This window comes from Callorhinus ursinus, unplaced genomic scaffold (genome assembly GCF_003265705.2).
Source record: "Callorhinus ursinus isolate GAN/ISIS: 27379988/994484 unplaced genomic scaffold, GSC_fseal_2.0 scaffold4, whole genome shotgun sequence".
Lineage (NCBI taxonomy): Eukaryota > Metazoa > Chordata > Mammalia > Carnivora > Otariidae > Callorhinus > Callorhinus ursinus.
The window spans coordinates 114,686,795-114,758,883 of NW_027397066.1; the positions used below are offsets into that span (position 1 = coordinate 114,686,795).

The 72,089-nt window shown below is 36.0% G+C and overlaps 1 protein-coding gene and 1 long non-coding RNA gene across 4 annotated transcripts; both read right to left on the bottom strand.

The window, feature by feature from the left end:
• Positions 1 to 10,937: 10,937 nt before the first annotated feature.
• Positions 10,938 to 25,072, bottom strand: PCDH18 (protocadherin 18). Of its 3 annotated transcripts, XR_012378031.1 has the most exons (5): positions 22,086 to 25,072; positions 21,177 to 21,265; positions 20,924 to 21,087; positions 20,409 to 20,630; positions 12,804 to 12,884 (listed from the first exon to the last, which is right to left on the bottom strand). XR_012378031.1 is itself a non-coding variant. In XM_025874042.2 (4 exons), exons 1-4 carry the CDS (start codon positions 24,570 to 24,572, stop codon positions 12,217 to 12,219), a joined length of 3,405 nt encoding a protein of 1,134 aa, XP_025729827.1. In that variant the 5' UTR covers positions 24,573 to 25,072; the 3' UTR covers positions 10,938 to 12,216. The 3 variants fall into 3 exon arrangements, 2 of the variants coding, with proteins under 2 accessions (XP_025729827.1, XP_025729826.1); XM_025874042.2 differs by lacking the exon at positions 20,409 to 20,630 and having other exon boundaries at positions 10,938 to 12,884; positions 21,177 to 21,262; XM_025874041.2 differs by lacking the exon at positions 20,409 to 20,630 and having other exon boundaries at positions 10,938 to 12,884.
• Positions 25,073 to 25,534: 462 nt separating this feature from the next.
• LOC141372507 (uncharacterized) lies at positions 25,535 to 38,083 on the bottom strand. Its single transcript, XR_012377775.1, has 3 exons — positions 38,000 to 38,083; positions 37,432 to 37,524; positions 25,535 to 25,616 (listed from the first exon to the last, which is right to left on the bottom strand). It is a non-coding gene; the product is annotated as an uncharacterized lncRNA (long non-coding RNA).
• Positions 38,084 to 72,089: the final 34,006 nt, after the last annotated feature.

Genomic DNA, 72,089 nt, shown 5'->3' on the forward strand with positions numbered 1-72,089 from the left:
GTAAAGGCATACCAGCCAATTATCTATGCACCAAAAAATCGAATTGGAAATGATTTAGAAAATTACATCAATTAAAATTTACATTTCTAAACTTATGAAAAACACAGCTAAAATAGTGCTCAGAGGAAACATAATACATAATATCAAAAGCAGCAGCATGCAATCAATTTTGAATGTTTGAAAAAAAACAATTGTAAGGAATGAAGTAAAAACAAACAAAAAAATAAGTTTAAGCAGTTAAATGTTAGAACCAATAAATAAAGCCTATTGCTCTTTTTCATGAATAAAATTGATAACATGCATAAAAAGGGCAGTTTTCTAACCTTATCAATGACAATAAAGAAATGACAACAAACATTGTAGAAATTAGTAGAATTCTAAACAACTAATCTTTTCAAATCTTTTCAAATTAGTTCAACAACATGAATGAAATGAATGCTTTTCTTGGAAAATATAACCTACTAAAACTAACCAGAGAAAGTGCCTCTAGACAACTACATACATGATTCACCATTCAAGAAATAGAGTTGCCAAATAGCCATTATCCAGATGGTTTCACAAGGCAATTCTTCCAAAACTTCAAGTAATAAATAACTGCAATTAAACTTCAATTGTTCAGACCACAGGAAAAAAAGAAAATTTCCTATCTCTTTTAGAATGTCTGTATCACATGATACCAAAATCCCATTAAAGATACACAAAAGCAAGCCACAGAACTTTCAAACATGTTAAAATAAAGACATTTTAAAAATAAGTAGCAAAATTCAACTGTTTATTTAATAAATAGTAAAGCAAGTGCAGTTTATTCCTGGAATGTTCATGTGGTTAAATATCAGGACAGCTATAAATATAAATCAACATATTTAGTAAGTCAAAAGAGACATATAAATCTCATTAGAGGTAAAAATTTTAAGTAAAATCCAACATTTATTATTGATTTAAAAATCATAACAATATAGGATAATTTTTATATGATGATGTTTATATGTATACGTAAAAATAGTATATATATGCCAATTAGGAAACATTAGAAGCAATCTCTTTAAAATCAATAATAAAGTAACAAAATTTGTTATCAATATTTTGATTATAAATTTTTCTGGAGGTATTAGCCAATGATATTGGAGAATACATTGGGGGATGAATTTAGAAACAAAATTGGAGAGGAGAATTTAAAATTATCAGTACATGAAAATAATATATTTTTTCCCCTTGGAAAATCCAAAAGGACCAATTAGAAGACTATTGTATGTAATAATTGTCTTACATTATTATAAATAATAAGACAAAGCAGTTACAGGGCTCAGTATAAAATTGATACATAGGAACAAATGGGATTCTCATGGACAATAACTAGGTAGAAGATTAAAACAACAAAAAATAAAATATGAAACTTAACAAGAAACATAAAAAAAATCTTATTTGAAGGAAACTACCCATGCCACTGAGAAACATAAACAAAGGCTTTAGCAGAAGGAAAGACACATTTTTTTTAAGATTTTATTTATTTGTCAGAGAGAGAGAAAGCTAAAGAGAGAGAGCACGAGCAGAGGGAGGGGCAGAGGGGGAAGCAGTCTCCCCACTGAGCAAGGAGCCTGATGTGGGACTCAATCCCAGGACCCTGGGATCATGACCTGAGCCGAAGGCAGACGCTTAACCGACTGAGCCACCCAGGCATCCCAAAAGACACATTCTTAGAAAAGAATATGTGACACCATAAGTTCTTATGGTTTTATGGTACAGTTTTCCCTGAAATTAATCTATAAATTTAATTTTATCCTAGTAAAAATACCAACAGAATACTTTTGGAAACTAGACAAATTGATTCCAAAGTTAAAATAGGAATAAAATTGTCAGAAATGTCCTGAAAATAGAGAGACAGAAAGAGAAAGAGGGATTATATTTCTCTAGCTCTATCATTTTAAACTTATAATAATTAAAACAGCATGATACTGAATAGAAAGGCAATTTCTGTACTGTTAAGCACTATAAGCACTGATATTTTTATGTTATTGTTATTAGTTTTTCAAAATCTGAAACTAATCAATCGCTCACCATCGTATGACCCATTTTTTATGAGTTTTTAGTCAAAAAGATTGTTTAAATGAAAAACACAGTTGAGAGCTTGATAGAAAAATATAAACTATACAAATTGAAGGAGAACGTTTATCAGCAGCAGCTTTTTGCCTGGACTAGAATCAAATAAAACGAGGAAAGTGTGAAGAGTCAAGAAGAGATGTGATTAAATCAAATTTTCTTTTAATAGATGGGGGTGATACTCAGGATATGACATCCTGAACAGTGGTTCACTTTTTGAAGGCATGTTAGCAGGAAAAGAAAATTGAAAAGCACTCAGAATAAAAATTAATTTAAGAAACGTTGTTCTATCATGGACTAAACTGGATTATTCCAAGTTATATTCAAAACCACCATCAAAAATATGTGCAATTAGTGCATTTGGATATTTTCATTGAAATTCAGAGAATTAAATATCAGTAGAGATTTTTCGCACTAAATGAGCAGGAAGCATCCCTTCACATTAAAAGAAATTATGTAGTTGAGAGATTCTTTCTATGGAAGGCCAGACATTCTGTAAATCTGTTGCATTATATGTTCCTTCGTCTGGGACATTAGTTTAACGTATGGCATGTCTTTGCTTTTATGAGACTGCATGCATTATAATAAAAATGAAGGCTATGGAAGAGATTATGCTTTTGTTTAGTTTTGCCAGTTTATTTGCTTCTTTGTTGTCACAATAGAGCTAATGCTGTGAATCACAAACCTTCAACAATGACTTACTCAATAGGAGAGGAAGCCGTCTGCAAACGCTTTTCAGTGGTGAGTGGCGTCGTCATTAATTTCATGTGTATCCCCTAATCCTCCGGGGGATGCGGAATGCATGGTGTAGGCTCTAAACTGACAGGCTGGGTCTACCTCTCATTCTGACGGCTTCTCTGGCTGTTTCATTGTTATAATTTTGGAGAAACAATCTTGTCACTTGCTGCTCAAAATCTTCACGAGATAGTTCTGGGTAAGTCTCATGTTTCTCTTATAGTATAACTGCCATGAAATGTTCCAAATGTACTTTCAGAAAACTTGGTAAGAATTCTATCTGTTAAACACATTATATATGCATACACAATATACTTGGGGGGGGATATACCTACTTTTTCTCAATATTTGCTACCCTGGTGATGCGCATAGATTTTGTGTGACAATCTGGGTTTCTGTCAAAACAAACAAACAAACAAACAAACAAAAAACCATAAGGTTTTTTCCTAAATGTGGGAGGGCTCCTTAAATCGTTTGATCTTCATTGTCCATGAAGATTTCTTCAGCACTGCTGTCCTTGTCACAGCTGATGGTATAGAGATTAAGATGATTAGGTCTAATAGATTCTCTCTACCCTAAGAAGCCTTAAGTTGTAACAAGTACTTAGGTCATGGAACTGAGTACTGCCAGTGCAACACTGTATAGAGTATCCTGCTGGGGACTTTCTACAAACTGACTTGTTGAATTAGAGAAGATTTGTTTGGATTCAGTGAGAAGTTTCCATATTCTTCTTAATTTTTGCTTCTTAGCCATATTTTTTAATTGTGATTTTTTTTCAATTTTGTTGAGGTATAATTTGAAAACAATAAAATGTACAGATGTTAAATGTACATTTAGATGAGTTTTGACAAATGTAATCTACTACCCCCATTCAGAATAGAGAACATTTTCTTTACCATAAAGATTTTCCTCACTTGCTTTGCAGGCAGTCTCCACCAACAACCCTCCCTACCCCCCTAATCAGGGAAGTAGTTTTTTGGTATCTGTCAGAATTTGGGAAAGAGTCCATATTTATTTTGAAGAAAGGTTGATTCTGTTAATAACTATATCCACTAACCCTTCCCATCACACTCCCTGCCCTCACTCCCAGCCATTAAGGATCACTATGTAAAGAGGGGCACCTGGGTGGCTCAGTGGGTTAAGTGGTTTGGGCTCAGGTCATGATCTCACGGGTTGCAAGATAGAACCCAGGTCTGGTTCCCTGCTCAGTGTGGCGTCTGCTTGAGGATTCTCTCTCTCCCTTGCCTTCTGCCCCTCCGCCCATTCATGCACACACTCTCTCTCTAAAATAAAAAAAAAAATCTTTAAAAGAAGGATTACTGTGTAAGATTTAAATTCTGTTTTATTATTTTATTTTACTTATTCATAGATTATCTTTGACAAGCCAAAAACAGTACTAGTCTCTGGAAACACAAAAATAAATCAAAAATAAAAATCTACACTCCCTCTGTCAAGGTGTTGAGATTCTAGTGCAGGGATTGGAGGGATAAACTGGAAGTTATCACAAAAATTATATGAATGATAAGTAGTGACATTCTGAGAGTGAAGAACTCCTAAAGATTGTGTGGTAGGCACTGTGCTGCTCATCAAAATACAGTAGGCAGCATTTAGTAGCCTCACTACATAGCCATATGACTGTTTCTAGCCAATGATCTCTCAGTGGAAGTGACATAGGACACTTTCAGTATTGGTCCCTAATGACCTCTTCAGATCCTTCCCAGGTAACCCTGGAAAAGATGGGTTAATGATGGTAGAGTCTCCATAAGACTGGTCCTCAAATGAATTTCACTTAAGACTGTTTTATAAGAAGAAAGAAACTTCTGCTATATTTGAAAAGTTATTCATTTTGATTTTATTTTTGTAACTGTTTGTATTCCACAACTAAAAGTAACAATATAAATGATAGTTTCTCTTTTTCATATAAAATTATTTTTTCTTACAATCCCCATCTGGTAAAATCACAGATGGGGAAGAAACTTATTTAATTCTTCATATCTGCACCTGAGTTGATGAGCTCTCCTATAGAAAAATGACACAAGGAAATGGGTTGTTCCTGTTTTAAATTCTTCTGTGTTTTCTGCATCTAATTTGAAGTTCATTATTTGTTTCAATTGAGGTGAATAGTGTTATTATTATCAACATTGTAGTATAAGCGTGAAGACCCAATTGCTCACTTGTCATGTGACTTATTTCAAGTTATTCTACCAGAAAGAAGAAGCTCTGGAACATCAACTTTGAGATTTTCATTGCACCACCTGATCTAGAAAAAAATGCCCAAGGAAAAGGGCAAAATATCCCAAAATATCTAAGTGGTCCTGTGAAAAGTGAAAAATAAATAGACAAGGGAAGTCATATCTAGTGTCAGTTTTTCTTGATTTCCAGTTCCTGCTGTGGGCAGAAAACACTGGATTTTATTTTATTTTATACTAAGTTTTTTGAGGCTTAATACTTAAGCATGTTTGGGTAGTAACTCAGATTTTTATGGTAATAATGCAATATTTTTTTTTAGTCTTTCTCCCTGGGTAACATTTGGGTTCAGAAAAAAATGTATAATCAACCATGCATTCAACAAATATTTATTGAGCATCTATAATGGTCCAGGTGCTGTTTTAGGCACTGGGGATGTACAGGTAAACAAAGCAGTGCCTCCGGTCATTTCGCTGTCCTCTTGCTTATTACACGGGATGGGAAGTATCTGCCTACAGGCTTTGGTCTTCATTTCTTCTCCCTCCACCCCACACTCTTTAAGACTTGATTATTTTAGAGCAATTTTAGATTGACAGCAAAAATGAGAGGAAAGAACAGAGATTTCCTGTATACCCCATGAACCCATACATGCAAAACCTCCCCCATTAGTAACATCCCCCACCAGAGTGATACATTTGTTGTGATTGGTGAGCCCACATTGACACATCAGAATTACCCAAAGTCCATTGTTTAAATTACTGTTCACTCTCTGTGCTTTACATTCTAGGGATTTGGACAAATGGGTAATGACATATGTGCATCAGTAAGGTGTTATACAGAGTGTTCTCGCTGCCCTAAAAATTCTCTGTACTCTGCCTGTGCATTCCTCTCCCCACCACAGCCTGATCCCTGACAAACATTGATCTTTTTATTTTCTCCATTATTTTGCCTTTCCCAGAATGTCTTATAGTTGGAATCATAGAGTGGGTAGCCTTTCCAGATTGGCTGCTTTCATGTAGTAATATGCATTTAAGACTCCTCCATGTCTTCCCATGGCTTGATAGCTTATTTCTTTTTAGCACTAAACACTATTCCATTATCTAGATGGGACCCAGTATACATTTATTCATTCACTGCCTGAAAGACATCTTAGTTGCTTCCAAGTATTAACAACTATGAATAAAGTTATTATAAACATCTTTCTGCAGCTTTTTGTGTGGATATGTTTTTAAAGCCCTTGGGTAAATACCAAGAAGCATGATTGCTGGATCATTTGGTACAATTACGTTTTTTAAAGAAATCTCCACAAACTGTCTTCCAAAGTGGCTGTACCATTTTGCATTCTCATCGGCAGCACAGGAAGAGTTCTCATATCTCTACACCCTTGCCAGCCTTTGGTATTGGATTTTGGCCTTTCTAATAGGTGTGTAGAAGTTTCCATCTCCTTTTTTGTCTTTTTTACTCATCAATGTATTCCAAACATCTAGAACAGTGTCTAATACATGGTATGTGCACAATGAATGCTTGCTGAATGATTAAAGGAATGATTTGTATGCTGCCCCTCTGCTCAGTTGTCATTCAAGAAGAAAGTGAGGAAAAAGGAAAGGGAGAAAATGCAGTGAAGAACTGAGTCAGTTGTAGCAGTTGGTCCTTTGTAGACTTTTCCTACAATGACACTTTGTTGTCAGATGATCTTCTTGTGTATTTGCCGCCCTACATCCAGCAATTACCAAAACTCTACAGAGGAGGTTCATGCAATCCACATACACAGTCTCCAGGCATGAGTTTGCAGAACAGAGCCAAATCACAAGTCAGGGACAGGCAAAATATTTTTCTGGTCAGAATTCATAAAATATTCTTAATTGCATATTTTGGATGTTGCATCTCATGGAACAAGATCCACTGGAAGTTGTGTAGATTTTTTGGAACCTAAAACTCTGGCTAACACAAAGATCTACTTCCAAAGAAGTCTATGTCTCTTCTGTCTAGAATATTGTGTGGTTAGTTCTTTTAAGCTGCAGACTGAACCTTTTAATAAAACAAGAATGTACCTGGCCTTTTAGAAAGTGTTCCTTCATTTAGATAAAAGCACTTTTAAATGTAGTACAGTTACACTCTCAGCTCCTCCCCGATTTGGGTAAGAAAGGAAATTGGAATCTTCTGCAGGCCAGCCAAAGGTAATAAGGAGGAAGGATGTTATGTCAGAGGCACGCACACCCTACCTTGGCACCAGTTTTTCCACGTCTGCCCTCCTGTGTGGGGAGAGTTGGGGAAAGGAGAAACATCTTCTCCCAAAGTTGTGCTTTGTTCTACAGGTTCTTTTAAAGATCACCGGAGGTGGGACTATAGAAAATGCTAACATCTGAGATTTTGCCTTTCTCAATTTATTCACCTTTAGGGCTCTATGCTCTCAACAGTTGCCTGAGTCATCTTTCTTTTCTGTGGCAATGGGTCTTTCTTACTTTTACGTTTCTTTCCTTGCACTTAACTTTGGCTCATACTAAGATTCCGAGCTTACCTTTCCTGGCCCAATCCTTAATACAAAAAGAGAAGGGTCTTATATTTAGAAAAAAAAAATTCCTTCTCAGTAAATTAAGTTTTCTAAACTAATGTCTCCCTAGGCACTCAAACACATTTAATTTAAAACAGAACAACAGAAATGACCCCTTCATTCTTAACTGTATAAATTTACCCTTCCATTAAAGTAGTGAGTTAGAGGAGCAAGGTTTACTGAGAATGAAAAGTTATTAGTTTCATATCTCAAAAATATGATCCCTGTTATATTAATAACAAAGAAAAGATGTGGAAAAATTTGCTAAAATCTAAGTGGTTATATAAAGAGCTATACGCGTGCAAAAATTTGGAGAAGATTACTATAAAATGTGGACAGTAGGGTAAATTATCAAGGAAGAGTACCACAAAATAAATAAATTGAAAAGATAAAATCTGAAAAAAGCAAACAAGAATTAGGAGCAACTTGCAGAAGTCATAAAAGGAAATAGAAAACTATTATTTTAAAGTGCCAGAGTAGGATGTTATTGCAATTTTAAAAGTCAAGAAGTATGTAAATTTTGGTAGCAATTTTTGCAGTGCCAACTGCTCATAAAATTCTTCTAACCATTCCACAGGTTGTATAAGTTAGCGTATAATAAAAATATAAATTAATGAGAAGCATATACTATCACTTTCAGATCTGTTATACAGTGTCTACCTATTCAATATACATCGAATATATATATATATATATGTTTAGAGTATATTGAAGGTCCTATTATTTCTGGTATACAGATTGTATATACTTGACAATGACTCCAGGTACACAGATGAAGACTGAGCCACAACTTGGGCAATAAAGGTTTTTCAATTGTAATCTAGTACCTTAGATATCATTTCCTTATTTCAAAAAAGTGACTTATTGTTTGTTCTGGGAACTAAACTGAATGAGATGAATCTTCAATGGCTCAAATAGCTTCATTTATCAAATTAAAACTTTATGTAACCACATAAAATTATCTCTATCCTTCACAGTTGGAAATATCCTGATACATTAAAAATGATTACAGTCAGTAAGGTAACTCATACTTTCACAATATATAAGACAGCTTCTACATATAAGATAGCTTTGTTTTATGAATTTAACTTGCAATTAAGGAAATCAATATGCTGGGTCTTTTAAAATGCCTGTACTCTTTTTAAGACTCAACATATATCTTTAAAACTTTTGTATGGTTTGAATTTAATTTTACAAAGCAATATTTACTGGCTTTCAGAGTTCATCGCATCCCCAATCTCTGATACTGTGATGATACATTCACGATATATTCAGTTGAAACGGGAACATCAAAACCTTTTCACTAGTCTGGCTAATTACCTGAACTGTGCTCTACCAGTTCTATGATTTCATGGGGGGTTGAAAATTGCTATGTCAGGCAATACCTTTTTCAACCACACAACTAATTTGTAAATAGATTCACAATGTTTGAATTTTATTTTATTTTTTTATTGTTTTATTTATTAGAGAGAGAGAGACACAGCGAGAGAGGGAACACAAGCAGGGGGAGTGGGAGAGGGAGAAGCAGGCTTCCCGCCGAGCAGGGAGCCGGATGTGGGGCTGGATCCCAGGACCCCGGGAACATGACCTGAGCCGAAGGCAGACACTTAACAACTGAGCCACCCAGGCGCCCCTCACAATGCTTGAACTTTAATGTGTCAGTAATTCAAACTCAGTTTTGAATATTTTCGGACATTAGCTGGTATCAAAACAATGAAACAAGGACTCTAAGATGATTTTCACAAATGAGACTTCTTCAGTAACTCCAGTAAGAGTAGTTTAACCATTTTTTGCCTGAATAGTTATCTACTGGCAAGTGGTAAATTTGATAGATGTATGACAGAAGGAGAAAGAAATTAAATGATTAATAAAGTCCTAAGGCTCACCTGCTAAATACCAAGAAAGAAAGAAATGATAAATGAATAACAATGTTAATAACCTATAAGAATTTGAAGAAAGCCAATTCTAATCATCCTATAAATAAACATTTAAAAGGAAGATTTATTAAGCAACAGATTCAATATTGAATTACATTTTTGGAAGATGATCCTATTAATAGAAGATTATCACTGGGGTGCCTGGGTGGCTCAGCCGGTTAAGCGTTTGACTTTGGCTCAGGTCAGGATCTCGGCTGGGATCTTGGGATCAAGCCCCACGTCAGACATCAGGCTCCCTGCTCAGTGGGGAATCAGCTTGTCCCTCTCCCTCTGTTTCTGCTCTCTCTCTCTCTCTCTCACTGAAGAACATTTAAAGGAACTGAAATGGGGACAAAGGGATTAAGAAACCATGATTGGAAAAAAGAACCTCCTTGGTTTAAGTGCTTTTCAATTGTTTCAGTCTGAGGAGAGGCATGGTATCAAAGAGAAAATGTAAATTGATGAAAGGTTAAATTGCTGTGATAGCACCAGAGAGTGGAGCTTTCACTGAGATCATATTATCTGTGAAAGGAACAGGAGCGAAAAGTGAAAATCTTGCACTAATATCCCCTTTACCTGTGGGTCTGGAAAGCCATAGTAAGTGGAGAAGGCTGGAGGGGCAAGGAGTCTGAAACATGGAAGCTTTACTCTACAGACAATACACAAAGGTTTTGTATTTAGTATAATATTGGATTTTATTTACTTCACATTAGTTAAACATTGATTTCCAGCTTTGCTTCCTAATTACTAGTGGTGCTTTAAATTAAAAACAGCGTTGTTATGAATTTTTTTTCTTAATGATAATATGTACTGAAAGGAAGTGAATTTGAAAAAAAAATGTTTTTAAATGTGGTTAGCATTTGTGTGGGTAATCTACTGAAAAATAAACGGAAATTTTCTTTGTAACTGCAATCCCTCCTATAAAGGAAAATGTGCCCTTTAGAAGACATAACACATCTATTTGATGTGGTGCTCATTTGAGATTTAAAATATATGAGTTTAGCCTCTTTTAGGCTATTTAACTTTCTTCATATTTCAATTCCCTGCTAGTAAACCAAGCAGGATAATATTTTCACCTCTTGGAAACATTGTAAGGCACATTTTTTTTTGACCCAACTTAATACAAAATGTTCTGAGGAAGAATTTTTTTTTAATTTAAAAAATGTTCCAGCAGTTACTATTTGATTATTCTTTTTCTTTTTTTTTTTTTTTACACTTCAAATGCATTTAAATTCTTTAATCTACTGGGAATATGGTAGACTTCTTTCTTTCCCATTACAGGCCTCAAATTCATTCCTTTTCCGTTGTGTTTTTCTTGTTTGCCAAGCCAGCTGAGTGTTCCCTCTTCATCATTCAAAGCTCAAAACTGAATTATCCTTTCATGAAGGATATACTTCATGCAAAGCTTTTGAACATATATGTAGAACAGGATACTGATTTATGGACAGTTCTTTAGCTTTACTTTAATTTTCGTTTTATTTTCATTGACAGCAAAATTTTCTGGAGAGTACAATCAAGATAGTGTATTCATAGAAATAACATTAATAGAAGCTTGGTCATAAATGAAAACAGTCATAATAAAGATCTCCTTTACGGAAGCATTCCACACAGAGAGATAACAGCACAATAATTAAAGAATTTGTTGTCTGTCACACAACAAATACAACAGAATTGCAATAACAAAATCATAATTTTACAAATGGTTTTATACTAAAAATAAAAGCAAAATACGAGATCATGCACTGGAGACAAAAGCTAAAAGTGAATAGTTAGAGCAAAAACATTGCAAAAGATAAAAATGTTCAAGTATTGTGAGAGGAGAGGGAAGATTCAAATAGAACAGTTTCAGAATAAATCAATTACATTTACGACCCTAGGAGGGACACCGACATAATGGTTTTCATCCACTAATACTTTCTGCTGTTAGAATACATACTGTTACTCCTTTAAAGGACAGATTCCATTTCCTTGGAGCATGTTTACTGTTACAAGGATGGAATGAAATTCATTGTTTACCTTGATTACAAATAGACAATAATACTTCAGGAGAAATATTCTCAAGAAAGGGCCAGTGTGATGCCCCAGAATAGTAGGGCCCTGGGGGTTAGGAAGCATTGACTCTAGCCCTAGTTTCATCATTGTCTATGAAAGGTACTTCCCAGTCCTAAAATGAAATTTCACCTCATGTTTCAATTTTGCTGTAATTGAACTATCAGAACTAGCAGAGAGCAGTAAAAATGATAATAAAATAGTTTAATATTTTTATTGATGCTTAATTTTATTTTTTAAGCATTGGAAAAAGAAACTGGATCACTTAACGAAACTAAGAATCATATAATACTTTAGTGGGGTTGTTCCTACAGCATAGCAATTTCTTCCCCAACACAACTAATCTACACAGTGCCTTTATACTTTGTGGTTGACTACTATATCCTATTTGAACAGTGGCTAGTTTCTACATGATTAGGAAAGACATGTTTGTCATGGGAGTAAAAAAATAAAATTTGTCTGTTAAATTACACATAAATATAAGGTACAAATGTATTTTTAAAATACAGATTAAAATAATCACACTTGCATTGTGTACATACGAAAATACAGTATTTAATATTCAATATACACAGACACATTTATGATAAATGCAACTATTTGGCAATGCCAGTTCTTTCAGGGTTTTCTCTGTTCCCTATTTCCATATATATGGAAACAAAAATGCTTCGCTACAATCTCCTAGCTCTGGCGGACATCTTGAAGCAGTTTGTTAATCTCAGCCACTAGCTCACTGGCATCCATGAGTTCATGTTTCCCGTCGTTGAGGTGGTTGAGCACATTGTCAAAATCATCTTCTTCATAATTTTCGGGGATCTCCTCCATGGCTGGCAGCCATTTCGAAGAAGGCTGCACGCTGGAGTGAGTTCCAAGTGGGGGACCAGAGTTGTTGGTGGGATTCTGAAAATGTGTACTGGCTGCCCAGGCAGCCACACCTTGCGGGTAACCCACCGTCTTGGCTGGCAAAGGTCCCTTGCGGCGTTCCAGGGAGTTGGACCGATCCACCTCGCTGCACTCAGCATAGGTGTCCAGGGAAGGGGGCAAGAGGCGCTGGAAGACGCTGCTCATTTCCGAGAGCAGAGAGGATGTGCTGGTATCCCCGGAGTCCTCCTCGTTTGGGGAGTCCTTCCCAAAGGTGGAAAAACTCTTCTTCTTCTCACCTGAATCTGCAGGCTGGGTGTCCTCCTCAGGACTCTGATGCGGATGCTGCTGCTGGGGTTGCGCTGGGAATTCCTCCCCCGGAATGAACATGTTACTCCGATAGTCAGAGGATGGCGAGGGCAGCGGTGGCATCCAGCACTGGTCAGAGTGTCCCAGGACCCTGCACTCCTCCGTGCAAAGCCTCATAGCTACCCCAACGGAAACAACAGGGATTCACGATCATACTTAGCATAACTCAAAATGATAGGAAAATATGTAATTTCATTTAAAAAAAAAATAGAACGAGACAGTTTTAAACTACCACCACGATACTCACCTGTTATTTTACACAGTAAATGGATTACACTTATGGATTTAATCTGAATATCAGTTTTATGGACTTTTTTTTTTTCCTGTTTATCAAATAAGGAAAGGAGGGTTATGACTCACACACTTCTCAGGAATATTATTTCTGTTACTCAGGTAATAAGAAAATGGATTTATAACTTATACATGAGGACGACTGAAAAAGAGCAAAGGTATGGGTGATGAAATATTTGCTGAACATAAATTCTCAAAAACCCAGGGCTGTAAGGTGAAATCCATAATTTTAGAATGCCACCAGATAATTTTTGAGTAATACCTATGAGTAGCTTTCTAGATATTGAGGTCTACCTAACTTTACCTTTAATGGAAGCATTGGGAATATAATAAGCTATCAGGTCATTATCCTTATTATTCTCTTTCCGAAGTATTCTGGATTTATTGATTTGTTACTTAAAATAGCAGTGCAAATTATCCTCAACTACCAGGCATCCATAGTTAGTTTGTTAAGAAGTCTTCTTTTTAAAGGTTTGAAATTCAAATAGATGGAAAAGTCATCAAAAGCTGAGGAATATAAAAAATCCATTGGTTATCTCTTCCAGTTGTTATAATGCCCTATTGGAATGTGAGTGGCCACACTCATAGAAAATAATAGATGATATTAGAAAAGCAGAAAATAAAGAGGAGAAAAATTTCTAAATTTGCCAAATACATAACTAAACTACATAACAACAAAGGAATGCAAAAATGTAAAATATACTCCACAAACCATCTATCGCTTTCAGTGACAATATGGTCTGTTTGGTATAATGATTTTATTTTAGAGCAAGTGATAGAACGCAGAAAATGCAAAGTAATTATCTTACATTTGAATGAAAACTGGATTGATATCAACCATTCCTCTCTATTCAGAGCTAATTCTCTAGATCTGGCCACTGAGGAAAGAGTTCTCTTCTTCCCAAATTATTGCGAAAAAGGATGATTCTTGAACAATGTCAAATCCTTTATAAGGGGAAGCAAGTAGTCTATTGTGTTTATTGCTATATCCCCAGCACCAGGTAAAGTGTCTGCATAGAATAAGCATTCACTATATATTTTCTTTTTTCTTTTTCCTTTTTTTCTTTTTTTAAAGTTTTTTTATTTATTTATTTGAGAGAGAGAGAACGAGAGATAGAGAGCATGAGAGGGAAGAGGGTCAGAGGGAGAAGCAGACTCCCTGCTGAGCAGGGAGTCCGATGTGGGACTCGATCCCAGGACTCCAGGATCATGATCTGAGCCGAAGGCAGTCGCTTAACCAACTGAGCCACCCAGGTGCCCCCCCTTTTTTTAAAGATTTTATTTATTTATTAGAGAGAGAGAGACACAGCGAGAGAGGGAACACAAGCAGGGGGAGTGGGAGAGGGAGAAGCAGGCTCCCCGCTGAGCAGGGAGCCCGATGTGGGGCTCGATTCCAGGACCCTGGGATCATGACCTGAGCCGAAGGCAGATGCTTAACGACTGAGCCACCCAGGCGCCCCCACTATATATTTTCTAATGATCAGAAAAATGCAAATCAAAACCATAATGAGATATCACTTCAAATCTGTCAGGATGGCTGTTAAAAAAAAAAAAAACAAGTGTTGGCAAATGTGGAGAAATTAGAATACTTGTACACTGTTGCTAAGAACACAAAGTGGTGCAGCCACTATGGAAAACAATATGGAAGTTCCCCCCAAAATAAAAATATAACTACCATAGGGGCACCTGGGTGGCTCAGTCGGTTAAGCAGCTGCCTTCAGCTCAGGTCATGATCCCAGGGTCCTGGGTTTCAGCCCCATGTTGGGCTCCTTGCTCGGCGGAGAGCCTGCTTCTCCCTCTCCCTCTGCCTGCCTGCAACTCCCCCAGCTTGTGCTCTCTCTCTCTCACTATCTCTCTCTCTGTGTCAAATAAATAAAATCTTAAAAATATATATATATAACTACCATATTATCCAGCAATCCCACTTCTGGGTATTTATCCAAAAGAATTTAAATCAGGATCTCAAAGAGATATTAGCACTCCCCTGTCCCCTGCAGCACTATGCACAATAGCCAGATTTGAAAACAACCTGAATGCCCATCAACAGATGAATGGATAGAGAAAATGTAGTATATGCATACAATGGAATATTATTTAGCCTTAAAATAGGAAGAAAAGTCTACATTGTGTGAAAATATGGATGAACCTTGAGGACATTATACTTAGTGAAATAAGCCAAGACAAATACTGCATGATCCTATGTATATAAGGTATGTAAAATGAACAAGCTCATAGAATCCAAGAGTGGAATGGTGGTTGCTAGAAGGTGTGTGTGTGTGTGTGTGCGAGGGGTTGAGGAAATGGGGCACTGCTCATCAATGGGCATCAAGTTTTGGTTAAGCAAGATGAGTAAGTTCTGGAGATCTGCTATACAACATTGTACCTATAGTTAACAATACTGTATTGCACAATTAAAAATCTGTTAAGAGAGTAGATCTCATGTTCAGTGTTCTTATGCAATAAAATAACATTTTAAAAAAGATTTAGATACAAAAAAAGGAAAGTGAAGAGTAGCTGTTTCCTTTCAGAAAAAGAAAAATGGGGCACCTGGGTGGCTCAGTCTAAGTGTCCAACTCTTGATTTCAGCTCAGGTCATGATCTCAGGGTTGTGAGATTGAGCCCCGGGTCAGGTTCCATGCCCAGCTTAAGATTCTCTCTCCCTCACTGCTTCTCCCTCTACCCCCACCCTCCCTCTCTCTCTTTAAAAAAAAAAAAAAAAGGAGAAATGGAGGACTTTATTGAAAGGGGTGGAAGTCACTGCCCTTCACTTAAACTTTGAAGATAGTTCAGCTTTATACGTCATCAACTCTGGACCTCAGTTCTTAATAGAGAAGGGGTTAATCTGAGGAACAAAAATGATAGCAAGTATACTGGGTGAGAACAAAAGTCTGATTGGCAGGAAAGCTAAAAATACAAAGTAGGGAAAATGCAGAGATAGCGTGAGTGCTAACTGTGGGTAAGACAAAGGGCAAATACTGGGAATCCTTGTGTACTTTTGCTGTGAAGAAAGGCTAAGTTTAAATAAGGATGGATGATTTAAGAATAAAAGCATGTTTAGATGTACTGACTTCATGCATTATTACCGCTTGGAAATATTTACCAACTATTGCTCATCATTTAATGTGGACAAAACCAAAAGGAACTGAAAGTAACTAGAATGCCTTAATAGCAATGAGGTTTTCTCAGCAGTGAAATCATTCTCAAAGTGGTAATGAAGTTTTTTCCCTAATTCCCTGGGTCTCCGAAAATGGAAAAGAGATCTGTCTATCTTGTCTTACACACATCCTGTTAGAAGGAAGGGAAACAGATCTGGTGACACCTTTCATTTGTTTTCCGGCCTTTAACTCTGTGGGAAGGACTTAATTGTTTGATTGATTATTTGATTGGCTTTGTTTTCTTTTAATATTTAATGACGGGGGGGGAAAAAGGAAAGATTACATAGGCTTCTAAGAATCCTGCATATGATCAATTTTCTAGAGACCTGAATATAATGAACATATAACCAAAAATACAATCTGGATGATTAAAATGACAGTCCATATTCAAAAGTAATTTGGTTACAGGAATTTTTAAAACAAGGAATGCCATTTTACAACTTTGCAGTAAATAAGTGGAGCTTTAATTATAAAATAATAAATTAACATACAATTTTTCAAATTCATAAAGTAGGAAATATTGAAGAAAAGCTAATGGAGAGAAGGTTGGGAAAAATTCATAGAGATGGGGGGCAGTGGCACAGAATAGGGCATTTCTGTTTCATTGATATTTTCAAACTTTTCCCTGGAGACTCAACTATTTAAAAACATTCTCAGTGTACCCGTAATTCAGTGCCACAGAGGTTTCATACCACATCCAGTAAGTTAGAACTTATTGGCAAGTGGTGCCTGTGGTTAATCTTTCTGTCTCTTCTTGAAAGTGGCCAGGTGGTTAAATTTCCTCTGGGAAGGGGAGGATATGAGGAAGCCGAGACCTCTTCTTTCCAACCATGTGACTATCAATTTTGTGACTGTACTGTATTTTATAGGTAGATCCTAACGTAAGAAGAAATAAAAAACCTGGGCCTAACGTCTATCAAGCCATTAGTTACAGAGTAACCAATTGGTTATGTCTTCAGGGCCTGCCATATGTCAAGTGAGATGATGGCTCCCTGTCCTCAAATGGTTTCCGATCCAGTTCTGAGTCAAGTGTAACAAATGAAGCCCTAAATGCCCAGTTAAAATGCCAGGCTATATGATGGTGAAGGCATGTCAAGAAAAGAAAAAAAGAGGGAAAGTCGAGGCTGCAGTAGGTAAAGGAAGAGAAACTTGAAACAAATTTTGAGAGATGAACGGGACTCAGATAGACACAGTGATGAGAAGCCAGATTTTTTCAGGAAGAAAGGCAACATAAGCAAAGGACTGGTGTGTTATGTAAAGAGATGGCTCTGCCTATTGCAAAAGACATACACAAAAAAAGCCAAAATGGAGATTTAATAAGCTAGGAGTGGATTTTATTGGCCTTGGAATGCCAAGGGAAGTAGTTTTATTAGGTGTTGCTGGGCAGCAAAAGTCAATTACTGATTTTGAACCAAAAAAATGTAAATTAAAATGTTCTGAAAAAGTTGTTCTAGCTGCATAAAAGAAATACTTGACAAAGGGAGGAGGTGTTAGAGAGTGAATATCAGCTTGTGTGCGGGTACAGTAAACCAGCCGTGGAAGAAAGGCCAGAACTGGGATACCAGCCATGACAATGGACAGAACATGGAATTGAAGAGAAATGTTTGAGTTAAGTAATCACAGATGGCAGATTAATGAAAAGTGGAATGAGCTCAATAAAAGAGTATCACAAGAATCAAAATCAAAAGCCTTTATAAATCATTCTGGTGTGTCTGATAGATTGGGAAAATGGAAATTTTGCAGGAATATGTGTAGCACTGTAGTTCAAAGTTGAATGAGTAAGGAAGAAAGTATGTTGACAAACATGAGCTAACAGACAAAAATGCTTGCTGATTTTACTGCTCAGAATGCAGGATATTTCTGTGGGAATTAATAGAATGAATGACCAGAAACGACCTTGTTGGCAGGCAATGCAACATAACATAATCTATATTTGATCACAGTTTAGTGCAGAAAAATAGTTGGAATAAGACACTTAAGTCCTAAAAATATACATGCTTTTGAAAACTGCACTGATTCTGTTAATGGAATTCAGATGTGGACTTGCATTTTTTTTTCTACTTGGGCTATTTCCTGGGAATATAAGTTTACAAAGCACAAGTTTTATACCCTAACATGCTGGCAGAAGCTGCCACAATGAATAATAATGAAAATGGTTGAAGTATCATCAGAATGATGGTCATAATTAAAGGATGGTTATCTCTGTTTAGATACTCAATATGCACATTTCTTTCCATACTAGCCAGACATGAATAAAGCTTAAAATACTTTATAAATCACTGGTAATATCCCGGTGCTCTATGCCACCAGAATGCTTTCCCCACATGGAGGCAAGTAGCCAGTAAGAAAGAAATGTATCTATTGTAAAACAACACCATAAACCTACAATATAGCTCTCCTGCTACACACCTAGATTAAGTATGATTGTGTAAATACAGAATTTTTTCAAGGACTATCTATATATTAAGTGGTGCTATTACTGATAATATAAAAGTGAACCTCTAACGTTGAAAAGAAATGTTAACTTATAAGGAATCTAAAGCCACTCACTAAGCAAGACTCACTATTACCTAGACTTTATATCTACCCATTGTTTCCTCAATGGCTTTACTAGCATTTTCTAAAGCAATCATTTGATAAGTCTTCTGCCATGAACATATCTGGTCTTGGTAGCTTTGAAAGAGTGAAAGAGAAGTCTTGCCTTTTTCTAAAACAGGTTAGCTGTTACAATTATGCAATTTCAGAATTAAAAAGGATTTTAGGCATCATTTAGGCCCCCAAATGGAAGGGTTATCTAAATAGGGAAAGTTCTTTTCCCTTTAACTATGCCAATGAATTAAAATTTCAATGAATAGACTTTGTACAATTTAAAAAGTAACTTATACATTATAATATTGTTGTTATGCCCATTATACTACTTTTCTGTTTTATGAAATAATGTTATTTAGGAAATCACATTATCCAAAATTGGGGACCAATCTTCCAAATTAGAGTTCCATCAGTATCAGTGAATCATAGAAATTTAGCCAGACGGTTCTTTCATTTCATTGGTAAAAATAATAAAAGTGACTCTCTTTGAGCAAGTTTTCTGAGGCTGTATATATCCCACTAGATTTTCAGAGATTTATTTTCTTCCTTTAAATAGGGAGTCTATGAATAAAACAAAGAAACAAAGACACTACTGTGCAAATATTGGTTCTCGTGTACACTGTAGCCCTCAATGTTACTAGAAGTCCTTTCCACAGGTTCATCCTGCCAGAGATGCAGTATCTAGTACTGTCATATCATAAGGAAATAGGCAGCATTCAATCATTTCATAGACGGTAGTGAGACTTAAAGAACGTAACAACAAATACATTACTAAACTTATCTTTAAAAAAAAAAAACTGTTGCTTCGTATTACTCTTACTAGGTTAGTGTTTAAGAGTGTGGGGATTGATTCAAATCCCACCTCTACCATCTATAAACTGCCTGATTTGGGACATGTTTTTTAACCTTTATAAGCTTCAGTTTTCAAACCTAAACAAAAACAAAAACAAAAACAAAAAAACAAGAACACTACCCTTACTTCCACCCCTTACTAATTCCTATGTCTGTCGAAGTGTTAGGAGACAGAATGCAGGTACCGACGTCCTCATGGGGCCTGGGTAAGTGTCAGGACCCTGTTGGTTACTACCATTGGCAACTACTAGAACTTTCTTTGCAGTGCTTTCACCTGCATTTCCGTGGCTCTCTGAAGCTGCCCCGCAACTATTTCCTAAACTCTCTTACTTATCTATGTTTAGAAAATGGATGTTTGATGGAACTCAAACGGGTCATAGTTTTGTTCTGCCTTTCTTTCATTTATCAAATGGCAGTCATTGGATCAACATTCCCTGGAATTTAGAAACATAAGTAGCCAAAGCAACATTACGTGTAAGTAGCCAAAGCAACATTACGTGTTCCTCCGAGTCGATTTAATATTACAGTCTCTAGTAACAGGGTTGCTACGGTGATGTAGTCAGGATTTATCCAGTTGGTTCATAGAGTTTCTACTGCACAACTAGAGACGGGGGACTCTAAGGAAAATGTGGCTCATAACTTACTAGGATCTCCTCCATGTAGCTATGTACTTATAAACTCCCCTCTTAAACTCCTTTCCTTTTCCACTACAGTGCAGATAGAAAATGAAAGGTGGCAAAAATATCCTATGCTTACCACGTACAAAGACGCATTCTTTGTCCTATTTTTGGTGATAGAAGTGGACCATTTTCTGGTGTATTTTAATCTCTGATTCTCTGAGTTGGTTCCCATCACAGGAAATTTGCGTCCTCCAAATTATAGTCTAGTTCACCACGAGGCACCAAAACAGGCTGTTTGAATAACAACAACCACCCAGTAATTTCATAAAGAGTTGCTCAAGAGTGTCCTGTGGCAGTCCTGTGGATGGGGCAGGAAGAGGAAAGAAGTGGTGTGGTTTTCTACCCTCCTTTCCCCACTCCTTTCTTGTCCTGCTAGGCTCTTTTGCTTACTCCTTCTCTACCACCTGCTTCATATGAATTCTACGAAAATGATTCTGAAGTGTGCCAGGTTATGTTCATTGCTAATAGCAATGATGACAGATAACTTCCGTGCAAAGGACAAAGAAGAATCGAAGCATGGGAGAGACTGTTCACTTCATTGGTGGAGCAGATCTGAAAATAAGGATTTACCATCTATCACTACTCTCTTACCTGCTGGAATTCTTCCATCTGTAAGAAACAGGTCACTGAATCCTTCACCCAGCAGCCTATCTATTGGTGAATCTCGCCCCAAATCATAATCACTGTCTCCTGCTTCACTGTCACCACGGCCACTGTCTTTCAAGCTAAATTTGTCCATGTCTTGGAGGGCATATCTAGAAAGATGAATCAGAGAAAGTGTGGTTTTTACTCGTCAGCATTTGTGTCAGTGGGACTCAATAGGTAGCAGGAGGATAATTCATACCTATAGCTCCTGGAATATTTGTTTCCTCGAAAACTTGGCCTTGGCTGATATTGCCCCTGGTGAAGCATTGAAAGAAGCTGGGAAACCTGCTGGAAACCAAATAGACAGAACTGATTTCTGGAAACAAACCCCCAAATACTCACAAGCTTTAAGCAAGGAAAAACAGTTGCTCACTATTTCATCCTAATTAATTGAACATGTTATCTCTGGTTTAAAGATTTATACATGCTGGAATGTGGCAGACTACGCAGCCAGCCACCACACATAACTGAATCTACCCCAGAGAGATTTGAATGATCTCATACACTGACTTTTTCTTTTGGAAAGAGAACTCCTTGATAAATAACAGATTGATTTCCTTTATTTTTTAGTTCAGATTAAAGTGATCAGTTATAAAGATGTGTGGAAAATGTTGTAAATTACAACAGTTGAACACATGCAGCTAAAATTATGTCAGGAAAATGTCAAAAGTTGAACAAATGTGACATGCATTCAGATGGCATTCTGGAGGCCTCAGTTATTTGTTTGTTTTGTTTTTTTGTTGTTTTGTTTTGTTTTTGGGGTAAGAACCACAACTATGAGAATAAAACAAGTCCTTTTATTTTTGGCTTCCAGTATCTCAATCTGGGAAGTAAGGGTATTCTAATTAGATAGTCATTTTGGGAGCTTCACATTTATTTTTCAATATTATACATAATACATGCAAGCAAATTCTTTAAGAAAAACAAAACAGCCTGCTAAGGTATGAATACTTGCTACGTACACGGAAGGCAACTTGCATCCTATTTAATTTGAATATTGTTAATCGTGTTTACTTCTTAATGGAAACATTTAAGAACTAACACATACACCACTGCTGAACACTCACAGCTGACTTGCTCAGTGAACTGGTGCAGGGTATGATCTTACCTCAACAGCAGGAGTGGCATGGGTGAGTTCTAATGAGAAACTCTCTGGCACGTGGTTGGATGAGATCGTCACCAAACTGTTGAGGGACTGGTGACTGTGGTGACTCTGCCGGCTGCCCATCTGCCCTCTCTCCAAGGTGGGAGACGAAGACGGAGACGATCTGTGATGAGATCTGATGGGCAGAGTGCCATTCATGGTCGGTACCAATGTAATGTCCCCTTTGTGAATCTGCCTGGATGGCCTTTTGGGGTGGTGCTGGTACGTGGACTCTGCTACCCTGCAGTTGTAGGATCTAGTGTCTTTCTTTTCTCGGTTACACCTAGTTGCAAACAGCACCATAATAACCAACAACACTGCACAAATTGCTCCCAAGGAAATAATTATAATCATGGAGACATCCAAAGATGCCTGGCTTACTGAGGTCATTGCTGTACTCGTCACTGACTCTGCATATTCAAAGATCATACACTTCAGAAGGACTTTGGTATGAAGCTGAGGATTGCCTTTGTCCTGGATGATGACTGAGAGCTCCCATTCTGTGTAGGAAACAGATTCCATGCTCACATTGGTATGGATGTCACATGATCGTGGATCAATTAAAAAGATATTCTCCTCATTACCTGCTACGATGGAGCAACTGAGTTCAGCATTCACGCCAGAGTCCCTGTCAATTGCCCTTATTCTCGTGACATGAAAGCCACTTTCAGCCCCTTTGGGTATGGAGATTTCTGCAGTATTATTGCGCAGTGCAGGCCCTATAACCACAGGGACGTTGTCATTTTCATCAATGATGGTGAGCACAACTGTGGTATTGCTTGCTAGTTGCTTTGGACTTCCTCCATCTCTCGCTTCAACCACAAAAGTGATCTGACTCACTTCCTCATGATCAAAGATTCTGAGGGCATAGATGGCTCCATTAGATGGGTCAATGGTTACATATGTAGTTATGGAACTTCCCAAGATAAAACTCTCCAAAATGGTATATGTAACCTGGCCGTTTTCTCCAAGATCGGGATCTGTGGCTGTAACAGTGGTGATATACGCCCCTGGTGAGTTATTCTCTGAGATTGCAAATTCATATCGACTTCTCTGGAAGTGGGGTGGATTGTCATTTATATCATTGATCTGAACAGTAAAATGTTTTACTGTAGAAAGACTGGGTGTCCCCTTGTCCTCAGCGATTACGGTCAAACTGTATTCAGATCTCTTTTCTCTATCCAGTGTGGCATTCGTCAAGATTAAATAATTGTTTTCGTAAGTCTTCTGAAGTTTAAAGTGACCATGTCCATGAAGCTTACAAACTATTTCTCCATTCAGCCCAGAATCCTTGTCCTGAACCCTGACCAAAGCAACAAATGTGTCAATAGGATCCCCTTCAAAGATATAAGATATTTCTTCTTTTCCGGGGGACATGAGGTTTATGTTAATTTCAGGCTTATTGTCATTAACATCCACAACCTTAATTATAATTTTGCAATGAGCTGGGATTGAATTTGGACCCAAATCTTGAGCCTGAACATCAATCTCATAGGATTTGGTGATTTCATAATCCACTTGCTTGAAAAGAGTCAAATGTCCTCTTTCTGAATCGATTTTAAAAGTCTCTATAATTTTGGGAGACACATGACTGCTGAAGGAATATACAATTTTCCCATTAGCGCCCTCATCTGGATCAGTGGCATTCAGATCAAGGAGCAAAGTGCCAACAGGGGAGTTTTCTAAGAGTTGTATTATATAAGACTGCTGCTCAAAAGCAGGGCTGTTGTCATTGGAGTCGGAAATGCTTATTTTTAGTAGGGATGAGCCAGACCTCTGAGGCACCCCCATGTCTGAGGCAGTGAGCTGAAGCTCATAGCTTGACTTCAGCTCCCGATCCAGCTCTCTGACCACTATGAGTTCTGCATACTTGGCTCCATCGGTCCTGGTTCGAACCTCAATATTAAAAAAATCATTGGCAGAGAGAGAGTAGGTGTGGAGGGAATTTTCCCCAACATCTGGATCAAATGCACTGTCCAGGGGGATGCGAGTCCCAACTGCTGCACTCTCAGATATTTCAATAGGTATGACAGATCTTGAAAACTGGGGAGAATTGTCATTAATATCCAGCACTTCGACTTCAATATGGAAAAGCTGCAGATGCTCAGTGGGTAGAGTGATCACATCAAACTCTATGGAACAGTTCAAGTTTTTCTGGCATAGTTGTTCACGGTCGATTTTAGCCCCTATGCTGATTTCTCCGTTATCCTCATTTACTACCAGGAGAGGAGAATTTCCCCTTTGCATGGCTCGAAAGCGAACAGTGGAAGGATTAGGTAGCTTAACTAAAACATCAGCCACATCCTCTGATAGTCTTGCAATTACGGATCCAACCCTCTGCTCCTCATAAATCCTGTATTTCAAATTCTTGCCCAGTACATCATAGCTGAAAGATACCATCAGGAGTGCAAAAACAAATCTAAAGTGCATTTTAGCATTCATTTGGCACATCGGTCAGTTTAGGAGATTCCTCACACAGACCAAGTTAAAACAGCAAAGCAATTCCCTCAACTTCCTTTGGCAACTTAAAGCTAAGCTACATTTGGTACTTGAAACTTGAAAGCGTCTCTTAATAATACAGCACAGCAATTAACAGCTCGCAAACTTTTGTTTTATACACACCGTGTCACGACTTCCAGATATTATTGGCGTCGAGTCCGATCCTTGCATTTGTTTGGCTGTCCTCTCCGCAGGCAGAGAAGAGTGTCACCTCCGCGTCTCCCCCCTCGTGTAGTCGGAATCCATCTATTGCAGGGTGCTGGCAGAGTCTGCAGTGAATCTTTCTCGAGCGATTCTTTCCCCTTTCTCTGCTCGGCTGCAGACTAAACACACCCGTGATTGCTGACTCCAGTCTAAAATCTGTACAACTTCACTTCAACTCAGACAAAGCTCTCTTGCCCGGCGTGTGTTGAATCGCTTCCAGCCAATCAGCGTCCTTCCAAATCAAAAGCTGATGGAGTCCCCAAAGCGAGGGCGGTCGAGAGTGGAGGGTGGAGAGGGAGAAAGACCAGCTCGGAGGAAGGCGGGGGCTGGGGGCGCGGCGGGGAGAGCAGGGAGGAGGGCTGGGGGGGGGTGGGGGGAGGAGGCTGGGAGCCGCTCCTTCCCTGCTCCTCCCTTCCTCCTCCCTCCTCCCCCCCCCTCCTTTCAATCTACAGCATTCACTTTCCCTGAGCGTGCCACGACAAAGGGGAGACAAATTACAGAAGAAAAACTTTAAATCAACTTCTGGTCGCCTTTATTTATATGGCATTTTAAATTGTTCTGGTTTTCTTAATTGCCCTTTCTTCTTCCACAAACATGCAATCATCTTGCTTTTCATAGTCTTTAAGTACTGGTTTAACTTAAAACACCTCTAAGTGCATTTTGTTGGTGAAGGAATTTAATAACATTTGAAAACTTGCTTCTAATTATGCTTCTCAGACCGCTTCCTTCCCCTCCCCCTCTGTAAATACTTGGGTCTTTCTCCTGTGAGCACAAGCAGATTTTCTTGGAGCCCTGTTTGAAAGAACAGAACAAGTAAGGAGGTTTCATTTTCTGCTTTTCTTTCATCTTTATTCTTTGAAGATAAGAAAAGGGCTATTTTCCACTCTTGATTTCTCTTAATTAGCAAGATTTAAAGGAGCACCTTAGGATGTGAAACTAATTACCAATATAATTCTGCCATATAGCCCTTCTTTCTTTGAGTTGGGGCAAAATTGGCTATGATATTTCTTTGTCTTATCCTTCAAAAAATCCTGTTTACCTTGAGTAAAAGATGTTTCATGCTTTAGCGTGCCAGTTTCTACCAAAAGGTATTATCTATACATGGTGAGTCTTCACAACGAATACTGGGGGGACATGGACTCAAGAGTTTACAAGTCAAATTTTTATAACATATGTATTATTTATGAAAGCACTTTTCAGATATGTATTTTAAGAACCCAAAGCTTGTTTACATTGAAGAATAAAATGCCTGAGCTGAAAATTGCATTTTGTGTGCATCAAAATGCTAGGAAATATCATGGGAGGCTTGTGCCCTATCCAGGTCACAGAAACTGATATGGTATTCTTATTTGAAAATATGATTATTTATGATGTTCTTTCTGCTCTGCAATTCCTTTTAAGTTTATCATCATGGCTCTATTGCTGCCTTTTTTTTTTTTTTTTTGGTACCTCTTGCATTATTCCTCAGCTGTCTTCATCCACTTGCAGATTTGCTGTTTCACATAATCTCACTGTCACTATTTTCCATTTATTTTCTCCCACTCTCTATTTTGCCCCCCCCGGAAACATATAAAAAAGGTAATTTTCTGATTTTTCCACTTTGCTTACTCTCAGCAGAGCTCAGCTAAAGTCACTAAAGAAGGTTCCTTCCAAGAAAGAAAGCAGAGTAGTCTCAGCGTGAACTCTCCTTCTTTTTAGACATTCAAAAGCATTTTATAAGCCATTGTCTTCCCCCCCCCCCCCCCCCGCCCCAGAAACCAGCGCTGTGTGGCAAATTGTGCAGAATAGAAATGCCTATAATGAATGTATTTAGCACTGGGTCACGCTGATGAACATTCTGCCCCCCTGAATAATACTGTTTTACAAGGTTGTAGACCTTTCAAATTGCTGATCCCCAAACCCTATAGGCAAACTAGGGAAACTACCACAAGCAACAGGGACTTTAGAAATCCATAGCCATCTGGCCTAGATCTCTAACAATCTGAGCCAATAATTATATCAATTCAGGCTTTAGCGAACCCCTTTGCAAACACCAAAAGAGCAAAGAAAGGAATTAGTGACTATTCAAAGTTGGGGTGAGAATTCAAAGGTAATCTAATTCCACAAGTTCTAGGCGAGTCTTCCTTGTGGATTTGATAAGTCTACCCCCAAAATCTCTAAGAGCAATGGACTTGATTACTTTAACGTAGAGGACATTTTTCTCTAATGCTTAAAAAGAAAAAATAAATTTAAAAATCTTTCTTTTACTTCTGACATGAGTTTGAACAGACTGAATCATTGTCAAAATAGTTTCAGACTACCTTACTGATATTTAGAAGAGCTGTAAATTAATATATACTCATAAAGAATGTGTTCCTGTGAATAAGTCTTTAAATAATTTGGAATTCTTTAATGGAGAATGGCTTGTTTTCACTTGTGATATCATCCTTATCAAATACCATTTCATGTTCAGCTTGTCAGTCCCTCCCTGAGAAATTATATGTACCTACTTGATAGTATTGGGCTTTTGATTTCTCCTTAGTGTGCACTACTCTGTTTTTTAAACTTGTTTTCAGAAAGTACAAAGTAGAAAATAAGTCTTTCCTTTGCACTTTCGATTAGCTCCAGCAATTCAAAATGTCCTTATTTGGTAGTCCTGCAAAGAAAACACCAAAACAAACAAACAAAAACCCTCTCTCATATCATATGCCATGTGTGAAATGATTTGTATTAGGGGAGAATAACTGATAAACGTCTGTTAATTGTCATCTAATGGTGATTTGATTGAACTTGCTCTGTCTTCTAGAATTTTACAAAGTCATGAATAAGTAGTCATGAAGAAGTTTAGACCCTCTAAAATTACTTTCAGCTACCCAGTGAAGGAGGATTGAATGCTCCTTAAAGTCTATCTCCCTTTCGTAGGGCAGCTTTTGTTGACAAAGAAAGAGATGGCTGCACCTCTTGAGGCATTCATTCTGAGTGATGTTATGCAGGAGAGCAACATGCTCCTAGCCACCTGGAAGAGAATCTTGGCTATTTCCATCCTGTAGTGTGTATTTTATCCACAAAGCTCCTTTTACTGCTTTAGCCTAAGTTGGTTGAAAATTGCTAAACTAGAGAAAAGATACTCGTTGACATTTGCAATACATCCTGTCACCTCTAATAATAGTTTTATTATGCCATTTATTTTGATTACTTTTGTTTTAAAGAAAATGAAGCTTGGTAATTCTAAATCTTTAATGTTTTCCTTCTTACTGAAGAGGAACGGGAATGTTAAGTTTCAACTACAGAGCTCAAATGTCTTTCCATTACATGAATAGCGTCTTTTTTGATACTGAAATAGAAAATTAAAGTCACTAAAATTTCTTATAAGCAGATATGGATTTCTTAAAAAAATTCTTAAGTTATTTGTATGGTATTAGAGCATATGAAATGCAAAAAAAGACTAAGTAGGTGGATAAATATTCACTTCTGTATGACCATATCATATCTTTTCCATCATCAAAAGAATAATAGGAATCTCAACAATCTTCTTGTAGATTGAGATAACATTATAATCTTTCCTCATAGCATTTATTGTGAAATGCTTTGTAGGAGAAATTCCTGGTCCTGTTTGATACCACATGTCCTTAACAAGCCTAAAAAATTACTCTACTGTGTATCTTAGGAAATTAGATAAGACCCAAAGTTTTACCAGACAAAAATTAGTAGAGTTAAGGAATCCCAGTAATTTGGAACTGTTTGGGATAAAGAGTTTGACTTTTATATGAGCCCAATATATGTGTGAATGCAGGTACTACCAATTGGTAGCTGTATAATCCTGAACAAATTATTTAACTTCCCTCAGTCTGTCTAAACCTCTGGGAATAATAATGATAATATGCCATAAAAAATTCTTGTAAGAATTAAATAATCAGAGCTTCCCACAGAGGCTGACCAAGAGTAAATATACAACAAAGATGAGTTTCTTTTTCTTAGACTATGTGGGCCTGTTTTCTTCCTAACATGCACTGAAGGAAAAAAAAGTGGATTATATTCACAGTCCTTGTTGCTTTTAAACTTGGTTTAGATGCTTATATAATTTTATGCTGGAAAGGTGAAGCTCTCTCCATTTTTGATTTATGAATGTCACCTTTGAAACATAATCAACAAAACTAATAGTTTTTGAAAACTTGCTGGCTCACTGAAGAAAATTCTGAAAGATCTATCGAATATACCGAAGCGTACCTCCAGAACTTGACTATAGAAATATATCTAATAATACGGTTGAAAGAATGCTATCAGGTGCTTAATTATCTCCTTTATTTGGCAGGATACACATCTAGTATTTGCCTGTTCTCACATAGTTTGAAATGAACACTTGTTTGTTTGTTTTTTTTTAAATCATATCGCACTATACTGGGAAGGCAAAAGAATATAATTTGATATGATATCTTGGCAATGACAAGGAAAGATAAAACTTATCAAATAAGATTTTCATTTAGAAAGCACCATTAGACCTTCTATCAATCATATTACATCTCTTTATGTTGTTTTCCTTGTATTCCATTTACTAATCTGTTCATATTATACTAATAAAAAAATCACTGAACAATATGACCTCTTTATTGGAACAAAGTTATCAACATAAGATCAAGGGTTGGGAAATGAGAATGGACCCTAAACTCACATTAGACTTGTAGAATAGAAATAGACTTCATAGAATTTTGATCAAAACTGAATGGATTAAATGCCCACAGGAGGGTCACACACCTGGAGGCATAGCCCTGCAAGTGCCAAGAGCGGGCCATCAGCTGAGGGCCAGGGAGAGTTGGAGTCCATGAAATGCAGTGACAGATGCTAGGTCAGTTTTGTCTGAGTAGGCAATCAGTACTTGGGACGTCCTGCCAAAGGCAGCATGCCAAGTTCCAGCAAGTGACTTAGGGCCTGGCCACAGGTCATCAACTAAGTCTGGACATGAGCTCACATAGGTGAGCTACTGCTTGTCTTCAGACGTCAGGCCTTCCCAGCCAGACAGGTTACAGAATTAGAGATTAAAATGAGAGAATAAGACAGGCACCCAAGAGCCAGTGTTCTGAAAATGGGCACATACTAGGAGCCAAGTCAAAATCCAAGACCAGATCACAAAGTTAAACAAGATGGCAGCAAGGTTGATTTCAGAATTAACCATGTGAGCTGTTACAGTCTCTTAAATTCCTTCTCCTCAGGGCAGAATCCTGAGGCAGAAAACTAAGCCTATAAATTGTGTTCCAAAATCTGCTGCTGATGTGAGGGACTTCGCAGGGAGGTGGGTTAAGCCCTTAAGTGAGCTGAGTCTCAGTTCCTAGTGGAAAGCATTGCCACACACTGTAGGGTCCATGGAGCTGCAGCATGGGCGTTATCCCGAAGTTTGTTAGAAATGCAGAATCTCAGGGGTGCCTGGGTGGCTCAGTCGTTAAGCGTCTGCCTTTGGCTCAGGTCATGATCTCAGAGTCCTGGGATTGAGCCCCACATCGGGCTCCCTGCTCCGCAGTAAGCCTGCCTCTCCCACTCCCCCTGCCTGTGTTCCCTCTCACTGTGTCTCTCTCTGTCAAATAAATAAATAAAATCTTTAAAAAAAAAAAAAAGAAAAAAGAAATGCAGAATCTCAGACAGCACCCCAGACCTACTCAACCAGATTCTGCATATTTGTAAGATCCTCTGCTGATTCCTATGCACATTAAAGTTTGACACACATTGTTACAAAGAGTAATTTATTGTCTCAAGTGGTAGAAATCCTGAGGTACAAGATGGTACTCCCATCCTATGTGCTGCGAGGTTTTGCTGCTCCAGAGAGTTTGAGCAATTAGCGTACGGTGAAGATTACCACAGAAAAGGCCAGGTTTAAATACCAGTTATTCAAGAACATGAGTGGAAGTGATATAAGAAAACTTCTTTATCTGGCTAAATTCATAGAGAAGGGAAATGAAGCTTTCCTCTGGATCCAGTGTTTTATATCACTTATCACCCTGTCCTCAACCATTTAGGCAGGAAATACTCAGAAAAAGAGATCTAGTTCTTTTTGAAGAGTTATTCCTGAAGGCAAAAATATTTCCAATGCCATTACATACATGTGCATTTTTTTGTGTATATATGTGTGTGTGTGTGTGTGTGTGTGTGTGTGTGTGTGTGTGTATGCTTAGGCATCACAGGTTGTGTGTTTTTGCATCGAGCAAGTACATATGAATGACAAGTTTACATTACATTTTCTTCATGCCAGTATTCCTTCACCCTTCAGTGGTGTGGGAAAACAAATCTTGACACACCCATTTATTTATCCTTAAGTATTTCTAGCTCAGGATTAAGAAAAGAAATTGAAGCGTGACAAAAAGTTTCTTTCCAGTGCTTCCATTTCATGTACAGTACTTCTGGATGCCTCCAATAAATATCAAATATATCCAACTTGTTTTTCAACTAGGAGCATCCCACTATCCATAGACTAGTGTCTACTCTTAAGACGAAATTTCTGAAAGGGTAAAGGAGAACTAATATGACTTAGAAATATAAGCATCCATTTAAGTGATGCAAATCAAATGAATGCCATTTTGGATATATAGATTAGATTAAAACTTTTTGAAAGGAGGCTTTAGTATAGTATATTTAGCCTAAATAAATGTCTATTGAATATTAGCTTCAATTATGTACAAAAATGTACTGTTAGTAAATTCAGCTAGGTTAAGTGTGACTTTGGTGTCCAGTTGTTTATTTACATAGAAGTTGTGGGAAATTATTTAGGTTTCCGGTTACTATCCACCACCTGAGCCACTTTCAGTGAGGATTTGTAGTGTATGAGGAGCAATATTTATCACATTGTGGGATGCTTAATTTTACTAGGAAAAAGAAAGTTTCCAGGTATTCTCTCAAATAGCAACTTTTATCAAGAATAATTAAAATTTTACAAAATGAAGGAAACACTTGATTTATAGATTTAGAACATAGATGCCTAGCTATACTATACTATCATCTCAACAATGAAATGTTTGTAATTGAAACATATGCGATACAAGTTTACTAGCACCTAAAGTGTCAACAAGGAGTTTATCACCCCAAAACACAAATCCACAAAGATAGGACATTTCTGACACAGAACAATTAAGCAGCTCAGTAATGCCATCATGAACCTGGTTTCTCGCATCCTTCTGCTCTTTTTCCAATGTGCTGCCTTATCCTCCTCACATGGGTTCCTTCACCTTCCCACGATGGTTGTTACAATTCTAGGAACTGTCTCTCCACTCAGCTGAATAGAGTTACAAAAAGGCAGTATTTCCTTCATAGATCTTGTTTCATCAAGAAAAAAAGGATAGACCTAGAAGGTATTATGTTAAGTGAAATAAGTCAGACTGAGAAAGATAAATACCATAGGATTCCACTCTAAAGTGGAATCTTAAAAAAAGAAAAGAAAGAAAAAAAGAATAAACAAGCAAAAAGCAGAATTGGACCTATAAATACAGAGAACAGACTGATGGTTTGGCACAGTGGAGGGAGGTGAGTGGGAGGGTGGACAAAATGGGTGAAGGGGAGGGGGAGATAAAGCTTCCAGTAATGGAATGAGTAAGTCACGGGAGTAAAAGGCACAGCATAAGGACTACAGTCAATGATACTGTAACAGCTTCTATGGTGACAGACAGCAGCCCCACTTGCGGTGAGCACAGCATAATGTACAAACTTGTCAAATCATTAAGTTGTACACCTGAAACTAATGTACCATTGTGTGTCAACGATACTCAAATTAAAAAAAAGGAAGAAGAAGACAAAAATAAATATGTTCTAGGAACCTTCCACTGATACCCTTTTAATGCTCATTGGTCAGATTTGTATCACATGACCATTCTTTAACCTCCAGCAAGGAGAGTGGAATTGCTGTGATTGGCCTAAATTAATAAAGCTTTAGGCCTGGGTTATAGGAATAGTTCCTTCACACAAAATGCTAAAATATTGGGGTTCAGTTAACAAAGTACAGTGGAGAGTGGATACTGAGTGGAAAGCAGAGGAAGTATTTTCTGCCACAGCAATCCTAGAACAATTTTATGATAAAGAAATCAAGACTCACAAGTTTAAGTAAATTTTCCCAAAGCTAAAATATAGTTGATATTGAGTTATATATCTATATCTGCCTCCAAAATCTTCCTGTACAGTAATAACTACTTTTTAGGTATTAAAAGAGAAAGGCTGTCCCATTTTAGAATTCTTTCTTTTTTCAAAACTATGGAAAAGGTATCAGTACACATCAAGGTGAGTTGCCTCATGGAAAAATATTTTCACCCATGCAACAACAACAAAAATGATCACTGCTTTGTCCTTTGGATATTATCCTTAAAAATGATCAATGCTACAAGATTAATTGAAGCGATTCTTAGGTGGGGCTGGGGAAAACAGAGGAAGCAAAGGCAGAAGTGATATTTTTCTGACTCTAAAAATTTCAGATCCCTTAGGGCATTTTCACCTACCAGGTGATATTTCTTTAAGACCAGGCTCGGTTAGAAGGAAACACAATTGAATTATCTGTAGATTAAAAGGTATAAATAGAAAGTCTGGGAAACTGAGAAAAGGAAAGTAGACATTCAGAATCACATATGTTGTAGTCAGAAACATTCCAGTGTTTGAGCAAAAGCTAACCAGGGGACTGACACAAGGGAGTAGCATAATGCAGTACAAGAGATCCTGAACTGAGATCAAAGAAACCCACTTCCCACTCAACAGCTCTTTGATGTTGCATCATTGTTCATACAATCACCAGTCTTCCTAGCGATAAGTCTCCACAAATTTCTTTCTTTTTTTTTTTTTTGGTATAAAGTAATGAATCCTAAATTTGGGAGGAAGACATAAAAGGTGCACCTGGGTATCCTGCTTACATTGAGTACTCAAGAGTATATTTTTTATTTTGACAAACTTTTCTAGAAACTCTGCTTTCTGTTGTGAGGCTAAATGAAAGACACTAACATTCCTGGCAAAGAAAATAACATAATTTAAGGCAAGCAAATGTGCTTTGTGTTGCTCAGCCAAAAGCATTGAATTTAACCATCCAAATAAACAACAATAAAAAAATCTTTCTTTAAATTTTAAGAAGCGTATATGGTCTGCACATCAATTCTATACATCAGATTTCTGAATTTCTAACATTAACTTAAGGAAATAATAAAATAATATTCACTTTCTTCATGACCTCCACTACAAACTTTCTTAGACAAAATGGCTGTACATTTCTTTTTAATGGATTCTTCCAGTAATAGGAATATAGAAAAGCAAATCTCATCTCCCCCCATATTTATCCATCCAAAACACAATGAAGTTGTTTGAAAGTGATTTTTCTGGATAGTGTTAAACTTATAGAAATCCTTGATGTACAAAAAAGTAAACATATTTGAGCTTTTTCACAAATAATCAGCAACTACAACACTTGCTGTGGTTCTTTCTGTTTTGCTGTAACTCTACAATGTTTTAAATTCAAGAGGTTTCTGCTAGAATTGGATTATGATTATTATGCAGGAGCATATCCCAGTATAAACAGCTTGCTTGGCATTTACATATTGCTCCCACATGCTTCCATATCCTACTTCTCAGTAAGTCAGAAGCACATATTTTATTGTTATGAAAAGAACACAGTTTTTTTTTTTTTTATTTACTATAGAACCTTGGGTTTTTACAGACAGAATAGTTCAGCACCATAGAGTTTATAGAGCTAAAACCTGAACTGATAATAATGATACAAATGTACAGAGCATGCAAATATTTCAATCTAAAATCTGTATTGTTAATGCAAGATCAACAAAGTTTATCCACAATGAATGCAGACATTCCAGCCTAACTGCTTTTATAGTAATGAGGGTCAACCAGCTGAACAAAAAGTGAGAACCTAAGCAGCTTTTGTTGAACCTCCACAGAGATATTGAGCCCCTCTCTTCCGGCAGTATAAACGTGACAAATCTACCAGATCTGCAGTCTCAATTGAAACAAACCCTATGTCCCACTACTGGAAATAAATCCACTTTTTCCTAGAAGGAATATAATACCAATAGTATAGGTATATATATCTTCAAAAATGAAAGCAACTAATGCATAATAGAGTTTCTTACTGTTTTATGCTGTTCTGCTGTCCTCATGGAGAATTCTAAACGGCCATATGGAAAATACTGCCACACAAACCTAAAAGCCCAGGATGTGAGAGGCCCTTCTAATTTTGCTTGCCTCCATTCTGATCGTTTATTTTCCTAAGACAGGGCATGCTGGCCTTCCTTGTCTTAGATATCTAACAACAACAACAAAATTACTCAATGACTGGTGAACGACCGCGCTAACTCAATAAAAAACAGAACATGTTGGCTAAGGCTATTCAAAAGGTCAAGTGTTTTTATTTTTATTAAGAAATGAATATTTATAAAAATGCTACTTCCTAACCTTTTTCTCTTTTGATTTTTCTGTAGGGACAAAAATGGCTCCTTTTCTTAATGTCATCAAAAACCAAGTGGCCTTGTAAATCTGCTGCAGAATTAATCGCCTAGGGGGGGTTGCAGGAGGAAAAGGTAGGCAGGGTTTATCAGAAGAATATGTATCATATACTGACCATCAGTCTTTCCATGTGAGTCGTTAAACTGTTTGGGGTGCAAATGTTTCCCTATAAAGAATCAGATGTTCCTTTTCCTTCCACCCCTCCAGCATGGTAAAACCAGTGCCACAAAGTCATTGCAAAAGACAGCAAACAACTTTGTTATTGTAATGGGCCTTTATTATTTTTTTTTTTAACAATAGGTCTAGCAGGTGGCATGTGGCTATGGCTGGGTCTATCTCCATCTCCAGGGTGCCAAGATGTCCCTCAAAGTTTCTGTGGGAGGAATTTGTTGGTGGGATTTGGATTGTAAAGGCACGCGAGCATCTGCTGCCTCCCTGGTCTCATTACCATTCACACAATTAACTCCTGTGGCTCTGGGCTCAGCAGCCAGAACCAAGGACTCAATTTTACTGCCTCTTTGACAATGCTCATTATCATTCATCTGAACTTAAGAGTTCTCAGGCTTTGAGCTCCCTGGAAAGTTTTCTCAGGAAAATAGATCACACAGGAAAGCATTAGGAATGGAGAGTGAAGGAGCAGAGAAATGGCTAAGGACCCAAAGAAACACCTGGAAGGAGCTGAGGTTCTGGAATGTGGAATTTTATTTCACTTCATAACAGCATGTCACATCTTTCAAGACTGTATCGTATTTCAAAGGCCTATGTTTGATCCAATATTTTCAGTTAAGGAACTGTGATTAGTTAACAACAGTTGTGTCAACTGCTCTCACTGATCCCAGCTCCAATTTTGCATCCTGCAGAAGCTGTGGTCAAGACTAAAACTCTGTCTCCAGAAGGGTTTTGAGGAATTTTCAGTAGAGATTAAACAGAGTGTCTTGAAATGCAAGGAGGGAAAGATTCACAAAAGACATGACAAAATCAGGCCTGCTCATCTTTTTAAAGCCTCAGTCAATCTGATTAATCAGTGTTAAGTCGCATAATTATCAAGAATGCTACCTGAAAATTAAAACTGTACTGTCTCTTTAACCACTTGTCTCATGATAAATATTCGTAAACTGCAGTTATTAACAAGTTTATGTTGGGCCAGATCGAGGTGATAATGTATGACTTTTTTTTTCTAGCTTAAATAGCAGAAATCTGTCATTTATTGACATGTAGACTACAAAGAGGTTAAAAGAAAATCTCCTTCCTTGTTACTAAATAAGTGATATAAAACCTGCACTTTCTCTTAAAGATAAAACTTAATTTTGAAGAAGAAGCATTAAAACAATCTGGCTCAAATGGAATAAGGCTCCTTTGTTTGAAACAACAAAAGAATGATAAGGCTGTTAAAAGCGAGCGAAGCTATGTTATGTGGTGAAAGCTGTGAAGCTTTATTTGTAATTTTATTAAAAAATTAACTTGTGAGAGAGAAAGTTTACAAGGCGGTCTTTCTGCAACAAGTAAAACTTTATTCCAGTGACTACAATTAGGAATAATCATAATATTCGTGATATCACTAAAAAATTTTGCTTTTATTGAGGTTTATATTGTCTTAGAAATGGGAAACCATCTTATTGATCCTGATTATACTGCTTTTCCCTTTGAATTTCATAAGTCAAAACATACAATTTCATCTCTCTCTGTATATATATTTAATTTGGCCTTAGAAATGAAGACATTTCCTTTAAGATTATAAATTTATTATTATAAATTTAAGTTACCTAACATGACATACCATTTTATATTGTCTCCAAAATACCCATTTTCTCAAGTAAAACACAGGAGAAAATAAATGTTTAGGGTGTGATATAATTCAAACTCACCATCATGTGAATGGAGAAAAAAACCCTCACTTTAGGAATTCTAATGCTTACTGTTTGTTATGAATCAGTCATGTTTGGGGGATAGGTAATATATAGTGGAATCTGAAGAAAATGCATTGCCCCCAGGCTGCTTAGACAAAATAAAAGTGAGTATCTGAATTCCTTCTGTCTTGTCTTGATATAAGTGATAAAACTCTACAAAGAAACTTCATGCACCTAGAATTTCTTCACAGCTTAGAATAAAATACTTGAAGTTATTTCTGTATGCTAGGGGTCTAGCATAAATCTCTGGTACTTACAGAGTCCACATAGGCTCTCACAGTAAGGCTGTAGACTCAAATCCTGACTCTATTCTGTAGAAGCCTGGTTGCAGATTGTTTTAAAACTTGCATCTATGGGAATGAAATTTATGTTATTTGTTTATTGAATTCTGGTACCCATATGAAATGTTGTTTGGTTCACAACTTTTGTATTTCTCTTGTTCCGCATCCCCACCATTTGATCTCTGTCCTTGTTCCCCCCCAGAGCTCTGCCCCAGTGTATCTTGGAACCAATCTTGTCCTGAGTCAGGATGGATGTATGAATGTTGGTGTCCACCAATAACTGATGCTCTCTTGAGTCCGACCCTGGTCCCTGGCTCTGACTAAACTTTTTTATACCTGATGTGTCCTCTACACTTACTGCTCCAATTCTGAAGCTGACCTTCGGATGCTTCTTAGTTTTATTCTCGTGCCATTCCAAATCCATATTACTCATTCTTGCTCCAAACTTTTTTGGTTGTTGCCTTTTTATCAGCTGGTAAAATTCTGTGACACTGACATTCCTTCGGGAATCTTCCCTGGAATCCTCATTGTTTGCACCACCTACCCATGAAAGTACTAACGATCTCATGTGATGCTGCCAAGTGCTCATACAATGGCAGTTTGTGGGCCACTGCCAGGCCGACTGATGTTCTGCCCACTGCACTGGATCTTCGTGCTCTGGATGAGACTCCGGGAATTTGCGATGCTCCAGTAAGAGGTTCTGTATATAGATTCTCTCCCCTCATGGTCTTGGGCTGTGTGGTTAACCAAGCCTTAGTTGTCATGCTTGCTTATGTCCATAACATCGATGAGATTTTAGTCATATTTCTATTTGTTAATGCATTACAGAAAATGTGAACTTTAGAGAAACTGAACACATGCCAACTACTTATATTCTATTTTAGGTATTACAGAAGTCTATAGTATGGAATATTGTTAAGAATAATGGAATACAGGCATGAATTAATTCAAAATTAATTCAAAATTCAAAAGCAACAAATTATACCTTATCTTTGTGAATCATGTTAGTGAATTTCAGGTATCATTTTCTTATTGTAACGCAAATAAAACAAATGTATATCAGTAGGCCAAGGTATATCAATTAGGTCAATTTCAGTAGTTGGTTAAATTTTTGTGCTAAAGGAGAAAAGAATCAGGTGTCACCGTAATAGCAAAAATACCATATTTTCGTAAAGGATTTTAATATGAGTGTAAACTTACACATATAGATATGTGTGTATACACATATATTTTTATAATTTACTTTTATAATTGTCATATATCAGCATAGCTCTTAAAGGAAATATAATGACATACAGCCACATACTAAAATATAATTAAAATAATAGAGTGCACTTTCTCTCCAGAGTTATAAGTATGACAACATCCAAATGTTTACTAAAATGTTTTCGAAAAAGCATATGCTCCTAGGCACATGAGTTAAATCCCTGAGCAGATACAATGCATAATGAAGCAGCTGGTATCACCTCTCACAAATTAAAAATATACAAATTTTAAAAGTTTCATAATGAGAATTGAAGTAACCAAATTTTCAAACTCTAGCACATATACAAATATAAACAAATGTTACCTTTTCTTTATGTGTGAAAAAATCACTTTCCTTATAAAAAACAAAATATTAACATTTACTTGGGAAAAATCTGTGTACTCCACTAACAAAATTGATGTGCTGAATTTCGTTTTTACATGGAATATCTACATTATACTCATGTTGCTAATCAGTGTTGAAATGTCATATTCACATTTTGCCTTTGAGTGCCCTTTTAAAACTATCATGTTATTAAGATATTGTTTGACTGTTTTGCCCTTACAAAAGTCCCCTTAAATCATGGAATAAGGCTGTTAAGCAAATGTAAAATAAGTCAACCGTGCATTGTATGGCATATGGGCAATTTCCTTTAAAGATGTTTGTATGAAAAAAAAGACGTTTGTATGTGGATTAAAGCAAAACTTTATAAAATGGGATATCTGGTTATAAATGGATTTGGAGGATAACTATTATAAATGTTATACTAGTCAAGTTCCTTGAGTAAGCTGCATATTATTCCTAAAGTTTGTATTTTGTATCTTGAAGATGTAGTTTAAATATTAGCACTTAACTCTTTTTTTTAAATCACAACATAGAGATATTTTATATTTTACTCTTCAAAATAGTATTTTACCATAGCTATTTTTAAGTATAAATAGAAGATTAGTCAATGGAGGTTTTCGATGAATGTTGTTTTATAGAATGGATAACATTGATTCACACACCTTTTTCTCCTCAGAGTCATGACAACCTTCCTTATTTACCTTGGTTTTTCAACTGTGATTGTATGAACCTCAGAGTGGGCATCTGGTGAGCGGTTCTCTTGTTGGTTCGACCTGAAGAGCTTTACAAACTACTGATGCCTGGATCTCACCCTCAGAGATCGTGATTTAATTGGTTTGCCTGGCTTCCTTGGTATTTTGAAAAATGTCCCAGCTAATAGTAACTGCATACAGTCAAAATTGAAAGATTTCATTCCACTTTTTCTAATAACAAGCAATTTGACTATAAAAAAGATTATGTCTGTATTATGCATGAAATATTGAAACAAGTAAACTTATTCTTGATTTGATGGCAAATTTGTGTTCCTTATCTCTCTGCCAATTTGAGTATAGCAATGGAGGAAGCACACAAGGGATGCTGGTCCTGGTAAGGAAACAGGGGAAGAGGCATGAGCATCTTTGGGAGCAGAAAGGGAAAGCGAGCAGGTGTGTAATGCAGGGAGACAGATATGGGGAAGTAAAGCATTTCTCTCAAACTTTTTCTACCTTACAATTCTCTGTCTCCTTACGATTCACATAAGAGTACAAATTATGTATAAATGATCGTATACTGAAAAGAGAAAAACAACAAAACACCAGTATTAAACGACATTAAACGTCTATAGAAAAAAAAGGCTAAATTGGAAACAGATCCTGGCTTCAGTGATTCTCTAGAAATGAGTTGCTTTTTTGACTGAGGAGAAGTCAGGACTCACAGATTCATAGCTATGTCACACATTTCCACGCAAGCCTTCTTGCAGTATGAAAATCAGATCCTTGAATCTGGCTTAAAAGTCACCTTCACTCTCCCTGAAAAATGAACTGTCAATTCAGAGGCAATCCTGGAGAGGAATGGTGATAAATGTGTTACAATACAAATGTTACACTTTAAATAATTTAAAATGTTATGAAATGGGGACAAATAAAAACTCTCTGAGACAAGTTGGGAAGCCACATGTCCCTATCAAACATGTGCAAACAAGTGCAGTGGTTTTCTGAGGAAACTGAATTAGGCAGTCCGTGCAAGGGAGATAGAATATCTAGTTAGGCCAGGTGAATGGGGTGGGGTGGCAGAGGGTAGAGTTTTAAAGAGTTAAAGAGATTTCATTTTTCCCATCACTATGGGGAAGTGCCTGGAAGACTATTTAGTACATTTAATGTGTGCCAGGTTACTTGAGTAATGTGAAATTGATACTTCACTCTAATAGCTCAAGTACTAAAATTATTAAACATTAATTTTTCTCTTAAATGATGTATTATAGACAACAATTGACAGAAAAGAGAAAGGGCAAGTGTTTAAAAAAGGAAAAAAAATAGATGAACGCAATGAAAGTAGAGGCATGGTTTGAGAGAACTAGAGACGAGTCTGAGCAGGGAAGACTTCTGATAGACACCGTGCTGAGGGTGGTCTGAGTTACCACAGGCTTTGCCACTGATTGGAGATATGACCTTCAGGCAAATTAAATGTGGAGAGATCTTGCTTTCTTTCTGTCCTAATTTTTTTTTACCAGGATGTGTTACAATTATTTGACTAGATCAGTCAAGCTATCAATTGGTCAGTCAATTCTTAGCACTTTGTTTTCTGGCCAATAGTTATCTTTCTTTATTAAATGAGGTAATTACCTACCTTAAAAAATTATTATAAAAATCAGGGCGCCCGGGTTGCTCAGTTGGTTAAGCGACTGCCTTCGGCTCAGGTCATGATCCTGGAGTCCCAGGATCGGGTCCCGCATCGGGCTCCTTGCTCAGCAGGGAGTCTGCTTCTCCCTCTGACCCTCTCCCCTCTCATTCTCTCTCTCTATCTCATTCTCTCTCAAATAAATAAATAAAATCTTTTAAAAAAATATTATAAAAATCAAGTCATTAAATGACAATAATACAAAATAAATTATTTGGACAAAGCCATTTATTGTAGCACTATTATAATCACACATACACACAAAAATCAATTTAAAGTAGAAATAACACAAATACCTACCAATAGTGTGCTGTTTGAGTAATCTGTGGAAAAAAATCCATCTTGTGTGAGACTACATAGCTGGAATAAGTAGCCATTCTTTGAAGAGACCATGAGGATATGGAGAAAACTAGATAGACTATGTTGCAGGTCATTTTAGAGGTATAATCCACAGAATTTTAGAAAGCTTAGTGATGGAGGAGGGAGAGATGAGGGTGAAGGTGAGAAGGATATCAGCTGAATTTCTTTGCATTCATCCTTTTTATTTATTAAACTTTAAATCATGTAAATGTGCTTTATCATTATAAAACAGAAGTAAATTTTTAAAATATTTTAAAATAAAAATAACATGAAACAGATGATATAAATATATATTTACTATTACCAAAATTACACACATTCATACATATATTTCTGATTTCTTTTTTTTTAAGATTTCATTTACTTATTTGAGAGAGAGAGAGAGTGCGTGAGCAGGGTGGAGGGGCAGGGGGAGAGAGGCTGAGCAGGGAGCCTGATGCAGGGCTTGATCTTAGGACCCTGGGATCATGACCTGAGCCAAAGGCAGATGCTTAACCCACTGAGCCACCCAGGCATCCCATATTTCCTATTTCTTGTCACTGAAAAGACCCAGAATCACTGACCAATCCAATAGGGATGAATTCCTTTAGTTCCCTAATTGTGATCTTTAATTAGTGTTTTTCTATTGAAACAATCTAGGCTTCCTTGAAGAAATGGCTACTTCTTGGACTGAGAAGTGTGTAGGATGAGCCTGGCCATCTTACCATAACAGGAAGTAAAAGGGTCAGCAAAGCCTAGAAGGATAATGTCTTTACCACTCAGGAGCAAATTGGAAGAGACGCCCACTAGCCAAAGATGGAATCATTTGAGCATTATTAAGGATAATAATTTTGATATATTGAAATACATGGAAAATGCTAAACCCATAAATTCATAATGACAGTTAAAAAAAAACTTTATTGGTCACCTTTTAAATATGCTAAGGAACCAAATAGCTTGTACCTAAAAGGAAACAATTGGGATTTTTTCCTCCTTTTTCTAAATAACCTCTAATTCTTATTAATCAGAATTGATTTAGGAACTGTTTTAAGGAGCTATTCTATCTGGTAAGAGAAGATAAATGTGAAAACTAGAATATCATCATTTTTCAATCTATAATGAAATAAGGATCTAGGCAATAATCATCAATGACCAATAATAGTACAAAGAGACAACCAGAGCCATTATGTCCTTCTTGATGGGAATATACACCACCGCCTAGGAAACAGACTTGCCAAAAACACCTAAAAGGAATCTGATCAATCTTCTGGATTACCAAATTACAGGAAATACGGGAAAGACACTAAAGACACTGTTGGGATGCAATCAACAAATCCCAGGATGTGGGAAACCATAGAAAAGAGAACCTGGACCTTCAACGAAATATTTGGTAAAATTAAAGAGACGAGGTGGTGAACTTCATATTACAAGACATTTCAATTAATCATAAAATGTGGCCCTTCTTTTTATTCACATTTTAAGGAAACAGATTAAATGTAGAAAAAAAGAGAGAGAGAAAACAATTGGAAAATTTTTATAATACTAAGCAATTTTTTTAATATGTGATAATAGTATTGTGGCTAAGTTTGATTAAAGAATCCTCATGAAAAAAAGTCAATTCAGTAAAAAAGCATCACTTCAGCCCTTAGTTTTTTTTTGATAAGCACCCTAAAAGATAATTTCTACAAAGTTAATTAAGTGCATGGTAATAATTTTATATTTAAAAAAAACTACTTGCACAATTAGTAGCACAAAAAATCATTCGCTTATTTCGGATGCCACTTAAGCTTGTAGATTATCATTGTTGTTTCAATCAATAAATCAATATGGCAATATGCAGTGCCAGTAATTCAGAATTTGTTCCAAGCAGTGTGGCTTTCTGGCAACTGTCCTTCCTGAATCCGACATACAATCTGAAAGTACTAGGAATTTATAATCTCTTATTGATTTATATGCCAACAAGTGATTTTTATGCTGTTGGTACTAATATTTGTGTTTTGGTTGGTAGAAGTACAAACATTTGATACTATGTAATTAATAGGTGGGAAATAGATCCCAGAATAATTAGAATACAAGAAAGTAAAATGGTAAATGATCGCTGAAGCATAATCATTATCAATTAAGTTCCTTCTTCTATTTTTTAAGATTTTATTTATTTATTTGACAGAAAGAGAGAGTGAGAGAGAGAGAGAGAGAGCAAGCAGGGGGACTGGGAGAGGGAGAAGCAGGCTTCCTGCGGAGCAGGGAGCCCGATGCAGGGCTTGATCCCAGGAACCTGGGATCATGACCTGAGCCAAAGGCAGACGCTTAATGACTGAGCCACCCAGGTGTCCCAATTATGTTCTTTCTTTAAGTTGTTCATTGAATCACCCAAGGTCATGAGTTTATAGGATCTGTTTTTTATGTTATTTCCAGGTATTTATACTTTTATAAATACCTATATGAATATGTCTATACATATTTATATATGTATGTGTGTACATGAGTTTGTAGAAATATGTGTGTGAGAGACAGAGAGAGAGAGGAGAAGCATCTCACAATGGTAAAGAGCACAAATACTAAGAAGTTAGATTTTCCTGGGTTTCATTCCAGTTCTGGCCCTCAACTACTCATGTAGACTTGACCAAATTACTGATATTCATTGATTCTCAACTATCTCATTTTAAGATTGGGATACTAAAATCCCATACTCAAAGTTTTACAGTGAATACTAAGATAATGAATTTGTAGAATTTAGCACAGTATCTGGCACCTAGTCAGCGCTCCGCAAGTAATGAACCAGGTAAACTAAGATGAGTAAATTACACCCCAGTTTTTTTAAATAAATTATTACAGAGCACAATATAGAGAGAGACTATGAATGCATGGAGGAAAGGGTTAAATTCAGAAGCGAGTCTTGTCAGTATTGTTACTTTCTGTGCTTGGGTTATCTTTATGGAGACTGAAAAACTCTATTTCAAACCACTAGTCCTGAAAGAAGAGTCTAGAATCTGTGAACACTCCCTCCATCCCCAACTAACAGTGGCTACTTATGCTGACCCTTGCTCTTTGGGTTTGTCATAAACCAGGACCCTCAGATTAGAACTCCCTCAAATATTTCCATAGGAATATACTTGTTATGCAACAAAACGTCTCTGAGAACACAAAGATCAATATCTGGTCCTATATCTCATACATCATAAGATAAACAAGATTTTTAAAAAATATAGACATTCTATATTTTCAAATGATTTAAAAATATTTTAAAATGGTGTCAGCATTACTGCTATTATTTGTTTTATTTCCTTAGGCAAATTTGATTGATTATAATGAAAATTCCAAATTTAATGATAAGCAATCTCTAAAAAGCTTAATCTTTCCTTAAAAGAAAAACAAACATGTTAGACTAAAGCAATGTTTCATAAATTGTGGTCTCCCTGCATCACCTGTAGGTTTTTATCCTATCTTAGCACTACCTATATTATTTTCTTCAAACTGACTAAATATTTTCACTTAAAAATTTTAAAAAGGAAAATTTATATTATTACTCTAAAGAGTGATAAAAGAAAACAAATGGAAAACCAAATCATTTGCCACGTGAAAAAGTATATCCAATGAAAATAATCCATTATTTTAAAATAAAAGTAAGATAATGATTAAATCAATATCCTTTCATTATGGACTTTTATAAGGCCTTGTATACTTCCATACCTTAGTTACCCTTCTAGCTTCTCTTATCATACTTACCCTCACTCTCTTTTGAAGGACACTAAATGTCATTGAATCCATTGTACTCTTCATGATTCCTTGTCATAGGGCCTTTACTTATCATTACCTCTACCCAGATACTCTTCCCTCTTCTGTATATCTAGTTCATGGTGATTTATTCTTTACACTGTAGTCAGAGGCTTGCTTTTTAAAGTCTTTTCTAACCTCTATAATCAAGTCAAATTACCCTATTACAGCTTCACATCCTATGTTAGCTCTTGTCAAAATAATGATTATTTTTGTTTTTGTGACTATTTGACTAATCTCTGTCCTATTAGCTTCAAAATTTTAAGAGGTCTGTGATTATGAATGGCTTTGCATCTCATTTTGCCTCTGGCAAGTAGTACCATGCCCAGCCCACAATACAGAATTTTATTTTGTTAAATAAATGTATTTCTACCATATTTTTGAAGACATAAGGAAGCAAAATTATATATATTCAAAATTATATATTATATAATACATATATTTAAAAATAACCACCCCCTTTACCCCTCTTACTCTCTATTTTTTTTCACTCCTAACCATATTGAGTTTGGATTTGATTGCCAAATGACAATTAGATATGGCTCTTGAGATATTGCTGTATTTTTCCAGTGGAAGGCTGTGTTTGCTGTCTCAGGTAAGAGGAATTGTCAAGCTGGTTTTGTTATTCAGCATTTCGATTTTCAGAATTCTCAAGTCTGCCAAATCCTCCCAGGCAGTGCCATTTCAATACTAGTGAACCATTATTTTCAGATTAGAACTCTAATTTTGACATAAAATGTCTAGTTTATGCATTCAACACATAAATCACATAATCATTGATTTAAAAATCAAAGCTCCTCCATGGACCACCTAAAATCATATACTTCTACGATGGTGACTATTGGACTAAAGGATAGTATTCAAAGTCATATTACTTTATATTCTTGAGGATTTCATGGTGTACAAGGTATTTTCACATGTTATGTGTTTTGATCGTCCCACAAGTACTGAAATTTGGGAAGAACAAATATCCATATTCCCATTTAATAAATGCGAAGCCTTAGTGAAATGGCCGAGATCTTACTGATATTTTATGGTAAGTGGTCTGGTTCTAAGAATTATAACTATCTTAGAGTTAGAAGGGACTGGTTATTAAATGGAATAGCTATTAATGAAAGTCAAGGAACTTTGAAGTTGATATTGGGAGGATCTCCATATAGAAAAAAATTTTGTGTAGTAGCGGAAGGAGTTTGGTTACAAAAGAATTCAAAGTTCAGTGTACCAAAGCTCTCAGTGAATGATGAAGAGTGATTGGAATATTTTTAGATAGAAACAAAGAAGAGAGACAATAATATAATAATTAATAATATAATCAAATGAAGTAAGCTTCAAAGAAGAAAAGGTTTCTCAGAAGAGGGAGATTAGTGATCAGGAAGTGTCCGTAGTATCTAAAGGAATATCGAGATTACATCCTAATCAAATGTACATGAGACACGGGAAAATTATGATTCTAGACTCATGGGACTTATAAAGATATCAAAATTTTAAGGGAAAAGCCAGTATTAGTTATGCCAAGAGCGTTCAGGGATTATCCAATGAGATACCTGAGGCTATTTCCCTGTGAACTGGGAAAGGACTAGAATAAAGAGGGTCATAGAGAAAACAGCTTCCAGCCATCGGAAGGATGTGGAGGAGTGCGTGGGGGATGAGGATGTCCACAACATAAAGTGACAAGATTGAGAAAGCTGGTTTGAGACACATGCATCATGTGGGGAGAAGGACTCTGTTGACTTAGCAGGAGCCTGTAGCTTTTGCAGAATGTCTTCAAATCTGTAGAGGAAGAAAAACCCAGAAATTTGGAGGTAGCACATGTAGAAATACATAGTGGGAAAAAAGACCTTCCGTGTCATCTTTGTGGCCGTGAAAGTGATAGGAAAGTAACAAATGGTGAGAACCTCTGCACTTTTTTTTTTTTTTTGTATTTTCACATCTATTGAGATTCTGAAATAAAATCAACAAAACCATACTGGCATGTTCGATTTTGTAATTATATATTTGAATTCAGGGAATAAAAAATATTGCCAAATGTTAAGTTTCTATGAAATAAATCACTGTGTTGTTCCATACAAGATACTAGAAGATAGAAGAAAGTAATGGAATTCAACAAAATTTGCTCTCCAATACTATCACTGAAAGGAGAAAGTAGCAGAATGGAAAAAAAAAGAAAAAAGTAATTCCCGGATGAAGACAGAAAAAAAAAAATGAGAAAGGAGGGTAAACAAGGATTGCTCAGGTTAAATGGTCATTTTACTCCTTTTCTTCCTCTGACTTCATCATGGGATGCATGGAAAGTGAATGGTTTGAAATAAACTGGGAACACAACTTGAATTCTCTCAATATGTGTTCAAAGCTCAGGATCAGACTTTTGAAGATACAAAGTAAACAAGGCTCCATAAGCATTCACTGTATAGCAAAGGGAGATGAGATGTGCATAAGAGAGAAACACAAACCAGGAATGCTGAATTGGGCCATGGTTGGATGAGGCCATAGGAGCACAGAGGTTTAATTTTTCCTAGGAATGTCACAGACTAATGGGGGAAATTGTACATAAATCGGGCCAGGAGGATTGTATAGAGTATTTAAAGTTGGAGATGGAGCAGAAGGGAATCGGCAGAAGCCCAGGAATATTAAGATGGGGGACAACTTCCAGGGAGGGTGCCTTTTGTGGAGGATAAAACTGGCAATTCAGGTCAAAGAGAAAATATGGAAGGTCTTAAAACCTTCTAAAGGTCCAGTTAAAAGACATTTGCTTTATATTGGTTACAAACTTCTTTGCAGATCCATTGAAAACTTTCACTTCTCAGGTACATGTGCCCATTCAAGTGACAGTTTGCACACGGTTTCAGGGTTTCACAGGGGCCTTGAGCCATTAATAAGTTCTGATTTTAGGCAACGGGAACTAAATGAGAATACGAAAGTAAGATGATAAAACGCCAACAATTTCTGTGTTCCATGTGAATCCCATCATCACCAATTAGAACTCTGAATACAATGTGGACTTACAATTCTGATGGTACTGCCTAGGTATGGAAGGATTAAAACCCTTCTCTGAAAAGGGCTATACAACTCCCAGGGTAGATGCTTTCAGGAGGTAAACAACACCTATGTGAGCATATATCCTTGATTGTGTGTATGTAGAAATAGCCCCCCTTCCCCCCACCCCCCGACAAGTATACTGATTAAAACAAAAGAATATATCTATTTTGAAAGCTGAGAAAAATGGCTGGGTTTTGTTCCTCCCATGTTATTTGCATAAAGGGATTTTTATCACTCAGACATTTCTTGAATTAGAAAACAGCTTTCACAGATTTTACCCTTTGAAAATGACAATATCTAATCTCTTTGCTTTCATGAGCCAGGCCTGCATTGCCAAATACCTCAAAAGGGGAATAGTAAACTATTTTTCACAGATCCTCCATAATAGATGAGATATGAAATGAATTTCATGGAAGTTGAGCACCCTGGAGGTTATTAGTTTGCCATGATATATAACATTATTCTGGCATCATACCATTATCATTATTATTTTCTTGTGCAACCAACCTAAAACATTTGAAAAATTTATCAATTTTATCATTTATGGATCTTAATAAAGAATGTGTGTCCTTTTCTTAAAACCATTAAGCTATGAAAGACATTTATATTTTATTTTAGGTTATACATACATGCACTGAATATTTAACATATCAGCTTAAAATATATTGGGAAACTAATTTACCAATATTTAGTTACAACAAGACACAATTTTCTTAAAGGACAACATGTATTCAATTAAGACACTAAATCACTGATATATAAAAGTGTTTAATAATATATATCTGTGGTATTAAGGGTTTAAAAAATGAGTAGAACTTTAAAGTCAAATGTAATAATAACTAGTGATCATTTTCTAAGTATTATGTTGCAATGTCACTAACATATATTTTCATGTTAGTATGCATTTTTGCATTTTTCTTCACCCCAGTTCTCTGAGAGGACTGCTTATGTATATTCAGTCTCTTAAAGGCAATTTTGAAATTCTCTTAAGCATTTTGAGCAAGCTTTAGTCAATTTTTAAAAGTTGGGAATTTAGGATCTCATCTTTTATTGACAATTTTCTCCCCCAAAGACTCTAGAAATCGGTATTAAAATGTTAATAAAACACAACTGTACATGCTTGTTAAAACTAATAGAACTATGCACATAAAAGGGTGAAAGTAGTATCAATTGACTTTACAAAATACTGTGCATAAGAAAAGGGCTAATGTAAAACTTTTCATGTATTTTATTTTAAAATAGATAATAATATTGTTTATAGGTGACAGTATAACCATGAACTTAAGACACTTTTCTCATTTAAAAAGCATCTTTCCTAAAGAGTACCATTAGAAAAACCTCAAAGTTCTCCATTGTTTGTAATATTTTTCTTATTCTTTTTTTAAATGTTAACTTAGTGTTAATCTCACTACAAAAGCAAAAAACCCCAGCACATTAAAAATTAAACAAATACCTCTTCTTAGGTTTCTGGTAGGAGATGTCAGAGTTTTCTTGATATAGGTACTACATTTTCTTGTTTTTATCATTTAAAAGATTGATGGTTATTTGTCTATTTAGCTAGCAGATGGGAAGTGATTTTGTGATGTTCTATATTCATCACGGAGTGACTGCTCATTCCTAGTTTCCTTCTATTTCAGAGGAAACCAAAAGAAAAATAACTTCCATCATATTGGTGCTAGTTTCATTACTGTGCTGTTGTCAGAACTTTTACGCTAATCCTCGATCTGAGTCTCAGCACTAGGTAGCCCCTAAAATAAAATACATAGCCTAATATGGTATCCCGTAGTCTGGTTCCGTGATCCTATGCTCTTACTTCAGCGAGCCGGCTACCCACAACTCCTGCCCTTGCTGACCCAATCTTCCCTCTCAGTACTTTCAATCAATTGTCGGCTTTTTCTGCTAATCTCCTATTGTTCCTGCTGCTAGCCACTTTTCTTGTCTTTGAATTTTTAGATAAGACCTTACTCTCCAATTACCAGTGGCTAAACCAAGACCAAATAGTCATCGCTCTGTAATGGGTCCAAGGAATGTTGTTCTTTTCAAAAGGAAAATAATGAGTTCTCTCTCTTTCTCCAAACTTGTCATAAAAAGGATGGGCATGATCCAGGCATCTAAATCTGATTGTGAGATGTTCACAAACTTTCCATGCCCCTCTCTAACTATGGAGAGAGTAAGAGAGATAACTACCAGCATTTAAATAACTAAATATCCAATTCCCCCAGTTCAGCTAGGAATAGCATGAAATTGCTCCCCAACTCACGAATAGACATGAGAGCCTGATTTTCTCCATCTCATGTGTGTTTCTTGGCTTGAGCTCCAGGAGACAATTCTCCCACAATTCTCTTCTCCCCAGTCCAAAGCATAACCTATCCCACCTTTAAGTGAAGAAGGTCCTATTCCTTTCCAAAAAAGCATCTCATGAAACATTAGTACTCAGGCAAATTCATGTGCTCTATTTAAAGGAAGAAAGGAAGAAAAACTCTTCACAGTGTATGTAAGGACAGTCTACAAAGGAAGAGCCCAAATTAGAGTGTGCCATTGTTCAGGTTTGCCTGTTGCATCATTCTTTTTAAGGGCCATGCATTTCATATTAGTTGAGACTATACTACCTTTGGTCCTGCAAGTAACCTTTATATCAGTTCCAAAACAAGTATTATTTAATGGTATTCTTTTTTGTTCCATGTGTTAGAGAATATTTTCTAGTTGCATTGTTAATAAATATATTGTTAAATCCCAGCAGGTTCTGTTTAGCTATTCTTTTTTTTAAGATGTTATTTATTTCGGGGGGGATGGAGAGCCGGAGCGGGGGTGGCAGGGGCAGAGGGAGAAGGAAAAGCAGACTCCCCGCTGAGCAGGGAGCCCAGCACAGGGCTGGATCCCAGGACCCTGAGACCATGACCTGAGCTGAAGGCAGACGCTTAACGGACTGAGCCACCCAGGCACTCCTCTGTTAAGCTATTCTTAAAATAATATATTCAATAGCTTTAATTTGAATTTAATTTGAATCCATATGAAAAGACATGTTTTGAGTATGTGATCTCACGATGGAATAAATCACAATATACCAGTTTTTCATTAGCTCACCATTCATTCCAGTGTAAAGATAACACTTCTAAAAATATGTTAGACCTTCATCTAGTAACTTTACATGTATTATATTACTTGTTCCTTACCAAAACTTTATTTATTTATTTATTTATTTATTTTTGTTATGTTATATTAATCACCATACATTACATCATTAGTTTTTTTTTAATTTTTTATTGTTATGTTAATCACCATATATTACATCATTAGTTTTTGGTGCAGTGTTCCATGATTCATTGTTTGTTCATAACACCCAGTGCTCCATGCAGTACGTGCCCTCTTTAATACCCATCACCAGGCTAACCCATCCCCCACCCCCCTCCCCTCTAGAATCCTGTTTGTTTCTCAGAGTCCATAGTCTCTCATGGTTCGTCTCCCCCTCCAATTTCCCGCCCTTCATTTTTCCCTTCCTACTATCTTTTCTCTTTAAACATACAATATATTATTTGTTTTCAGAGGTACAGGTCTGTGATTTCACAGTCTTACCAAAACTTTATGAAGTAAGTACTATTGTTCATGTCCATTTTAGCATTCAAGAGAATGAGGTGGAGTTCTATTAAGTTACTTGCTCAAGGACAAGCAGATAGTAAATACAGATAATATTTGGATTTGAATCCAGAGCTCTTGCTCTTAACCATACCCGAATTCACTTTAGCATATGTCCATTTTAACTGAGGCTCTTTCTACTTTTTGTTAGACACCTGAGCAGATGGTTATGACTCACAGTTTTAGCGGAGCCAACCCACTCTTGCTACCCATCCCATTGTCATCTTCCTCGCGCATGAGGTTTGAAATAAATAGATCCCACCAAAAGATTTCCTGCCAAAATGTAAGGGCATAGAGAATTTATCAATTATTGGATGGCCAGAAAACTGACAAAGACTCACTGCAGGATAGAAACAAGATTTTGAATTATTAAATTTTTCAAATTCCCAATCAGAAGCATGTACATCAGTAAGATTTAATATAGGCCTTCTGAATTTTTGTCCCTCATTCCTGAAAGAGAGCTCATTGATCTTTCAGCTACCTGTCATCACATACTTCAAAAATTATACATAAGAACTGCGAGTTTGCAAAATATCTAGGTTTTAAAACTTATTACCTTCCTCCATATTACAACTTCTGAAAAGCAATATCATATTTCCAAAGGTGACTTACATCAAAAAGCAGTTATTTATAGAGACCATCCCTCATGCCATTCTTACAGATTACAGCTTCCAGAGAAAGTAAAAGCTTTTATCCCTTGGGGTTTGGGAAATTACTCTCTGTATATTCCTGAATCTTTTTATTTGATCCCTTTCAGAATTCTTGTAATTTGTTGTTGTTGTTGTTGTTTTATACACCACCCCCTCCATCATCAATAGGATATGTATCTCTTTATTATCTTAATCCTGGGTTTGAACAGGATAATTCTTTGTCAAAGGAGCCTGTCCTCAGTATTATAGGATGTTTAGCAGTATCCCTAGCCTCTGTCCTCCAGATGCTAATAGCAACTCTTTCTTGCCTTACACCTGCTCTGACAACTAAGCATGTTTCTACATATTGCCACGTGTCCCCTGGGAGACCACTTCATGCTCCTATCCTAGGTTGTAAACTTCTGTCTTAGAGCATGAAAAAACGTTCTAAGTTTCCTACATGAATACAGAGTCATCTACATAGTTTTTAGCTTTAAATTTTACACAAGGGGAATGTAATGGATTAAGATACACCAGCAATGGGGGGCAGTTATATAATCTATCATGGACTTTGGATCCAGAATCTGCCTCTAGTACTTGGTAATTATATGAAATCTCTTACCACAGTGTCCTCATCTATATACCTGAGCTAATGACCTTCTTCTTTCCCTCCAGATTGTCTCTAATCCCGAGAACAGAAGAGCAGCCTGGACACACAAGGTTCTCCCACAGTTTTAGCATATGTTTTATCTTTGAAATTTCTCTCAGCATTGACCATCCCCTCCCCCACACCCCCAACCATTTGTCAGTTTTCATTATACCATTTTCCAAGACATACAGTTAATCCGATTACTTATTAGAATATCCATTGCTACCTTACTCTGTGCAATATCTTTCTTTGCCATGTCACAACATGGTATCCTTGTCAGTCTTCTTGCTTCACTCTTTCTTTCTTGATAGAGTCTCCATAGAACAGTTATTAGTAGGAATTAAAAAGAAAATACTATAACATTGTGTTATTGGAAATGTTCCAACCATTTTCCTTCAAAATTAGAATATGAACTCATGAGAATAGCCAAATACACCCTAGCCCCCAGCGTCATTGCCTACTGCTCTCCACCTCATTCACTGCATCTCAATGTACTGACCTTCTTTAAGTCTCTTTTCTTTATTCTCCTCTATTATTGTGTGTTAGACTGCCTCATCATTAAAGGTTCTATTCAAAGAAGCTTTCCTTAACTCCCCATTTCTTAATAGCCCATAGACATTGATATTTTTTTTTCCTGTGTAGCATTTATTACTATTTGAAATTATTTATGTGTTTAATGTATACCACTCCACACTAAAGGTTTCAGAATCTTTATCTGAAGGATAACTGTACTTGCATTTCCTAGAACAGCATCTGGCCCAATGGAGACACTCAATAAAAAAAAAAAAAAAAGTTGAATAAATGAATACATACCAGATGATACTCATTATGGACTTGCAGAGGACTTTTAGAGTAACAGCTCAGTATCATGTTCCCTTTTCTTCTTATCACTGAATATTCCTAAGAAAAACTCAAACTAAATCTAATATGCTTGCCAAAAGGTAGTTTTTCAACTGCAAATGGCCTATACTCAACTCAAACTACCTTAGACTGAAATGTAATTTGTTAACTTCTGTATCTGAGAAAGGGACAGTGTTCAAGCTAGAACCTCAGTTCAAAATACTACTGGATGCTTTCTCTCTCTCTGCTTTTCATTTTCTGTTGGCTTCATTTTCAGAAAGTACCTTTATAATTTATACCGGTATGACTCCAGTCACACCAGGCTTACAATTACTGATCTCAGGAGGGGGAAAAAAAAAGGTAGCCCTCTGTTTCACAGTGTATATATAAGCCTTTTCAAATTATTTTTTGTCCCACCCCAGGATATGAACCCACCATGGTAGTGGGGAAGAAGGTATATCTTTGTGTTACAATCCCATGAACCACATGGAGTGAAAGAGGAGGAATAACCCTCAAAAATCAAAGCTCAGAAAAGAAGAAAGAGCCCTTAATGGCCACCATGCCACAATATGCCTTTTTAGTGAAATAGAATTACTGAGGGAGATATGCCCCTCATTCAAAGACACTCAGAGTAAGCAGATCTGCATTTAAAACAATCCCAGGATAGATCCAGGTTTATTTGACCTTCCTTTCGAACCTGGATGGTGATATAATTGGTCCAGTCTTTAGAACATCTGTTCATTTGGGTGAACTTAGCCATGAGACAAAAAAGTATGGGAATTTTCTCTCTTGATACATTCTTCATAAAACAGGTGTGCTCTATTACTCAGTGATGCTAAATGAAAGGTTAAAGATAATGCATTTATTTCTTCATTAAACCATTGCTATTTTTAACTTATATAGGTTATGGTGCTTCTTTATGCATGTGAATACTTGCATATTGTTTCTGATATTGGCATGGAGTAACTAAATATCCCTAATAGTGAAGATATGTTTCTTCATTTAAATATATCAATCACTTATTTATGTACCTTGGATCAACACCGAGTTTGCCAACATTTACTGGAGCAATTTTTAAAGAATTCTAATAATTTGGGAACAAGCACAGCTGGAAATATCATATTCCTAGTGTTTAATGTTCCCATATAAACCAAAGGATTATAGTTAAAATAACCATAATTTTGCAAAATGCTTAGCAGAAAAACTATTTCTCTAAACTGCTTATCTGAACTATCCCTCAAGTGTTAATAACATGGTGCGGCAATTAAAAGCAATAACTTCCTGAAAGAAACCATGTTTGGGGGACTCTTTTGGAAGATTTGTGTTTTTTTGTTTTGTTTTGTTTTGTTTTTCTTTTGGAATATTTGTAAAACTTAAGTATCATGAGAAAAAAAAAAATCCTCCAAGCAACCGAAGCAATAGAGTAGAATGAAATAATTTTAATAATTGACTAAGTTTATATAAACCTTGAGTCTTTAACAACAAGAAAAAAAAAGCTTACATTGGATGCCATGTTTAACTATGAGGAGTTGTATTAAAGGTTCAAGTGACTATTATTTTAACGATGACTAACACTGTAATTGTAACAGTGTTTCTCCTGATTTTGAGTTGTCTTACTACTCTTTTTTTTCTATTTTAAGGTATTATGTTGAAAAAACTATCATAAATGGGCGCCTGGGTGGCTCAGTTGGTTAAGCGACTGCTTTCGGCTCAGGTCATGATCCTGGAGTCCCAGGATTGAGTCCCACATCGGGCTTCCTGCTCAGCAGGGAGTCTGCTTCTCCCTCTGACCCTCTTCCCTCTCGTGCTTTCTATCTCTCATTCTCTCTCTCTCAAATAAATAAATAAAATCTTTAAAAAAAAAAAAGAAAAAACTATCATAAAAATAGGATTCAATCCATAATAAATTAATATAAAAATACCAGTGGATTCACACTAACAAAGTTATTATTCTATATATGTGAAATATCCTTCTCCCTGAAGTTTTTCTAAAGTTCCTGGAAGTTAGATTAATGAAAGTAAGTCGGATGCACTCTAATAATCCCTCTCTACTTAGGAAATGTATTTTAAAAAGCCTCTAATAAAGATGATTATTTACTCTTGCTATTTGCAAACATCACTGAATCTCCCTCATATTGATATGTTTAATAATTTAAACTGTATGAGGTAAGCAGCGAAAATTGAGTACCATATAATGAACAAAAAAACATTGCCAAATCCAAGTTCTTCTTTTACTTTTTAACTTCTTAGAATTCTCTAGTCTTTAATTAACCTTAATAACAATCCTTTCTTTTTGACCCTTCCTTCCTTCATTCTTTCTTTTTCTTATTACTCCTCTCTTTCTCTTTTGCTGGCTTCTCTTTATGCTTCTTTGTTCAGAGTACAAATATTCCTCCAGTTTAGATCCTATCTTTAGTTTTTAAAATCTATCTACTTATTTATTAACTATCCTCATGTCTATCTATCTACCTCTCAATCAGTCATCTCTTTCTCCCATGGGACTCCCATTTAGCACGTAACCATTTTTCAAGCAGCATTAAAATTTTTATTTCTAGATCAAACTCCAGATGGGCTTTTTGTAAATTTACATCATTTATCTCATGTGGATAGTCCAACATGTACAGAATTAAGCTCAGCATCCTCCCTAAAACCTCTCATCTTCTCAGTTCCCTCTCTCCACTAATGATTCCACCATTTTTCTTATTCTCAGGTACAAAACCTCAATCATATTTCATTCCTTATTCTCTCAAATCAACCACAATGAATTAGTATTTAAATAATGTAATTCTAAATTCCAAAATATCTTTCCCACCCTTCCGCTATCATTTCTTTTCAATACTACCCTAGTATTACACACTCTACTAGATTATCAGCTCACTGACGGATTTATGTCTTGGGGAACCTTGTACAGTGCTCTATACCAATTAGGCATGACACATATAGATGGTGAATAAATGGTAGACAGAGTCTGTATAGTTTATAATGTGTGTCCTTTGTTTTCTAAAGAAATATAAGCTAAAATTGGAGCTTCCCTTCAAATAAATCACATAACTGGAAATCAATATTAAAGTTAAATTTTACATACTATAAAAGAAACACCTCTACATGATGTATCTTCTACCACCCCAAATTTAGACTTTATATTAATGATGGTATAGATTGAAGAAACCTGCTTTTCAGGTTGATATAACAAAATAGTAGCCACTCAAGAAAAGTAATAGCTTCAATTCAGAAATCGGACAAGGGAAAGGATAGTAACATTTATTGATGCTCAATATCGGCAGGTACTGTGTTAGAGACCATACATAGGAGATTCAATTTAAACCTTACAGTAAGCTGGTGGAGAGATATTTTATGGCATTTTACACATGGGAAAACTTTCATATTTTTATTTCTCCATGATCACACATCTAATAAATATCTCCCCTGAAACTCAAAACTAACTTTTTACTTTTAAATCACATTTGTGGAAGATATCAAATAATATGTAACAGCCTTCTGTCTTACCTGCACTGTAGATAAAATTTAAGAGGAAAAAATGTGTTGTATTACATTTGGGAATTTTTAAATAGGAAATAAAAGTTTTGGTTAAGCTAAAGCACTTTTAGATCTCTAAAAGCATCAATCATGCTTTACCTAGCCTCCAGGCATTTAAATAAACGCCATTTTCTCTGCCTAGTAAAATAAAAACATAATATAGCAATAAATGAATGGCATTGGAATCATTCATGCATTAATTAATTTGACGATAAAAATTGAGTGCATACTGTTTTTGGCAGTTCCCTCATTTCTGGAAATTATATTCCAACAAATGACAAAGGTATTCATCAGATGGATAATCTACTTATTAGCTGTGTGATTATGGATATTCCGCTTATAACTCTGAGCCTTGGTTTCCTTACCTGTAAACTGTAAGAATTCTTACTATATTGGCGTGTTGTGATGAATAAATGCAGAAACATTGCAATTTGCTTAGCGCAGTTACAGAACAGTCATATTAGATTTGAGTTTTGGTCACGTTTTTGGCTCTTTTTTTTGCGATACCCCTTCACTTTCCTAATCCTTGCTCATCACTTAGTGATCCGATTGTGCATCATTCCTTCCAGGAAAGCTTCCCAGAAACGCCAGCACAAAATAAGATATCATTTTCATGTATATTCACATATCCATCTGTATATATCATTATCATATTACATTATTTTGTAATAACCTACATATATTTTGCATCCCAAATTAGACTATAAGTTTCCTAAAGGTAAGGTAAGCTCTGTGCTGTTCACTGGTGTGTTCCTAGCACCTACAACACTCTGGGACCACAGCGGACTTCTTCTTTTTTTTTTAAGATTTTATTTATTTATTTATGAGAGAGAGAGAAACAGCATGAGAGGGCAGAGGGTCAGAGGGAAAGCAAGCTCCCCGCCGAGCCGGGAGCCCGATGTGGGACTCAATCCCAGGACTCTGGGATCATGACCTGAGCCAAAGGCAGTCGCCCAACCAACTGAGCCACCCAGGCATCACAGCGGACTCCTAATAAGTGTTTCAGAATGAGGAGTACAGGAACTAGTGGGGAGGTGGGATGGGGGAAACTTTGTATCAGTGTTTCAGTATTTCAGCATGACCTGAGTCTACAATGGATATCACATGAAGGCCATTATCAACCCAGTAGCCGTTAGAATGCTTTAACTGTGGCTGCCTTTCAGTTCTGTTGTGGGAATGCCAAAACAAGTTACAAAGACTGTCTTTCTGGGCTGTTCTTAAAAAGGTCCATATATTAGAGGGACTGTTGTTGGACTCAAGAAAATTCTTAGATACCAAATTGAAATTTATTGGGGTTTGATCTTGCTTAGGAAAATTCCATTGCTGGTAAATAAAACCTGAAGACATACCATTTATTGTGTCATTATATATATAAAACTTGAATAACCTTAATACTTGGACAGAACTTGTGAACGCAGGTAATATTAGTTACAATGTGTCATGAGTCACATTATTGCATTAATCTGGCTATAAAGATTAACAACTTAAAGCTACTAAACTTGTTTTCATATCCTCCAAATAACTGAATAAATTCATTTGGGGGATGATTTTTTCAAAGCATTTTTATTCTAACAGTGGCCCCTTTATGATAAACTGAGAGAGCTTCATCCTTCATTGATGGATGTGGGCTGCTCTGCTGAGGTGACAGATTTATTTTTTTGTAAAGTTTTCCTTTTAGAATAGTTGCTGCTCCTGTTTTAACAATTAGGCATAGACTGTAAGAGGGGAAACTATCATTTATAATCCTCTTCCCAACACAGCAATCTAGAAAGGGTGTTCCTTATTCAGAGGAAAGAAAAACAAAATAAAACAAAACAAGGAAAGTAAAAAGAACAGCAACAAAAACAACAAAAGAAAGAGGTTGAGAAAGCTTTCAAAACTTGTAAAGCTTTAATACACTGTATTTGACATACCTCGGTGGAGTGTGCATCAGAGGGGAAAAAAAGCATGTCATTGCTCTGAAACTGTCTTTTCTAATTCAGTGCATCCATGTATTGTTATAAATCTGTTTCCCAATCTTGCTTTTTCATTGAAAGATGTAGACGCAAGGGAACAAGCTTCACTGCTATCTATCAGCTCAGATAAGGAAAAGTTCCTTTCAGCCTGACTCTGACAGCTTAATGAAATGGAGGCCGAGATGCATGCAAATGAGAGAAAGACTGGTAAGGTTATGACCACACGTGGTACTTAAAATACTCAAGAGGTAGAAGGACTTGTACCTATGTTTTTATTCCGTTAGGCAAGGGCAATGAGACTAAGGTAAAAAGTCTGCTTTCTGTGGTTGGTTAAAGGAAAGTACTTCTTCAATTTTATATACACAACTTAAATATAGCTTAGCAAAGTAACTGCAGCTATAGAACTTTTAAGAAAAAAAAAGCTACAGTTTTTTTTTCCATTTGATAAATGAAGAAGATAATAGAATCTCAGATCTCATCCTGTAAATTTGTGCTGTGTATTGTGATTCCATAGCATTCCTTGCAGTTGAATTATTTAAAGCTAAGGATCAGTGGGACTTGTGTATAATGAACTAAAAATTGATCCAATTCTTTACTCAGAACATAGCAAATATTTATTAGCATTCATTTCCCCATAAGTTTTGTTCTGTTTTGTTTCCCACAGGTTTTTGTTTTCACATGCCTCCGCCCTTCCTTAGCTTTTACAAGAGGTGGAGAATAAGAGGAAAACACTGGGAAGAACTTCCTATTACACACTCCAGATTAAAACTGTGAGCAGGAAATACTCAAAATCTCATGAGAAGATCAGAACTGTGAGTGAATGACAGCTTGACTTTGGTAAAAGGAGTGATGGTTGTGGTGAAAATGTTTTGAATAAGAATAAAATATTTAGTCTTTACTCATCTTGAACCCAATCACTAATCCTTAAGGGGATAACCTATCAGTGATTTCATTCTTGATTTGTAGGCATTTACCCTGACTATTTGGGAACTGTGTTTCTGTATTTGTTTTAAGTCACTAGTATCCTTGAAATGCGCCAGTCAGCTTGTAAAACTTATGTTAGACAAGAGTAACATAAAGATATTGCTGTTTCCAGGATTTCTACTCATTATTTAAATGTCTGTAATACCATTAGGATTGCTAGTAGTAGAAAAAACTGATTTTTCACCAATTACTAGCTAGATTTGTACTTAATGTCACTCTATATCCTCAGGGCATTTCAGAGCTTACACCAAAGATACAGTTGAAATCAGAATTAGCAGAAAGATTAATGCTACAGCTTTAAAGTATAGGGAAAACATTCCTGAAATTATGCTCTTAAATCAGTTTGAACAGGTGCTTCATCTTCATATGTGGGAGGTTTTTGACCTCCATTCTATTCTTCATCATTTTTCTCTTGTGGCTTTGGTGAAGAGAAATAAATTAATTTATGCTTTTATTTAAGCTGAAGGAGCACCCAGTACCTCATGGCCATTGAATATTTATCAAAAGCCAAGACGAGAGACATAATGCCAAAAGAAGATTACTATAAAAATAGTCCATGAAATCTTCCCTACATTTAAAAGTATATTCTTCAATTGTACCGGATCACTAGAAATCTCGGTACCTACTAATTTCATTGGTGCTTCAGGAACAAAAACTGCACTTTATTTTACCATTACCTATGGTAAAAGTTATTATAAAAGCAAAAATCCTGGGGATCCTGGGTGGTTCAGTTGGTTAAGCGTCTGCCTTCGGCTCAGGTCATGATCCCAAGGTGCTGGGATCAAGCCCCTGCATCAGGCTCCCTGCTCAGTGGGGAGTCTGCTTCTGCCTCTTCCCTGGCTTGTGCATGTGCTCTCTCTTTCTCAAATAAATAAACAACAAGTCTTAAAAATATATATATATCCTAAGGAACCCATTGAAAGATCTACTTTGACAATTTTTTTTTTTTATCTAGAATTGGCTAATGGCTACAAGATTTAAAAACACAGACACACACACACACACAATTTTTAGCTACTAAACACCATAAAACCTCATTTATGTCTTCCATCTCAGTCTAGTTGGGTAGCCTTCTGTCTGGTAAATTGAGATACTTGGAGTCATTCTAGTGGCTTTCTCACTGTGAGGTCCTCAAGGTCTCCCACTGAGTATTCCCCATCTGGACTAGAGAGGACAGAGGAGAATAGGCATGAGATACATCATCAGAGGGATCTTAGAGGCCATGTCTGAATTGGATAAACTTTAACTCTTTCCATATTACATTGAACAGAACTCAGATGGTTCCATCTAATTGCTGTGCAATATAGAATAGCTGGGGTTCTATTAAACTTAGCATAGGTTTTCAACAATGGTATTGAAGATGGCATTCTTTATTAATTTCAGTATTTCTGAGCTCCAGGAGAATTCTTACTGAGCAATTTGATAATATTGATTTTCTTATGGACAATGTCTAGTGTGTAAAGAACAAATCATAATATAGGTATATAAGTCATCATGGTAGGTTCAGTAAAGTCTAACTTTCCTTGTTTATTCCCTTTTACATAGCTGATAAATTTATTATATGTATTTTATGTAATTATATGAACTAATTGATGCTTACTATAATAGGTCCAGGGACATATAAATAAAGAACTGCACAAATAAATAAGTGCATAGACAATTACATATGTAAATGGATAGATAAGTAACTAGGTATTGATAGAGAGACAAAATCAGTGTACAGTCCTTATGAGTAATACAGTGTGCTAGGTGCTGAGGACGTAGAGATAAAAGGCTCTTCTTTCCAACTTTCTTAAAGAAAATTACAATATGATGCGAAAGATGTTAAAATGAGGTATATATAATGATAGATATAAGAATAAGCAGCATTAAAGGCATTAAACTCATACAAGGATAGAAAAGGAGAGATGGGAGTTGATGGTCAATGAAAACTTCTGGAAGCAGGAGAATCTTGAAAAATTAATTAAATAAAGGTGGAAATATTCCAGGTTTCTGGAGAGTTATATACAGATGCAATACAATATGATACAAGGTTTCAGCTTGGGAAACTTCAACAGAAATTCAGTGTGGTATAACATCATATTTAAGGAGAGTAGAAGCCAATAGAAATGGGCCTTACATTTAATGCAAAGTAAATGGGAATCCAACATATAATGCAGTGTTAATTAATAATTGCCTTTGAGAGATTCATTTTTAGCAAACATCACAGGTAATTCTCATGCAAATAATTAGGGAAGACTTTTTAGACCACTGCTTGGTAATAGGAATCCCTTGAAAGCATCAACCAGGTGGTAATCGGGGACAGTTTCTTTTAAAAATAATAAACTCTCTGGTAATTGGGTGTCAAAATGGGTTAGAATAAGTTTCTAGTAGACTATAATACAAAGTAGGAGGTTGTTGCAAGATCTAGGTGAGAGATGATGAAAGTCTGATTTACAGCACTATAGGGAGTGGATACAAAATCTGGGAAAAGATAAAGAAGAATCAACTGGACAATACAAAAGCTGTCACTTTTGTATACAAAATTCCTTACATAATTTAAATAATTCAGTCTAGTCTTCACATATCCATATAGAGAATGTGTTATCTCCTTTTATAGATGTAAAAACTTTCAAAGCCAGCTTAAACAAACAACTTGCCCAATGTCATATAGCAAGAAAGATTCTAGCCCACACTAACCTCAAGGCTCATTATTGTCCAACCCCATGAGGGACTGCCTTTTTTGTAAATCACAGAATATGAACTCTAGTTTGGAAAAGTTTGCCTGGGAATGGAGGGAAAGAGACCGGCCTATAACTAGAGTGAAAATTGTAGACTGGAGAGGTATTTCTGTGCTTGTTGCTGTGCTTTTTAAGAGGAAGTGACTCTAAGAATGTTTATTTGCGAAGGGTAATATGTTGGTAGAGATGGAGATAGGGAAGAGCAGGAAAATTTATGTGACACCATTATGGAGAAGCAGGAGGAGACGGCACCTAAAGCATAGTTGGGAAACGGCCTGTAAACCTCAGATGGATGCATCCTCTTTGGGTCAGAAGAGCAACATGTAAGGATGGGTCTAAAGAAACCAAATGTCAAAATTGGGGGAAAGGATAGAATCATGGAGAAGAAAGATGACTTTCCTGATAGCCTCTATTCTCTGTGGCATAATTATGTTTGAAATGAGAGATCATAGCATCTAAGCTACAGAGGAAAAACAAGAACTTCATAAAGGGTTGGTAAGTGGAATAAAATAAGGGCATCAAGATGTAGAGTCTCCATGAGCTCAAAGAAGAATTACATTAGATATAAAGCTATTACTGATTGAGAGCTGTAGAGAATGGTTAAGATGGATACAGTACATTTTTTGAAGGCAGAGGAGTTTCAGGTAATGAAAACTTCCAGGATGGGGCCATACATGTAGGTGAATGGCCTCACATCCATTTTAACTTAGCACTCTAGGCAACCACATTAGTTGTTACATTGCCTTAAATCTATTTACTATATTTGATATGTGGTAAAATAGCTTACATTGACAATTTTATAATAATAGCATTGCTGACTTGATTCCACTGGCTTATGGTTTCCAAACAGTGTCATTAATATAAAATATGCTGATGATTAGAATTATTTTTAAGGTTATTTGGACATCATCCTAATTATGAAGGCTATTTAAAGGATACAAAAACTATTGAATAATTAAAATTTATGTCAGATTTAATTAGTTAATATTTAATATTATGTCAGATTATTTTCTGTACATATCTCAATATAGTTTTAATTGGTCTATTAGAGTATTTGGAAATATGTAGAATAGAAAAGAATTAGGAAAATTAGAAAAATCATGAGATTACTTAATATACAGAAAAACCCCTGCATTTTTAAAAGTGCTTTTACTTTGTAAGTTTCCTGACATTTCGAATCTCTTTGAACTCTTATTTCCAGCTGCAAAAATGGATCAATTTGTTCTGTAAACACGCTATTGTGAAGACATATTGTGCTCCATGCTCTCCATTAAGTTTTCATTTGCTAAACTTGAGTCAACTAAGTCAGGAGAAATATATTTTGAGAACAAGACAGGGAAAAAAAAAAATTCATAGAACAAATTTTAACTGGTTTTCAACAGATTCTTGTGTTATCAGTTTTATCTTTTCTGTATATAAAACTTAATTAATGACTCCTGGAGAATGATGGATCCTAAGACTGAAAGAGAAAGAAGTTTCCAATTTCTGATGAGTCATTAAAATGCTCTTATGGCCTAGGTTAGTAGCTTCTCTCCTCTCTTACATGGTCTTGCTTATTCTTTCCCTTCAATAAACATCTTGGTGAGTATGTCCCCTCAATACAAAAGAAACACATGATTTAATATTTTAAAATTCCCATCTATCTATATAACCCATAATTGAAAATGTCAAGTAAATCTAGGTAAAGAAGAAGAAGATACATCCACGGACACATGAAAACCCCCACATTTGAATAGCAATATAATCATTTTAAGGATTGTCAATGTTCAACTTTGGAAAAACTAGAATAGATAAAAACCAAATAAAGCTGGAGACTATTGTAAAGAAATGAAGGAAGGTGGGTGTCATCATATCTGAAAGAATAAACAATGAGACTGTGTATTAGTCTGTTTTCTTTTTAATAAGATAATTTCATGTAAATCGGTCCCTTTAGCTTTTTCCTTTGACCTTAAGTTGTTCAAGCCTAGGGGAATTGGCAAAATTCCTCTTCTTTCATTGAACTCTATGTGAACATAGATGTTTTGTAGTTCACACAGCTCACAGATTTTTGATCTAAATATATGAAGAACAGAGAAGAGAGAGTCAGGAATTTCTAATAGAAATGTAAGATGACATCCTCAGAGAAAAGGTCCCATTTAGATATATTTGTAGATAGTATTATAAAAACTAGCGCTTCAGAGTATAAATCTGTGCTTTTGAGTATTCCTTCTGTGTTATTTCTGCCACTTCCCACTTAATAATCTTCATTACTTCACTCCCATTATCATATCAGACCACACAACATTTTTTCTTTTTCTTTTTCTTTCAAAACAGGGTCAGGGCTCCTGGGTGGCTCAGTTGTTAAGCATCTGCCTTTGGCTCAGGTCATGAATGCAGGGTCCTGGGATCGAGCCCCACATCAGGCTCCCTGATCAGCAGGAAGCCTGCTTCTCCCTCTCCCTCTTCCCTTGCTGTGTTCCCTCTCTTGCTGTGTCTCTTTCTCTCTGTCAAATAAATAAATAAAATCTTAAAAAAAAAAACACAGGGTCATACATAATATATCTGCATATCAAACAAATTGATGCCAGGTTCTACCTGTGCAATGTGATCATATCACTCTGTGATGAAACTGTAGTTTCTACTCAGGTTATAGTAATTTGCCATCAGGGTTATTTCTCTGTGTCAGTGGCAAAAAGACCACTTCAAAATGGTTATTGAGCTGTCTTGCCTCTACATCACTGTATAGACCAAACATTCACTGGTCTGTGGTGAAATTAGAAAAGTAAGAACAATGTGTGTCATTTTAAATTAAGTTACATGCATTCATTTTTGAAATCACTATATCATCTATCTATCTATCTATCTATCTATCTACCTATCTATATCTATCTATCTATCTATCTTCCTACTCATTTTGCAAAAATGTCCCTCTTTTAGGATAAGAGTGTATGATAAGAATTCAGTTTTGCTCCTTGTGCTCTCATCTGACAACCTCCCCCCACATACTCATGCACACAAACTCACAAAGACAGGCAACATAGCATAATGGTAGCTCCCTCATCCACCCTCACCAATTTTTAAAATAATTTTAATTAGTCATTGCAAAGAAAATCTGGGCATTTTTGCCATTATGATTAAGAAGGTCAACCAAGCCCAAATTTCATCTAAAACTATTAAGCCATGTCTTATTATGGTTCTCTTTGGTCAACTCTTGTATGAGACCATTTAGAAATAAGGTGGGATTAAACAATAGTATATCAACAGGTCTTGAGCGTTTGAAAGTATGGAAATCCAGAACTTGAAATATCCAACAACTGAGATCATATCCAAGATGATAAATACACAAGAAAACACGGATCTTGAGGAGATCTTTTACGTGATGATGTAATGGTGTTTCACTTAACTTCATGACCATATATGTAACTAGGCAAAACCAAACTTCCCAGCATGCTCACTGTTGAAACTAATTCATGTCAAGTTCAAATGTATTTTAAGCAAAATTGAGATTTGTGTTATACTCTGATCTCAGAAGTAAAAATAAAACTTATTACAATTTCCACTTTGTTTTATATTTTATATTAAACTTTATGTATCTTACTTGAATTTTGATGGTTGGAGAGGTGTCCCAGGTTATCTGTTACTTCTTAATGCTGCTCAGTTCATGTGACTAAATAATGGACTATTTTCTCTTGTATATATATTCCATATCCATGAATTATTGTCAACTCAGATGAGTCCTGTTTCCTTTTAATTCTTTCAATTTCAGTAACAGGAGTTATTGGTTCTGCATTTTCATATATACTCAGACCTAATTTGGGGTGAATATCAATGTGAGTTCTATGAATGCCATTCTTTAAAATTTTTGCAACAAAAGAAGAAGAATATTTTCAATTCTGCCTTTGATGTATATAGAATTACATATAGCAATAGGGATTATCTTTTATTTTCTCTCAATACAAATAATATATATGTTAGTTGAATTCAGGCATCCACTAAAACTTACAGGAGTAAGGATCTCATTAAACATCTAACAAAGGAAATTAATATTCATGGTTCTTTACATTGCTTTCACAGGAAGTCACAGGTTAGCAGATACATTGTGAAATAGTGCAGTCAGTCCCATTGCTTTGTTTCTCTTTTTGTAACTAGGCAATAACAAATTGCAAAGTGTTATTTGTGGAAGATCATTGGCCATTTTAAGAATTTATACAAGATCAATTTGAATAATTTGGACTACCAAATATGGATAAGTTAAAGATGAGAGAGATTGGAAGTGGTTTTTAATACATAGATACATATATGCACGTGGGGCCTGGGACTCACAATGTGATTGGAAATGGGTGAGGGTGGACAGAGAAATCACTCTTTCTATTCCACAATGTCTATGTGAGGTCTTAGGGAGGAAATGTGAACCATGGAGATTAGCTGATTTGTCATGAACTTGTACATTCCTGTGCTTACTGAGATTGAAGCCTTCTTTATGTGTTTGAGGGGGACTGAAGGAAATTGTGGGGCTGATAAACTTGAAGTTGTTAATACATTCTCATAAAATGCAGAATCACTAAACATTTTTATCCTTGCTTAATGACTGTGTTGTTAGCTTACTTATCTCTTGTTGTAATGTCTGTTTCACATAGAAGGAGAAAAGGGTTTACTTTAAATGATAATCTTTGCTCCATCAAAGTACAGTGATTTACTTGGGCACATTTACATCACACTATACTTAAAAGTTTTAACTTCTAGTTAAATGAGACTTTGAAACCTAACTTTGTTTTTTTAAATGATACATTTGAATTTCCAGTCATGTATTTTCTTCCCATATACTCCTCAGATAAAGGAAAAAGTTCTATTTTTACAATCTTAAAAGAAGTATTTTCCTTGGATAACAGCTATAATCCGTGCATTCATGTACAAACACCAGCTTATTAATTTAGAATCAGATATTTCAGAATATGTAATACTGAAATTAGAGTCTAGGCTAAAATTTACTTTTGCATGGGGAACTTTTTCTTTGTAAGATTTCTGCATAAATCCAGGCCCAAAAAATTTGGCAATTCTCACACCAAAAAATACTTTATACACACTCATGATATAAATAAATAAATAAATATATATATATATATATATCATTATGCAGACAGATTCTTACTGCCAGAGAGTACCTTATGCACAGAACTATCCTTGGATCTGGTATTCTTTGAATCCTCTGTAACTGAGTAGTATAACAGTATGAAGTAATTTTAGAAAGTCAGTTATGGCCTTATAAACACAATATGTGAAAGTGAAAAGTTCTCAAGGAAATAAGTTTGAAGATGGTGACCTTTAGTAGCATGGATCGTAAGTTAAAACAATCAAATGAAACCAGTTGTCTAAGGAAGAAAAAATAAGACAAAGGCTAGGAAAGTTCAAAGAAACAATATTCTTGAAAATAAAGATTTCCTGGTATGCTCTCCTCAAAAGACATCCACGTGAAATTCTAAATTTACAAAAACAAATAAAAATCCAAATGAAAAGAATCCCGTCTTCCATGGGAAATGTCCAAAAATGATAAAACCTATTTATTTACAACATAGCTAAACACTGCCCGGAATAGAAAACAAAGTGGAGTTAATGTTGGCAAGGTAGAAAAGACAGTGAACCCTTAGTTCACAGAAATCATCTCTCAGGATTTTCAAAAGTTATTCTAAAACTTTGCTACTACACTATGTTGAGACCTGGGGAGAAAAAGGGGAGATTTATGTGCCTTTTACTGAGTCACTTTTACTCAGGCTCAGCCTTGACATTATTCTTTTTCTTTCAGCTGCATGGATATATCTTGGGATGAATAAATAATTTGCAAGTATATGAGTCAACAAAGAAAGAAATGCAGAGTTGCAGACTGATAATGGAAATCACAGGGGTTATAAAATATCATATATTGTGTTGCCATTAAGACAAAAGGAATACGGGAAGTTATAAATAACCCACATCATTTTTTAAAGGACTGCTTTTTAAATATTCTTTGTGGAAGCATAACTGATAAAAGTCCAGTCATTTTTCATGTGAAACCATTCTTCTCAATAAGCAACTTGCTAAAGTGAAAAACCAGAAATAGACTATGGTGGCATTGTTTCGTTCAGTACTTCTGAAAGAAATCTCATATCCTGGAGTCTCATACATGAGTAACATGTTGAATAGCTTTTAATATACAGGTGTTACATGACAAAAGCGTGAAACTCTATAAAAAATAATGCTTACATCATGGAATAAAAAGAAACTGCTAAGGTAAGAAACATTTATGATACTGATCTTTACAATTTATATTTGCAAGTTCATTTCTTAATTGCACTGTTACCCTAAGAACTCTGTAATCTAGCCATACTCAGTCTCTTTTACTGATCAAGATACCTAGTGTCATTAAATGACTTGTCTAAAGTCTCACAGATTGTTAGATCTTTCAATTTTTTTAATCAAGTGGTAGAGAAGTGAAAAGTTTAGGAAAAGGCAAAACAAGATGTGGGAGAAAATAGTATCTGCTATTTGCAAGAATGACTTAGGGTTTACAATTACTAAGCGACTTTACTTGCTGTACTTACTGTGAGATAGAAAGGAACAAGATGTGAGAGAACAAAAAAGATACTTTATCGAAAGAACCTCATACTAATCCTCAGGTTTGAAAAAACAGTTTAATATTATTCCTGACTATAAATTACTTACACATAACATTCTGGCAAGTTAAAGGGCCCAACTTACTCAAATTCCACACTGAGCCAGTAAGAAAGATGGGACAAATAGGGTCTTCTAACTTCTACTGCAAACTGACGGTGACAGGGAGCAAGGTTGAGGAGTGGGATGAATTTGCAGTAGATAGAGCATGGGTAAGAGTAGTTTATTTATTTAATGCAAACTTACTAAACCATCCAATCAATACTCAGGAATGTTACCTTGATGAGAGACAATTATGAGAATCATAGGGGATATGCACAGTCCATTTTAATGACAAAGATATGATTTCGGCAAGATCTTAAAATATTAGATCCCAATATCATCATTAGTGTATCACTTGTATACTGAAATATTTATAGTTGGTTTCAAAGAGGCTAAAATCTCTTATAATTGGTTTTAAAGTGGAAGACGTAGTCTGAGGAACAAGTATGTTGAAAAGTGACACATGGAAATACTCTGATTCACTAGTCTCTCCACGTATTTTCTGATTTCAGGAAAATATTTGTCAAAACACTTTCTCTGTGGATAGAGATGACTAATAATTGTATATCTTCTAAGCATGTAAATGAACTAAACATCTCAAATAATCTGTCTGTCCCAGAATCAACTTTATACTTCTCTCAAACCTAATTTTCTTCAGTTAGCTGTGCTTGCAAAAATGGTTTAGCTCTGAAAATAAAATCTACTAAATGTAATAATTTTAGAAGCTCTCTTCCATTACAATGATTTCATTTATATTAAGTCAGTTCTTTGAAATGTATTTGTGGTTTTGTTTCTAATAATCTTTTCGTAAGAAAAATTGATCATTCAAACCTGCTTAAAAAACTCGCCTACCAATACATATTTACCTAAGTAAGCCTGCATGTGTGTGAAAAAGCAAGCTTTTAAAATTACTTCCATTTTCATTATCAATGTGTTGAAGAATATGAATTTTCAAAAAAGAATACCCATCCATCATTTTTTTTTATTTTAAACCACACTAATGGACACATTGGAAAAACCCAGAAGCATACACATTTTTGAGACAAGATGCTCCTATATCACAAAACACTTTTTTTAAAGGAGATTAGATTTTATTTTTATTTATTTTTTATTTTTTATTATGTTATGTTAATCACCATACATTACATCATTAGTTTTTGATGTAGTGTTCCATGATTCATTGTTTGCGTATAACACCCAGTGGCCCATGCAGCACGCGGCCTCCTTAATACCCACCACGAGGCTAATCCATCCCCCCAGCCCCCTCCCCTCTAGAACCCTCAAGTTGCTTCTCAGAGTCCATAGTCTCTCATGGTTTGTCTCCCCCTCTGACTCTCCCCTCTTCATTTTTCCCTTCTTGTTATCTTCTTCTTCTTTTAACATATAATGTATTATTTGTTTCAGAGATACAGGTCTGTGAATCAACAGTCTTACACAATTCACAGCGCTCACCATAGCATATACCTTCCCCATGTCTGTCACAAAACATTTTAACAGTGCAAAAAGTCGTTTTCCTCAAAATCCTTGAGCAAAATGACATTCCAGGAAGATGAACCATTTTATTCTGTGGTTTAAAGGATCACTGCCTCATAGATGAGACACAGTGAACATTATTTTGTTACTTTTCAGCTACCATATTGAGATTATTTGGTCTGGAGCAGAACTGCTGTGTTCTGACCCAGATGATTTTATCTAGAAAGGCTATTGACAAAACATTTTTTATCCTTATTTAATGGAAATGCTTTTATTTTCAACTAAATATAAGTTGCCACAAAAAGTATTGAAAACAAAGAAAAATATAATGAAGACGTATGTCTCATCAGTCTAGTTTTGGTGTTGATTTATCTGCTTCCTCTCTTTTTCTTGCCCTCTCTCCCTCTCTCCTTTACAATTTCTCTGCCTTAT

Excerpts from the sequence above, each read along its gene's own strand:
- PCDH18 (XM_025874041.2), bottom strand. The coding sequence starts at position 24,572 with ATGTGCCAAATGAATGCTAAAATGCACTTTAGATTTGTTTTTGCACTC. Across the intron at positions 21,266-22,085 it reads ATGCCACTCCTGCTGTTGAG|CAGGTTTCCCAGCTTCTTTC; the intron begins GTAAGATCATAC and ends TTTGGTTTCCAG. Across the intron at positions 12,885-20,923 it reads AGATGGAAGAATTCCAGCAG|CTATGAGGCTTTGCACGGAG; the intron begins GTAAGAGAGTAG and ends CCGTTGGGGTAG.